This window comes from Lepeophtheirus salmonis, chromosome 5, assembly GCF_016086655.4.
Source record: "Lepeophtheirus salmonis chromosome 5, UVic_Lsal_1.4, whole genome shotgun sequence".
Taxonomy (NCBI): domain Eukaryota; kingdom Metazoa; phylum Arthropoda; class Copepoda; order Siphonostomatoida; family Caligidae; genus Lepeophtheirus; species Lepeophtheirus salmonis.
The window spans coordinates 66267520-66339608 of NC_052135.2; the positions used below are offsets into that span (position 1 = coordinate 66267520).

The 72089-nt window shown below is 30.4% G+C and overlaps 3 protein-coding genes across 3 annotated transcripts; 2 read left to right on the forward strand and 1 right to left on the reverse strand.

Annotated features, from left to right (window-relative positions):
* The first annotated feature begins 31651 nt into the window (after positions 1–31651).
* Positions 31652–32863, forward strand: LOC121117870 (uncharacterized). Its single transcript, XM_040712389.2, has 3 exons — positions 31652–31795; positions 31875–32100; positions 32614–32863. Exons 1-3 carry the CDS (start codon positions 31723–31725, stop codon positions 32696–32698), a joined length of 384 nt encoding a protein of 127 aa, XP_040568323.1. The 5' UTR covers positions 31652–31722; the 3' UTR covers positions 32699–32863.
* Positions 32864–34050: 1187 nt separating this feature from the next.
* On the reverse strand, positions 34051–35453 carry Adk2 (Adenosine kinase 2). The gene has a single exon (XM_040712388.2). The coding sequence runs from the start codon at positions 35182–35184 to the stop codon at positions 34165–34167; it is 1020 nt and encodes a 339-aa protein (XP_040568322.1). The 5' UTR covers positions 35185–35453; the 3' UTR covers positions 34051–34164.
* A 3166-nt stretch (positions 35454–38619) lies between these two features.
* Positions 38620–48544, forward strand: APC4 (anaphase-promoting complex subunit 4). The gene is made up of 4 exons (XM_040712471.2): positions 38620–39377; positions 40628–41103; positions 41222–42462; positions 48277–48544. The coding sequence occupies exons 1-4, from the start codon at positions 38992–38994 to the stop codon at positions 48469–48471; spliced, it is 2298 nt and encodes a 765-aa protein (XP_040568405.1). The 5' UTR covers positions 38620–38991; the 3' UTR covers positions 48472–48544.
* The last annotated feature ends 23545 nt before the right edge of the window (positions 48545–72089 follow it).

The following is a 72089-nucleotide window of genomic DNA, read 5'->3' on the forward strand; positions in this document are numbered from 1 at the left end:
ACAAAGAAATAACAGCAGACCTTAAATAAAACTACTTACTGATATGTTCTGATTACTATGTACTTATTGCCGAATGAAAGTTTTTATTTTTGTATATTAAAATTGATTTTCTAAGAGAAGATAATATCCGTGGTCATAGTTATACCCTGATGTACGAATTGAATTTGTTCCTTGAACGAGCTCCTCGGCCAAAAAAGACTCATAAGTCAAAGCAATGAAACTTTTCTCGCGTCCCGTTGCCAACTCTCCAACAGTTCGTATTTCAATAAAATCAACGTTCGTTAATGTAAATTTTCGCACTAAATTCACCTCGTATTTCAAAAATTTCATATGTTGGGCCACTTGTATTTCAACGTATTAAGAAATAGTGTACATTTATCAGTATTATTTAGACTTGAAACCGTTCACACTTTTTCTGTTCACCCAATCAGAATCCCATTTGTTCATTGATAATTTTTGAGCTGTAAAAATCATTCTTGCAAATTTTTGCAAGTAATTATATAGTCAATAGTTAAATTAAAATATAAAACCATGTGATAAATTGATTCAACAATAAACTTAAATCCCTTACTTTTTGACATGTTTTTGACAAAAACTATGATTAAAAAATCTTGTTAAGGTCAATTTAAATATTCGAAATTAAATTTAAGAATTAAAGAAAAGGAACCACGCTAAAACTGGCAATTATATATCCTTCTCAGGGTACATTAATTTAAACGAGATTAATTTGTGGAGTCATTTTAGCGAGGAGGGTTAATATCAAATTGAGTTTTAGCTCTAATTTTGGCCCCTCACTTTTTTGCAATTTATATAGTAATCACATTATTTCTGGAAATACCTAATAGTAACAAGTAAATTTTATTTTGATACAGACATAGGATCCAAAACATTCAATTTCAATTTCTTGAAGAATGCCACGAGCCATCATTAGTATTATAAAATAGTGTATCTTTTTTAACACAAATATTTTAGTCTTGATTTCAACTATAACTCACACAATTAATATATATAAATTGCAACAGAATTCGATTTACGAGTTTTGGGCTTTTCAACAAATTCTCTGACATACCTGTAAAAGTCACTGCTCTTCCCAAACTCACTCAAAGATTCCATCGATAAACGGCAGATGTCTTTGGATTAGAAGATTTTGACTTGATCGACAAATTGATCATATCTAACCAAAATAAGATCAGAAATGTATTAAATGATTCCTTTGAGAAAGCTATTGCAACATGATTAAAGACGCTTTGATATGTTTTTATATTGATATCCTACAAAGAAGAAACTATCATGAAATGACACCTCTTGTTTGAGACAGTCCTTCTCCTGGACATTGAAAATAAACTGGAAAGAATAAATCATTCTGAATCATATTCGGAGCTTTATGTATTTTTAGGAAATTGTAAATATTGAGCGATTTAATTCTAATAATAAACACGGTTTCTTTTAAAGTATAAGTAAAGGCTAAATGTGTCCAAATCTTTGTACTATACTTTGAAAGGGGGTTCTAACAGCTGATTATATACAACAATGCATACAGTACACCTTCAATCATAATTAATCTGGATGCGATCTGAAAATTATGTAATTGCTATACAAAGCAATTAACTCAATAATATCCAAAATATACATACAAAAATAGTAAAAATAATCGTTATGGTATTTCCATTGAAGATTATTGAATATTAAATAATTTTTCTACGAAATTTATATTGAATTTATTCTCTTAATACATAAATGGTTTTCCTTATGATTGATTGTCCAACTATGTGTACATCTGATATTGACACTCCACGTAACAGTTATTTATATTACATCCGCGACTAACAATAAATTTAGGGCAAAGCTCTAAGTAGATTCGATTTGGGGGTCAGTAGAGAGTTTCTGATAGTTTCAGTATTCAAAGTTGTTTGTTGGGCTCCCATTTTTTTTTTTTTTTTTTCAAATGAAAATCAGGATTATATTCCTCTGTATCACTCTTAAGGAAAGTAATTTGAATGAAACTTTTGATATTGAGCATCATAATTATAAATTTGAAAACATCTCAATCCCTCTACATAGAAATAGATAATTTTGTTTAAAAGTAAGTCATTTTCTAATACTTAAAAAAAAACCTTTGAAGACTTAAAGCATTAATACTAAACTTTTTCATGGGCACACAATAGAAAATAACATTAACAGATAAACCCAAAGGATGAGACACCCTAGTACGCATACTAAGATGAAAATTTAGATATAGTAGACATTTTTTTCTTAATTTTGACCTTTAATATGACCTTAAAACAATATGTAGTCATTTAAAATGTTATTTTATGTATAAAGTATTATATAGGATCACATCTTATTCTTATTAATTCGAAAATACTTTAAAAAAACAGGATGTGAGGGGTAGAGAGGTCATTTTTGGAGTAGGGGGCGCCCATATATATATTTTTTCCACCAAAACACTGTTGGTGTAAGATAAATTTGCTCTTTTTAACCCACATTTTATCTTGCTAGACTTCTAACTAAAGAACTGAACTGAAGTGTGACTCTCATTAATTCAAATTTCTTTCTCTTGTATTTTTTTTATTTTTATTAATGTATTATTATAATTATTATTTTTTTAATTAAGGAAGTTTATGGAAGACCCAGATAATGAAGATGGATCCCTAATGAGATTTTAATAACTCCTCTTCTGAATAAATAAATATTTATTTACTGCAAAATTGTCATAAGTAGAAGTCGTAGGTATATCCGGCAAAAAATAAGTACTTAATTATGGATTAACTAGAATGTGAGTACTTCTTTGAAGGCATGTATGACGACTATGGTTCTAACTATGAGTGTACAATGTAGTGGAAATGAGAAAAAACCATTTGGTTATTATAACCAACAACAGAATGTAATTTTAGTTTTCTAATCATTTTAAAATGAAGAAAAAACCAGGTAATGTATTTTTTTTATTTATAATACTTATAAAGAACAAAGAAATAGAAATAAAAGTTTCTCCCTCTATTTATTTTCTATTAATAAAGCTTGTATTGTTATTATTTTTTATTATTCTTATTTTAAGTTTTGTCCCAATTACAGTGCGTATTCGTTTTGTATGGTTCTTAATACATAAATATATAATAATAAAAATAATATAGACTCTCTCCGGAAGCAGTGGGTTCTTTATTATCAAGTGTCAACGTCTTTCTTTTCTTCTCCAAACCCCCAGATGGTTTTGTAAGATATCAATTCATTATAAATATATATTCCTATTTAGGTACATATCAGATTTTTTTGGGGGTTGGAAAGATACCCCAGCATACTTAGAGATGTGAAAATTGTTCAAATTTCAAAGTAGTTGCTACTGTTTGCATTAATTATGCCTCTCCATTTTGACCATTCAAACGATATTGGGATCAAAGTGCTCAATCTATGAGCAAATATATTTTCTCTCAAAATTACCAACAACAGTAGGTCTTCAAATCGCTCAGACAACTTTTAAAGCGATTATAACTACTTTATTCTTTCAGTTAAGGTCAAATCCAGATGGAGGAGACTGCTATTTGCGTATGAAAAGTTGTCTATATCCGGAGTTTTCTTATATTCAAAGTATGTATTTTATAAAAAAATGTATACTTTTGTAAATAAGTAATTTTAAAACTCCCCGTTTCGAGGGAACCAGTGTTTGATTATATCCTTTTTTAAATTTACAGATCTTTGAAGATTTATAGCATATCTTTGAGCGAAAGTTTTTTTTTTAGAGGGACACTCAAGGGATTGAAAATTAATGTAAAATGAATTAAAAAATAAATATACAGAATAAAAATTTTGGGGCCATCTTACGATTTGTACTGACAACAAGGAAAGCTCAACAATGGAGTTCTTCCTATGAAGTTGAAACCAAAAAAGGAAATAAAAAGTTGAATTTATGGAGATTGTTTACTTTGTATTTCTACTATACGAAGTATTTTATATATTAAAAATTGGTATCTGAAAGAATGGTTACTATAAGCATATTTTAATTTTTAAGTACATATACGAGTATGTAAAGATTATTTAGTGAATATTTTTTATTAAAATATCTACTGTAAACTATTTAGGTAATTCCAGGGGTGCCAAGTACCAGATGTGGCCCCAAGTTTTAAATGTATGGGAAAGTCAAAATATTCTTAATCAGCCATGATGTTGGGAGTAATTAAACCTGATGGAAAAGCCATTTCTCCAGTCTGGCTAAATGGTAAAATGTATATAATCCTAAACAAAAGTATTTCAGCCCTTACTGTTTTTCCTGTTCTCAACAGCTCCTATGGTGTTGTGAATTGGGTATGGACTCAATATGTGTCTCCATGACACGCATCAAAGGTCACTCAATCCAGTTTAAAAAGAAAATTTGAGTTATGGAGAATTTTGGTGAAAGGAAATTTGTTCTCTGCCACCGCTGAATCCCCTTGACTACTATGTTTAGAGCGTTATTCAGAAAAAATACCTGTTCTACCCACCGCCAAAATTCCATCATCATGAAGACCTCTGTGGAGGAGCACTGAGTCAAAATGTCAAGTTCGATATTAGAGTTAGTGCACCAAAGGCTTAAGAAAAGGATTAATATTTGTTTTGATACAGAGGGATAATTTTTGAAAAATAAATTCTAAAATGCCCTTCTATTATTCGTAGATAACAGACACCTAAGAAAGTTGCCCCTACTATCAAGCACATGTAAACCATGGAATCCCTTCAACAAAAAGAAGGTAGAACCAAACACTCTATCCCTAATTCTAAGGCTTGCCTCAACTTAAATTAACATAAGTTGATATGTAAATCATCCTATTAAAAGAAACGTTACGTAAAATTAGTCTTTAAAAGTTATAAACATATTTTTTAATATAATAAAAGTGTCGGAGGGATATTGAAAAATAGTTTATATTTAATTTATGGTCGTGAGGGTTTTGAATATTTTCACATTAATATAGGTACATAATTCCATTTAAAAATTTAATATAGGTTTGGTTCTTGACAAGGAGACTATGACTATTAAGAGTAGAGACAAAACAACTTCTTCAAAAATTGGTCTGGAATTGACTAATTCCTTGACCAACTAAATGTTGGTCTTTTTGGTTTTTAACGTATATACTAAGGACGTAAGAGGGATTTGTATTTGTGGGAGAGACGGGCTAGCTCAGTTTCTTTTGTTGAAGGCAATTTTCTGTGAGTGGTGAGTCATTAAATTCATTTTATAATATATATTGAAAGGGGAGGGGCTAAAAACCCTTAGCCTTCTCCTATGCATATGTATAAATAGTAGTTTTGTTCTCAAGAACACATTATACGAGACCGAGACAAGACCAAGACTTCAAGGAGGCGAGATCAAGATAAAAATATAAACTTTTTGTATAGTTCCTTTAACCATAGTTTTGACAACGAAACCAGGACTTTCAAGGGTCGATAACAAGACAATAAGAATTTGAAACCAAAGCAAGGCCAACCCATTACAAATTGTTCTTGAAACTAGTACCATTCTCAAGAACTAAATCGCTTATGTTTTGTATCGTTCCTTATTTAGGATGGAGGACTGCAGTCTAGTCTGGTCTAGGTAATAATTTCATAGTAAGAAAAAAAACTGGCTAACTGTTACCAATTGATTTTTAGTTTTTTTCTGTTTCTTTTATAATGAGGAAAGGTTGTGAGATACAAAAAAGACTCGACGTGAGTTATTAAACAAAATGGGAATTTTTTTTTAAATCACATTTTATGACTGTCATAATCATTGTTATTAGTTTTGTTTTGTATACCATCCAGAATGATGCCGTCATTTAAAAACGCAACCTCTCCCCCTTAAAATATGTATTAGAATATCTGTTGATAATAACATAAAATAATGACCTCATTTGCAAATAATGTGTAATAATAATAACAGCTCAAGTAATTTTCTAAAGGTCATGAAAACGAAACCATTTATTATGAGGTAAAGACGAAAATGTAGGTACATAAAATTGATGTATGATTTCTCAAGAAAGGTCAATAAAGTCATCCCTTCTCCTTCTACGAAATGAATCTTCATTCTTTTCATGTGAGTAACTTTTTTTTTCTTCTCCTGACCATTATCATTATTTATTTTTCTTTCTTAGTAAGTGTGATCTCCCATAAACCTTTTAAAATTTATAATTTATCCCTTTTACACTCTAGATACTTTTACCTAATTTTAATATCTCTAAGGAAAAAAAAATATATAAACACAGTTCTTTGTCAAATTAGAGGAAAACATGTAACATTTTCATGAATTTTATTTTAAACTCATCCAACCTATACACACTTAACAAACCGAAAAAATAGACATTAACACTCACAATGATATCCTCCACTGAAAACAACACGTTAATAACCAAAAGTAAAAAAAAAGTATTGATACTGCAATTCCAAGTTAAGAGTATTTTTATGGAGTCCAGTTCAATTCTTTGGAAATATAAGGGTACTATATATCCATTGAATGACTTAAGAGTCCAAGTCACGTCGCGAGTCTTTAATTTTTGATTGTGTGATCAAATAGAGTTTCAAGTCTTCAAAATATAGATAGAAGTCTAAGCCAAGTTGCAAGTCTCGAGCTCAGGTATCTACATCTGTCAATAACTAACAGATGTTGGTTTCACTCCACAATGCTGTCGGGACAGATTTAGAGGAAAGGGGCATTGGAGAAAATTGTGAATGTCTCTTTGAAAAAAAGATCCTCAAAATATTATGTTTTCTAAAACAAGATCATTTGAAAATAAAATCTATATACGTACCCAATTGAACCCGCTCCGTTAAACGCATACCTGAATGATATTCATAATTCATCAACATCTTATAAGTATTTTTGGTCATCCTTCAATTTGATTTCTGCTCCAACTCTTCTTGAGTATTCTAAACGTGTATTCAAATTTGAATTCTGATCTGTTGAATTCTATACAAAATTCGGGATTCAATATTATCTTGGATAGGTTGGATTTGATTTCTTGGATCAAATATAACCTCAACCTAGAACTTGATATTAAAATGTAATCTACATTGGATCTCTCACTCCTTCCCCAAAATAGAGGGGTGTGGGAAAGAGAGGCCCATATTCATTAGGTAGTAGGCCAATTCATCCCATTCATTACTGTTGTACTATTCTTCAGTTACATAAACCAGGTAATTATTCCCAGCCTAACATGAACTAATTCAAGTGTAGTAGTATAATGTCCATAATGCTAATAATAAGAAGTAAGAAGGTAGAAAATTGAGTTCTGACAAAAAGTACTAAGATAATTTTTATACGTACCGCCTTGATAATTATTGATTGGCAGAATGTAAAGAAAAATAACAGTTTTAAGATTATAAATTGCAAAACGGTTAGTGCTATAGTTCTTTTTTCTTTATTCTTTAATAGATACCGGCTGTCAGAAAGTCTTGGAACATAGTTAACATTGAGCAATTAATTACACCTACCCGCTTTAAATGGAATTCTAGAGATTTTTTTAAATATTGAAACTAGTTTATTACTCATTAAAGAACATTATTTATGAATTTGAAAACCTTCAGCCTTATTGACACGCTCCACACGACCCTGGAACGCATTGCAGACGCTGAAAACGTAGTGGTTCGACATTGATTGCCACTCTTTCTCAACCAATTGCTTTAGGGACTCAATATTGCTGTGACGTTGTATATAGGCCCGTTTTTCAATTTGCCACCAGATGCTGTAATAAAAGAGATTCAGGTCGGGGCTCTGCGGTAGCCAGAATTCCTTCGGTGAGAACTTCAGAAATTGGGCACAATCCATGCACGATTTATGTCGTATGTACAGGAGTCCGTTCTGTTGAAAGAAGCAATAATCGGCTTTCTTTGATTGCTTTGTGACCTTGAAAATCTAGGGAAGCACATTTGTTTGCAAAAGCATCAAGTAATCCTTGATAGTCAATCTGTGTCCTACGGGGAACCAAATTGCCTTCATTTTGTGACATTCAGATGCAATGATGATGCCGAGCATCAACACTGAGGCCCGATGTTTTGATGGAGACACTTCACGAAGGTTGAGGTTGACTTCTCCAAAACATACGACATAATTAAAAGCATTAGGACTTCATTCAATTATATTTTTTGAATAAAGCTTCAAATTATTATCGGGAATACAGTTTTTATTATGCTGTTAAAATTCGAATTTTCTTAAGACTTGGATCCCAAAATCACAAAGGCCGAATGACAAAATTCTGGAAGCCTTGTCATAAATCTATACTTTTTCTTCTTCATGATTGACAAAAAAGTAATTAAAATTAAGATTTATATATAATAAAACTGAATGTTATTTAATGTTAAAAAATTAAATTAAATTATTACATTTATGTGACTTTGTTCGATACATAATATTTCATTTAAAACATGTAAGAATTATTCATAAGAAAAGTAAGTAATATTCAAATTTTAGGTACGATAAGTCTTAGTATGAATACATTTTTATAAATAAAAATACCTATAATATACGCATTATATTTTATACGAATGGAATTATTTTCTTTTTTTTTACCTTACATTAAGGAAGACTACAATCAAAAAAGTTAACGTATTTTTTTATTGTGCACAATTTTTATATAATTTGTAATCAAATTGTCATATCAATGATCCATATGGTCAACTCTTCCCATCCCTTTATTGAGAGCAATGCCATTTTAGGACACAAATCCTCCAGGACTGGATTATTTTCATCAAATTTGAACATCTGGTAACCTTGATAAGGACTGAGTAAGATAATAAATTAATATTGTAACCATTCTTCGCTATACAACATTGGTTGGGAAGTTATGATTATGGTTATGATAAATAGTCTTTGTTGGACTAAGACTAGAGTTTAGGATCGACTTTGAAGTAATTTCTGCCAATGTGTTTTTACTGTATACAGAGTAAGGCTTGTGTATACTTCTGTTCCAACCCTCTGAGGGCTGCTCTTAACTATTCTAATAAAACGTTATAACAACTGAGCTGCTCTTCTCCAAAACAGTCTTTAAATTGTCAGGGTTACCATGTTTATTTTCGGTTTCTTTTCTTTAGCTTAACGGTGGATAGCGTTTTGAACATTTAGACAAATAACTCTTTCTTCATTTTTCTGTCCTTCATTTCCTTCCACCTCTCGATGGGAGAGTGAATGTTCTTTCCCATTACTACCCAGACGTAAATTTTATCGTTTATTGTATTCTTAAATCCACTATTTTCTCTTTTTAAATGGTTCCAAAATAACGAAGCGGTCACTTTTTCAGTTTCTTTTACCTAACAGCTTAATACAGATTTGATTATATTAATTATTTACTAACGGGACTCCATTATTTCCCAAAATTCTGCTCTACGACAATTTTCCGGTCAAATGAAAAACCCTACCCTATATATTGTGCCTTTTTTCTCAAATTTTGAGAGTGTAATAAATCATGATTACATACTTATTACTTAAATATAAAAATAATATTCAAACAAATGTCAATATTAATGTCTTCTTTATATATATTTATGGCTAATTCCTTAAATTATGGTCCCCCCCCCCTTTTTTCATTGCTTACATTACTGATTAGTAAACAAAATAAAAGCATAATATAATAATATCTTTGTGATTTTGTAAATATTTACCCAAGAACATCATATATACTAGTGTTTATAATTTCCCGGGAAATTGTTGTCGAGCCATATACCGGGAATTTTAATCAATACTGTAAAATTTTAGTATTTCTTTTGATAAAGGATGCGACAATATAACTTCCTTTTTCTAAAAGACAATAGAACAAGTTTCATAAGTCAACAAAGGTTTTTTGTTTTTTGTTTTGTAATGATAGTATACATTTTAAGTTTTAAAGTAATCATATCCCTATACATAAATCCCTCATTGTTCATACACTGATTAAACCGAACTTTTTTATTTAAATACCCGGTGATATTTTTAATTTTTTAATTTTCTTTAAATTACTTTTCATATAAAGATTTCAAAGGGAAAGTTATTTCGTATAAACTGATACAAAATTTAATTAACAACATATGTGATCATTGTGGATAATTAGTTGATTAGGTTATAATTGATTGGCGATCCCGCAAAAGTCTTAAAAAAAGTTGAGTTTTCCTAAATAAACCCTGTTCTAATTACTTGATTTTTTTAAACTCTACATGTTTAAAAAATAGCAGGACATCAGATTTGAGGGGCTTAATTTTACTTCTCTAGCGCCATTATCCGTTCAGTTATTTTTTTTTTTTCAAGAGTTTTACAAATTTCAAATTATGAAAAAAATTGAAAAAAGCGTTTTTTGAATATTAAAAATGAAAGCAATTAACTGATTTCCATAAATCCGCACCATTACAAAATTAAGAGCTACATTGTTATTAGTTCTGTTATTATAAAATATTATGTCAAACCATTTTTGGGCAATATTTATTTTTGACAACAAACGCACGTTCTACAATCTATGTTGCTACATCTGAATTTTAATAAAAAAATTACATTTTAAAATAGTCTTCCTAATATATAATCTCATTTTATCATTTTCACTTACAGTACGCGGGTATTTGTTTTTTAGAGCCCACGGGTCCACCTTTTTAAAATTACATAATCTGATCCAACCCACAACAAAAAAAATAGTAAAAAAAATAGCAAAAGTCTACTTGTTTGTCACTAAAACATGTCTATTTTTTTTTTTCTAAGTTTAATTTAATGAAATAAATATAATTAAATTAAGCTTATATTATGAAATAATTAAATGCAGGATTTCTTATAGATGTAAAACCCCGGGAAAACAGGATTCCGAAACAAAAAACCCTAGTATGTATATGTATATTTAATTTTCCTTCTCTCTTCGTAAGAGTTTTTGAATAATTTGTTCATTTGTGATTTTAATTATTTCTTTATTTGAAACGAAGAAGATAGTCTTGCGATTAATTGTGGCTCATTTGTAGTGCTCATAATAAAATAGGTGGATATAAATTTTTATAATTAACAGACAGATACAAATCACAGAACATAGACTATAAATTTCAAATGAAAATACATTAAAGCATTGAATATATTACCTTGGTTCATTTTATAGTAGGTAAGATATACCTATGAGGATGCTGTAATTATAATTAATCCATACCTTTAATATTAAGATAAGAAATCAACTTTTATTTAGGTAGTACATAAAATGTAGTAGAGCTGTACACGAGTATGAGTCCGAGTCCTCATGCTCCAATTCCAACTAAATTTCGAGTGTCGACTGGAGTACTTCATCCGTGAATAGATCAAATTAACTGAGTGAGGACACAAAACTTGCAGTACCCTGTTTTAATTACGAAAAACGTGATTTTTATGGAATCAAGAAAAGACAAATTTAAACCAATTTTTTATATTTTTAAATACTATATTTACCTCTTTTTTAATTTAATATGTTCACACGACTCGCCGCCGAACAAATGGTAGCTCTTGACAATTAAGGCCTTGTGCACAGCGTACCAGATCATGGCAGCTCGGAGTGAATCCAAATTTGGATGAGAGGTGCGGTAGACATTTTTCTCAAAGAAACCCCAATTTACAAAGTACAAGAGGTTGAGATCAGGCATATAGACAGGCCAGAAGTCAGCCATATTGTTGCTGCAGAATGTTTGGTTTGGTTGAAAACTAGATATAGCAGCTTAGTGTGGTCACATGCTTCAAACAGATGGTCGTTAAACCAGGTTTGACATTCATATTTGACACATTTAATTGTTTATTTTGATTTAAACCAGGGGGACTACGGGGGATATATGGATGCTACACCTACCTCACATCCCCAGGGCTACGGTGGGTATAGGTCCTTCCCCCTTGACTAAAATCTTTTTGTCAAATTTGTCGAAAAGACAACTTTTTTTTCAGAATTTGAAATAAACAATGTTAATTGTTGTCAACTTGTATTTTCTATTAAAAAGGTCATTCAACAAAAAACATTCTGTCAATGTCGACAAAGTTTTGTCAGAAAGACCGACACATTCCCCCCTTTCAAAGAAAAATCATAGTTATGGTCTTGATTACAACTAGGAACAGGAATCCGGGACGTTTATTTGAAAAGGGGGGTTCCGTTCTAGATACTTTAAGTAAAAAATAGTAAGTAGAATCTTTTTTTTTTCCATTTGATCCTTAAAAGTAGTCGATATGTACGATTTATAAGTTAAATTGTGTTAAATTTAAGTTGGAAGTCTGTTAAATTGAATTTAGATAGATAGTTTGTTCAAATTTGCATTGCTGCGACTATATATAAATACACCTACTATCAGGGTATTTTACTATTTCCAACACTAATCACTCCCTTCAATTAATAATCTGTGCAGTGCATTAGGAAAACCAAACACTGCCTTCTGCATGAATTCTCAATTTTATTTCCTTCGTTTTTATCATTATGCCTAAGAGTACACGGGTTGTTTTTTAAAGCCCACGGGTCCCTGCTTTAGGAAGTTATATTTTTCGAAACATTTTGTTGTTTAGTTGGACATCATTCACTAACAATCTATGTACTGCATCATTTCCAAATCGTTAAAACTTTAAACCAAGTGATTCTTCATTTAATATTTGTTTCCACCGTTTAGTTTCAGGAATTATATAATTGAATGAAGCTTATATTACGAAATAGATAAAAGTGTAATTTCCAAAAATGTCTAAAATCCCAAGAACTTCCTAGAAAACGGGATAACGAGAGATAAACCCTTATGTGTATAAATATATTCCAAAGTAATAGTTTTTGAATTTTTATGGCTTTACCTGAAACTGACAACGCTTGGATTTTAAAAATACAGAAAATATCAAAAAAAATTGGCCTTTTTCTGAAGAATCTGAACCTAACAAAAAAAACTAACGTCATATTTGGAATCAGTTTCTTAATTTTTTTAAATTCAGACTTTTTGGATCTCATGACGAATTTGCTTTTGAATAGTAGTACTATCAATGGTATTCCACACCATTCATATGAACTAAATTTTGAAAATCTTGAAAAAAAAATTATTTTAGTATATTGAATTGTGCCTATTGATTAAGTTACAAGTCAGAACGAGGAAAATCAGTATCACTGAAATTACATAAAGTATACCTAATTAGATAAACAGATAATTTTTACAATTTTTTGTCTAAATGACAGTTATTCCAAGACAAATTTGAACCCAATTGACTCCAATATCCAAGGAAAGGTACTTAAAATTCTATGGGGGACAGAGACCTGACTCGGATTTTTCTAGGCGGGTTGACTAATTTGAGATGAATTGTTTCTTTATTTATTCTTGACATTTTTAGTGACCTTCACTTTTTTATACAAGCCCAAAATTTGACTGTCATATTAAAAAGACATTGAACATTGTACATTGAAGTCAGTTAAGAGATACTAAAAAACGATAACCAAATTTCATATATTGAAACAGTTCTAAGTTCGCAAACCATGTTTGACTGTAGTAACAATTATGTTATATTTATATTTCTCAATAGTCACAGATCTAGAAATCCTACAAAAAAAAAATTGATTATTTAGCACAAGACTGTGGTCACAATTTGACAGTTTTAGTCTAATACTATTCAATTTATGTTTAAATTTATATTTCAGTTGGGAACAAGTATTATTTTGGGGGAGAAGTTACGGCGTTTTAGGTCTCCCGTAGCTATGGCAATGACTGCAAATTTGAGTGTATATGGTTGGGAGTCCACATGGTTAAAAATTCGATTCAAATTCTAGCCCATATAAAATGAATGAAGTTCTTCACCTCTGTTATTTAGGGAGAATGAATTGATAAATAATTAGGCACTTAGAGGGGGGGGTGCAAACCAGGGTTTTTTATCGTTGCATTTATTCATTCTACCGTTTTGCTTTCAATGGGTCATTTCCGTTAGATTAATTATGGAAATTCTATTGACAATAACCTTATGTTTATCTTTGTTTGAATAGCAATTATTTGTCATGCCTCGAAGTGAAAACGGAAAATTAATCATTTGTATATTACGTTCAATCACCTTCCTAGGGCAAGTAAAATGGTTAAGTGGAAATGAATTAATTAGTCTTTATACGCGTTCTCCACAAACTGTTTTCCAAATAGGAAATTAAAAACAAAGCAAAACATATTGGTATTTTATTTGATGTCCATGATATTTACCTAGGATTGACAGATCCATATAATCAATCACAAACCAAAAATATAGTTGAATCAACATAAATTTATCTAAAAAATTATTTATTCATCTTCACCAATGAATATAAGTACACAAAATTGTGACAAGAGATTCTAACTAAACTATTAGAATAGTCAAAAATTACATCATTTATATCGATCATCTAAAAAATATTCAACTATTGCACTATCTTTATCGCAAGTACTCCAAATTCTTCATTCAACCCTCCGTTAGTGAACTGAGATATTATGCACTTCGAGATTAATGTTCTTTTGTAACATGACATGTAATTCTTTATTGATCTTGCTAATGACTTTTTTAGGATTTATTCGTATATTTAGCAATTTTTTAATGGAGGTTTAGTTAATTTAATTAATGTTTCTTTTCTTCTTTAATGTACAAGCTATTATTATAAATAATACACACAACCTCATCAAAACTAATGGGTACTCATTTGATTCACAAAATTCGGATACACTAATGAATATTTCATAATTTTCTTTCAAAAATAAAAATTTAATGTTTTTAATATAAGAACAACAAATAATATCTTGTTCAAACCTCAAACTTATGCTGTTAAGATTATTTTAAGGTAAGGATTTTTTTTCTTCTCTATTTTATGTTCATAGAAGTATTTTTAGTATTTCAATTGATATTTACAAGTGCAATATGGATTGAAAAGTTAGAAACAGGATTCAAAAATGACGTAAATATGATAAACCTTCAACTATTTATCATATATTTAAATACACTTGGTTTTTGGGGTTTATTTTTTACCCAGTTCACTTACCCCTTCTAAAAAGAATGTTCAGGAACCGATGGAAAATTGCAGCATGTATACAAAATAGTATATAAAATGAAATTTAATAATAGAAGTAAAAATAATTAAGAACTGTTGCTCAAGAGCAATAATTTATGAATTCATAATCTCGTCATTGCTTTGAGCTATTTGCGATAACAACAGACTAATAAACTTTGCTCAATTCATTTAAATTCGTAAATATTTTTAGTATTTAATTGAAAAGTGATTCTTAAAAGGTATATGTATGGAGGAGTGCTACTCCTGACTAAAATGTTGTTGTCAAATTTGTCGAAAAAACAATGCTTTTTGTTTTATTGTCAAAAAAATAAAAGCATGTTGTCAAAAAAAAAAAATTGGTCAGAATTTTCCATTTACGATATTAATTATTATCAACTTTTGTTAAATTTGTCTTTTCTAAAAAAAATAGGCTGGTGAAAAAAACATCTTAGTAACGTCCCTGATTCTTAAAGAAAGTTAATCCCATAGTATAATTCCTAGTATTATGTACACATGATGGTCCTCGTGCCAAAGACACACATATTTTCAACCTTTTGTTCATGTTGAGGCACATACATATCTTAGAGTATGTTTGATTCTTAACGAATGATGCGTACAGTGATAAATTGCTACATTTATCATTATCAAATACCCTACACTTGATTAGATTTTTATCCCCTTATCAAGAATAAAAACATTTACATCTATTCATAGACATTCTTTAAATCCATTTTTTTTTATAAATTAGCTTCAATCATATCTCAATGGAACTTCTTAGTTTACAGGTAAAAAAAACCTTTTGAAATTAATGGGTAACAAATAACTGTGATAATTAAGTAATTAATTTATACATAAACCATTTTCCATCCCTTGTTCTTAATTGGAGGTGATATTCTTGGTAAGCATTTAATCTTTCACCTTACATTAATGTATTTTTTGCAATACACACTCTATAGGAGATCAAAGGTTTGCAGGAATCTCATTTATTCCTTTGTGTGTAACTTGATAGGAAATAAATTCACTTTTAATCTACATCAGATTGATAAGAGCTCATATATATCTTTTCTGCTCTTTTAACGACATGAAAAAATAAGCATCTAATAATTTTTATGGCAAATTATAATATTTGGTGCATTTTTCTCACCTCGTAAAGACACAAGTCCATATTTTTAATCCAAACATATGCATCGAAACAGAGGGGATTCAGGGATCATTAGACACTCCCTTCTTTTTTGGGGTACAAATAGTTAAAAGTTGCGTGACTTGCGTTCCTAAAAAAAATCTTGTGTACCCATGTCAACTATTTATTTTCTACTACTTATGCTCATTATTAGTCTTCTGAACGCTGATTGGTTGAGCTTGTATCCATTGTTGTTAGGCTAGGAAAGTTCCTTCTATTAAATGAAGTGTAATCTCTTATTGGGGAGGAATAGACAAACAACCAATTGATTTTGTGCCTTCCCAAACATTCTTTTGAAGGAAAGGTTGAGAGATATATCTGATATAACAATATAAAGCCCATGGAATGTAATAATTTGTATAAACAAATGCATGTGATGTCAAAACATACATAAATGAATCATTGAATTATTTCAAAATTAAGTATTTTGAAAACTTTTAGAAAAAATTAGATCAATAAAAAGGTCGAAAAGGATTTTTAACAAATATATCTTACTGAAAAAAAAAAAAAACAGGGAAAATAACATTCATAGAACATTTTTTATTGCATAATAATGTTAGTCCTATTTTTAATATACTGAAAAATATTTATAATATACTATTCAATCTTACTTATCAAAGTTTTCCTGCTTTTTCCTCAAAAAAGAAAAGATAAAGAGACGATAAATCAGTTAGTATCAGTTAGGCAATTCTTCCCAAAAGTGGAATTATTCTTCATAAATTTGTTAGATCATTATTACTGTTCAGAGCTGAACATAAGCTAATTCAAATTTAACAAAAAAACGTTCGAATTACTGATAAAGAACATCGACGGCTGACAAAAATACTTTAGAGTTGTTGATGTATATGGGAATATCATTGTGCTAAGTATGTACAGGGTGCACAAGATATCTATGCCACCACTTATGTGCGGTCTTTTGGGAAAACGAAGGTATTCAAATAGCTGATTTTTTTAATTAGATAGATTGTTCAAATCTGCACCAGTCGAAAAAAAGTGTAATCAAGTGACGAATTTGTTCTCCCAAATATTTTAACAGGTAGGGAGCCCTCCTTGGAATCTGCGCCGGAGGCGACAATATAACAATTGCACGAACTCTGGGCCTCAGTGAGACGTTTGTTCGCAAAGTTAGAAGAAAAGAAAATGTCTCTAAAGGACTCAACTCCCTGCCACACCTAAAAAAAAGTATCAAATGGCTCCTAGACAATTTTGACGACTTCATTTACACGGATTTTTGGCCTCCAAACTCACCGAATATGAATCTAATGTTGTTGTTGTTGTTTTTTGTGCGGGGTACGATTGAACAACAAACCAGTCCAATCCCCTGTAACACCAAAGACCAACTAATCAGTCGGATCAAGAAAAAATTCTAGGATTTGCCAAGGTACCAAGTAGCGAAGGGCTGCTCGCGCTTTTGGCCTCGTATAGAGATTGTAATTTAGACAGCAGGTGATTTTATTGAATAAAATAAATCAAAATTTATCAAGCTTTCAGAATCTGTATTAATTTTTTTAATTTGATAACTGTTTGGAGAGAAAATTGCGTTTGAAAAAATCCTTTGTGCAGCACAGATAGTTTGTGCACCCTGTATGTACTAACATTTTTCTCCCTGAATTACTCGGATTTCTACCGTAAATACCCCGGAAATCCTTCATTTAATAATATCATAATAACTCTTCATTAAATTATTATGATAATATAGAATACGGAGTTTAATCTTAAGCTGCAGGTTAAGTTCTTTATTTCACAATTATACAACTTCTAGCTCAATCAAAAATTAGCCCTTTCTTTATACACTATTTAAGTTTTTAATTTAGGGTCTGATCGGGTTACGGAGCTAAAACAAAAGTGGGACTCTCCATTTCTACAAAAGAACAACCCAAGCAATATTTCTTAATTAAGTATAAATGAAGATTTATTATTTACTAACAAAATTTCATAATATAAAAAAATGTTTCCCGGGACGTTGCTCAACGACAATTTCCCGGGAAATGAGAAATCATAGTCTGTATATGTTTGTCAACAAAGATATCTTAAAGTACAAATTCATTGTGATATTGTGATTTTATATTGTTTCAATTTAAGCTCTTTCTATGTCATTATCAACGTTTCTTTTGTTCAAGATAATGATTCTAATTGTCAAGAACATTTGGAGTATGGGTGTTTAAGTCTCTAACTAACATTTACAGATAACTGTTTTTGTTTTTTTTTTTTTTGTCTTTTTTGTTTGGTTGGTTGTAAGTAAGTACTTCATATGTGGGTATAAGTAAACCTACAAATAGACATACTTTCCCAATCAACTCCATGGATTTTTTTCGATATTTCATTTAATCAAGCTATGAGGCTCAAGTTATACATAAATTAGGAAATAGATTTGAGGGAAAACTAAAGGATTATAGACAAATGAGTACTATACATTGGCATTTATGAAAATCTAAGGTGTTTCTATCAGCGGACTATTGGCCGGAAACATTTGGTCGAATGAAAATTTGCCGAACGTACTTTTCGCCAAAGGACCATTCGGGAAATTTGGTAGAAAAGTTCTATTTCATTTATTAATTTATACAATTGTTTATTTTAATTCAATTTAAAATAATGGTCTTATTAATTGAAGGTATTGTTCATATACAATATAGGTAATTAAATTAATATTAAATTCCAGAATATTTTTATTAAATTATAATTCATTTAAATACCTTTTTCAGTTTTTAATTCCATCAATTAATTAATTGAATTAATATATATGCATACTTTATGACAGAAGAAACAAATCGCAAAAAAAATTATTCGACTCTTCATGTATCATCTAATTTGGTTAATTACGTTAAGTATTGTTTGGGCCAACTCGGTGTGAAGGTCACTGTTCCTGCCTGATATAATTTTTTTTCGTCAATCCATGAGTATTTTCCAATATGAATCATTCACCATGTCGAATGACAATTAATTGATAACAGAAAAGTGATTATCACTTCTTCCTTTCGATTTGATGTCGTGTTTGATAATCATTTAATTTATTTAAAGTACTACATCGATAAAGATTCGAACCACATACTTTTTGTAGTATTTATACAATGATTATTAATTAATATAATTACTAATATAGCAACAAAAATATAAATAAATAACAATACCTATTTATCATATTAATTAAATTTAAATATACCATATACATGATTGTATTAAATATCATTTTTCGGCCAAATGTTGCAAATAGTCTTTCGATAAATTGTCCTTCGTGAAAACGTAGATTTGGCAAATTTTCCTTCCACAAATGTACGTGCGGCAAATTGTCCTTCAGCAAAATGTTATTCGAAAAATTGTTCTACGTCCAAAAATTTTTAGGCCGATTGCCCTAGAACCGAAAAATTAACCAGGGCTGTGTTGGAAAGAAATCTTTATACTACAAGTACAAGTCGAGTCTCAAGTCTCTGCTCATAAGTCTAAGTACCTGTATATTTTCATCGAATTCAGTCAGGCTCATTAGACTTCTTTTGAGCTCATTTCAAGGCTATAATTATAATATAGGGAATTAAGTATAAAATAGCTATCGAGTTCTAGTCAAGTCATGGATCTTAGTTATTGAGTCTCACAGCTAAGTTTGTAGTCTTTCAGTGAGAGACAAAGTCAAGTCGCAAGTCTTCAAAATATGGACTCAAATCGAATCCCAAATCTTGAGTCCAATGCCCATCTCAAACTAATTTTTAAAAACAAGGCTCGCCAATTCCATTCTTTATAGGAATTAGTTCAGAAACTGAAAATGGAAGAAGAAGCAATCAATCCGAGAATAATACACTCAACCCCCTTTACAACATGGTCACAGAAGTAGTTTCGCAGAATGCTGACGACATCTACGATATACAGCAGCAAGTCAAATAAAACAGAATGTGTATGTTTTTTCTTTAAAGAAGCGTTAGAATCTTCGTTCCACCTATTCTATTTCTGTGATCGAGTGAGACATCCATTGGGTCTAGCATAACTCTAAAGGCGTCAGGCTGGCTCATTGCTCTTAAATTGAGAGGAGATAATAATTTTAAAGTCGAAGCAATAGTTGCAAAGACACTCACGATTATTTACACTTGTAGAAAAAAAAGGACTCCTCTTCCTGCAGATTTAAACAAAGCAATCGCAAGACATATTGAATCAATTGACTTTTAAACCAGACAAATTATATATTTTAGTTTATAAGGAGATTGTTACCCCCATCCTTTTAATAACGTTGGAATCTTTAATGCTTCTTTAAATAACTTGAGGAAAAAAAGGAGTGGTTAGGAGCCTCCAATACTTTGAGAGCCCATAGTTTTGGACCCCTTGCTGATGTTCCCTTATAGCATTGATACTATATATTATCATTGAACGCAAAATAAATTATTTAGAATCAATTAACACTTCGTTACTGTCCAGTCCTCATCTTAAAAATAATTAATGCAACATGTTATAGTTTGTTTCCTATGCTACATACTTTTTTGGTCTTGTGAATTTAATTCAAATGCAGTATCAATTTGTTTTCAATTTCATCTAGAGAAAAATCAATAAATGTTGATATAATTTTATATATTGTTTCACTATTTATAATTAAAATTACTTAATTTTTGCTTGGCCATGGAGGGAGAGGGACATGAAATTGACAATAGTCAAAATAATTGAAAAATTATTCAGAAAATAATTATTTCTACAGACTTATTCTATTATACTAATAATTATAATATGAATGTTTCGTTGTTATTGAGAAAGATCCTGATAATTCTAATTCTCTCGCTATGATAATATCGATATTGACTTTGTTTAATATGTATGGCGAAAAGATAAAAACAAGCTGGGATTTTGTTGATGAAACAGAGAAAAACGTATTATAAGTTTTTTATTTCAATGAAAAACGGAAGAGGATCTTTTAATTATTCAAATACAATATTAAACCACTGAAAAGCTGCCAGAAAGTCATTAATGTTATAGATATTTGTTTCAATTTTTACATGAACATATTATATACCAGTTCAGTCAATTTGATCGTACAGTATTTATACTTTAAATAAAATTTCGTTATCATCAATATAATCAATTTCAGTTGGTGAGGCTAGTTTTTAACCAGATAATCCCTTTCTTCTTTTCGTTATTATTGCTATGTAAATACTGATCAAGGTACTGAATTATCCACTACCTTGATACTAATACACTCTTACTTAAAAATAATTTTTACGTCATGACGTCACAGTATCATTTATGATCAGTGTTACCAAATAATCGATTTTTATCAAGTTCAGTTAACCTTAAAAAGCGTAGCTACTAAGTACTTTTTTGAATTAGTATAAATTATAGTACTCATATCAACAGATACGTTTATCATATTGTCGCAATATTGAGAAAAAGTATTTCAGCTTGTTTTATGTTATTCTAAACTTCAAAAAACATATCAATTTATATGCATCCAGAAAGATTCCAGATGAGAAGCACATTTTTTATTTTTGTCAAAAAATTGCCAAATTGAAATTCGCGAAGAAAATCAGAAAAAACTTTTTGGCAATAATTTAGCAAAAAAAATAAGTCATAGCATTAATTAGTGTTGTAAAGAGAAACACAAACCTATCAATATTCTTTCAATATATGCAAAAAACAAAAAAGTTATGGAGAATAATGTTCTCGAAAAAATAACCCGAAATGACTGGTTTATTTTTGCAAATATTGGACAAGTTATTTAATAAAATGTTCCGGAAATTATAAATAGTCTATTTTGTTTTGTAAGAGTCTGAAATTGTATGTACAAAATGCATTTTTTTTGTGGCATTTCTTCTTAAAAAATGAAAATTGATGTTCGATGAAAAAAAAAAAGACAAGATATGATAAAAAATTTTAAAAATGATAAAAAAAATTCAGAAAATGACGTATATTTTAGTTAAAAATTAATTTTATGTTTCAAATTTATATGCCAACGAATTTCCAAGCAAATTTCTACAAATTTTATTTTCATTACGAATCCAATATTTCATTGGATGTTCATTTTTTGCACATGAAAAAAGTATTTTAACAAATTTCATTTTTTGCCCGTACCTTTTTTGATTTTGAATAAATTTAGACAACGCAGTTATTCGTATAGTTGTTTTTTGAGACGCCAATTACTTTTTGATAAATATTTCAAACCCTTATCTAGTCTCTTTGAGCTGCAAAAAACGGATTTGGTCTTTCGGGTAAAGAAAAAAACCCTTAAACCCCCAAAAAAAAAAAAAAAATCGGCACCCCGTTTTACCCTGACCAGGCTCGAAAAAGGAGCCCATGCAAAATTTCAGCCTCCTAGGTTAAACGGTGTAATAGAATAAACATACCTGATTCTAAGCTGAATATACATAACAAATCTAGACAAAATCAACTAAAATTGATTGGGAATAATCTTGTTTATATTTTTATTATGTAAATGAATGGGGGGAGGGGGGTATTGAAAATTTGATAGTGTTTTTTTTTTGTTTTTTTTTTCAATTATTTTATATAATTAAATTGTATTCAGATATGCCTAGTTTCAACCTGGTCACACTTACAATTTGAGGAATGTTTGGGAGGAGACCAGCTTGGCTGTCATGCCGTTTCATAAGATTTGCACCGATCAGCTATGATATAAAGGAAATATCCATAAATCCGACTCCGTATCTTGCAAAGAAATGAGTCGAAAATACTTTGATGTCGACCCACAATTATACTCCGAGTCGAACAAGGACTTACTCTTATAACTCTACTACAAATCTTCAGCCTTACTCTTCGTCTTACACGTGCTAGTGATAACTTTCTACCAGATATTCTGTTTTTAAAATAAAAGAATAATTATTACAGCTTTGGAAAATAAAAATAAAACACTGCTCCGTTTACAAAAATAAAAAGTCTCGCACTTGTCGAATGCAATATTTTTTACAAGTTTTATGAACACAGCCTTTTGTTACTCCATATTTGAGTCCTTCCATGACTGAACATCTTAATTGAATTATATAAATATTTAACTGGTAATGATACATAATATTTGAGCTCTTACGACAAGTCTAAATGAAAAAAGAGTAGTTCAGTGATGATGGACCTATGTGTACAGTGTACACATTTATTATGTTTTGTGCAATTTTATGGCAATTTGTATTCCAGGCAAATAAATGCATTTGCTAGGGTTGACTACGAATAAGGAAATGATTAATACGCTTGTAATCAAATAACACAGAGCCTTTGTGATTTTTATTTTGATGTCTATGATTATTAAGTAGGAGTAATCATGGGGATTGCATAGAACGGTATTTATGGCATTGGAGAAAAACAGAGAGTCGATACATAATTAAATACATATTATGAAAAAAAAAAATTGCTTTGAATACCATGTCGTGAGTTAAATCCATTACATTGAAAGCTTTTTTTTTTCATCAGTTGTTATCTATTAGGGTTGGATTCGAGTAATACTCGAACTCAAAGGTTTCTAATTTCTTATTCCGTCATTTCCATCATATAGAACGAAATAAGTAGTGATGACAAAGGGATTTCGATTTGCAGTTCGGCATAGTAAGGCTGTAGTTGATTAAAATCTTCAACAAATCTGTAACAATAAACATCAGCTATGGACAAGGGTAGAAATAAAGATACTGTAAAATATATTGAGATACGAACTTGTCGAGAGTTGGCAACAGAACGTGAGACCCACTTAATGCTTAATATTTTTAGTCATTTATTTTAAGATAAATTGCTTGGACTTACAATCTCCGGTCCAGGGAAAAATTAAACTCGTATGTCAAGGTATTTCTGTTTAACATTTTATCCCTGTTGTATTATAATTTCAAGGCCAACTTTAAGAAAGAATTTGATTGGTTAACTTTTTATTACACCATCATAGTCAATCAGAGTTTGAAAAAAAATGTGACATCATATTAAACTCCTTTTGGTAGGTGATATCTTTCCTCAATTATTTGGTCATCTTGTCTCCTCTGTGTATTCCATCATTTATGGTAGTGCCTAATCAATTTTGTGTTCCTATTTTGTGTGGCAGATTTTGTCTTTAGTCTAATTGACACCTAGTTTTTCTGATTTGTTAATTTTACAAAAAAAAAAAAAAATATGATCACCCGTATTTTTAGCTTTCATAATATGCTGTTGTAGAATATGGGTCGCCAAATTATTATCCTTGGACCAAATATGACTCCCACGAGTTCAATTGGGCCACCACGACTAAATAATTATAAAATGAACCTAACGAAGGAAAGCTTAATAGCAGGAAAAATAAAATAGTTTTCGCCGAAACTTACTGGATTAATCATTATTGGCCCAAGGGCTTGAAAGTATTTTTTTTTTGTCTAATGCCTTTACTCGAACTCGATTTGACATAATCCTCAAAAACACCAACTAGACTCGATTCAACATTCTATTATTTATGTTCCACTACACTCAATAGTTGAAGCATTTCTGACACTCCCAAAAATCCTGAGCGAGCTCCCGCTCACTAACCTATTTTGTGAATGCGCCCTTGCTTGTTTTTACAATTAATGAACGCTTTTCCTCTCTTCCTCGATCGGGAGCTCATTAAAGAGCAACTTTTGTTCGCTCACCTAAAATTCCTCTCGTTCTTTTTTTAAATCAGTGAGGGTAAAACCTTGAGTGCTGCACACCATTATATTGTCGATAGTAATAACTAAGGACGAATTAGTGTCACCTGAACCATAGGTACCATTCACTCCCTAACAAAAATACTTGTCACGGATCCCCCTTCCCACAAAAAAAAATCTTCCAGACTCCCTTCATGACGTCACCACTACATAATTCCCTCCACTTGCAAATACATTCCGGCACAGATGATGTGAATATTCGTGAAATTAGGTTAAGGGTTAATTCTTTTAAAAAACGAAACAAATTATAAATGGTCTTATTAATTATTTCTCTATATTTTGAAAATTCTAACGTATCAGCAGATATGTCGTCTCTTAATTAAAGTTGTCATATTTTTATTAAATTCTCTCAGGAGGGGTTTTATGCTCACCTCAATTTAACCAATGTTCACATCATTAGTTATACTTTTAACTCGAATCTAACACTATTATATATATATACTTTCTTTCTGCCTTTTCATTGTCCAATGATTATAATAATAACCACCTCATAAAACACTTGGGCTCCTCTGTAATTAAGGCCTGAACAAAAGAAGAAGAAGAGTTATTGTCGTACAAAGCATTATGTATTCTATTTACTCTACTCTATGTAAGGTCGAACATTATGTTTGTTTTTATTAAATTTATGACAGGAAGTTAATGAGCTCCTATAAATATATGTATGTAATAATAATTACCCCTAAATAAATGAAATACCTTATATATTTTTAATTGTTATTGGTGTATGAGAAACCTCGATTAGAGAATTAATTATTCCATCTATGACATCCACTGTATATGCAACTTAACAACATAATATGTTAATATGCAAGTTTGGCTGGCTTTTCGATCCCAACAATTAAACTATAGGATGACTTATGCCTTATATTTGACCATATTGATTTGATTTTATTGTCTCCAATAGTATGGTACAGTATTCTATTGAACATATCAAAAATTAACCAAAGTTAAAGAGATGGTTCTTGAACAAAAATGGGAAGAGTATCATCAAATGATATGTTTGATATATTACAATTTATTTCCCGAAATTAATTCAGCAATTCACAAATCTTTTGCTCTTGCATGCAAAGGACCATAGTGAAGTCCATCACTCAAACCAACCACCTCCAGCTTCAATCACAGCTTCCAACCTGGCACTGAACCTGATACAAGTCTTGATGATGTTCGAAACTGCCTCGAGAATGGGAGCCCGCAAGGAGTCAACAGTATTACGTGCAAATATATTGGACTCTCTCTCTAAGACGTCACACACATAGTAGTCAAGTGGGGTTCAGATCCAGAGAGCTAGGAAAACACATATCCATTCATTTTAATTGTGTAATGGATTAATGTATTATCCCTTATTAGTCCAAAAAGAGCATAACTCTTCCTTACAGGTATTTGCAACCCATCAGAATCCATAAAAGCATTGACAGCATCATGAACAGTTGATTTTGGCCGCTTTATAGACTCAATAATATCATTGGGCATGCACCCAGAACGGAGGCATACAAAAATGGCCACCCGGCGTTCGTATTCGGAGGAAATCAAAAGGTTTTTATATTTTTTTCTTTTACAGTTTTGTCAGCTGAATCTGACGAGAACACATTCATAGTACATAGTACTATTTCAATAAAAATTAATGAAATATAAGTATTTTGTGGCAAGGGATAAAGTTCAAAAACCCGAAGTTATATTACTCGTAAATACATAATAACCATATAATTTTAATAGATCAAAATCAAATGAAAGTATCAATTAATAGTTGGTCATTCGAATGACCAATGTTGTACTTAAATAATGGACTTTAAGACAAAGATATTGCAATTTGTACACAACATATGTAAAATATAAATAGCAGTCAAATTTTTCACAGTAACGTAAATTTATAACACTATCTTTGAGCTGTTTTGCTATTTACAAAAAATTGCCTAAACTAATTAAAATATAAATGACATCATTAATTTTTTATATAATTTAGTAAAAATAACTTAAGATAAGATATACTTAAGTATATTTTATGGGTTTTATTATCTTAATAAAAGTATTTAATTATTTTAAATTATCCCAAAATATTTTTTCTATAAATTCGTCAAGGATTGGAAATACCATCACTGTATTATCTACTTAACCCTATTTTAATGAAATTTTTATTACTAAATAATAAAAAACATCCTGCTGATTATTGAATTCTGGTGTCTTTTTTTCCAACTTTAATCGAGCTTCTTTCAATGAAAAAAATTAAATGTTACGCTCAGAGTCATAAATGTCAAATGAGCACGGATTTTGCGATTAAAATCCATCTGGTAGATATTAGTGTTGGATTCGAGTGTTCCTTGAACTCGAAAAAACACTACTACTTTGCTAATGTCGACCATTTTCTGAAAATTACTCGAATTTGTCAAAATATTACTTGAAAAAATCGAAATATTCAAGCATAGATTACTTACATGTTTCTACAACTACTACAGAGCCGTAATCACCAGGGGGGCCGATATTTTTCCATTACCAGTCCTTATTGGTTTATTAATAGGGATTTACCCAGTCACCCAAAAACGGGCCCACTTGAATATAGTTCATGTGTACTCATAAAAGAAGGAGATTAACCTTGAGGATCTTTTGCAGAGTTATAATTCTAAGTTCTTATTGGGCTCCGAGTATAACTGAAGATCGGTGTCGGAGTAAGTATTGCTAATGTCCTTGTTTATCCCTTCTACCCCTCCTCCCTTGTGACAGCTGATTGCAACTGATTTACTGAAACGTCATGACAGATAACCTGCTCTACTTCAAAACATTCTTCAAATTGTCAATTTTACCATGTTGATTTTTTTTAACATGCCCAAAATACAAACGATTTCCATTATAATTCAAAGCGTTACAAGGTGAATACGTACAAAGCGGACACGTACAAGGCAATAATGTTAGAAACTGTTTTAAATTTATAAAATTTAAGATTAAATATCGATTTTTTGAATGAAAAAAAAATTTTTTTTTGCTCTCTCTTTCTTTAAAAATTAACTTTAATTACATATTTTTTTAATTATTAAGGAAAGCACATATTGAATATTATATTAGGATGGTCCTTTCTCCTCTTTTACTCAACCATGTCCTCTTTTTAGATCCTAAAAATTGACTTAACCCATTAAAACCGGACATTTCATGAATCAATATAGATGTTTCTATGATGTGAAAAGAGGGGATATCAGGGCCTTTTAATCACCCTATATAAAAAATCAAGCATAAAAATAATTTTTTTTTCTATTACAGTTATTGGCCCTCCACTTTATTAAAACGGTACAAGGAGTCTTAATGGAGGTCACGTCGTTACCTACATTGTATTATGCAATCTTTCCCCAAAAAGAAACAGAAAGAAGAAATCATCTGGTAGTTAGCCAAATAAGTCAACTGATTTTTATCTCTGAAGTACTCCCAGATTAAATTAAATTGAATTAAAATCCTATATTGTATTCCATTCGATACTGTATTAAAATATTACTAAGTAATATTTTATTAAAAGGGTAGCTATACATTTGTAATTATATATGACTTCCAAAATTTATTCATAGAAATAAAAAGATGGTCAATTTCTATAAATACATACATATACGATGAGGGATCATCAAGAAATTGTGGTCCTGTTCTTTTGGAGCATAATTATATTATAAATTATTATAACATTTTACTTATCACTTCTAGAGTTGAGAAGTTTGTAATGAAAAAACTACCTTTAATAATTGAAAAAGAAAAAACGATTGTTGCGGTTGTTCTTTCTTATTTTTTGTTCATTGCATAATAATTAATAGATCGTCGTTATCCCCCGACCTATATAATAACTGGATACTCAATTGGCAAAGAAAAGGAGATTCAACCGTCAGCTGATATTTTATGTTATATCTATGTACTTAAAAAAACACAAGTAGTAGTAGTTATGTTGTAATCAATAGCTGAAAGACAAGTAACTTCTCCCTCCGCTGTAAACATTCTCGCATATATTTGGTGTCAATTGTTTTAAAAATGCATAATCAGGGGCATCCAGGGGCTGGAGAGGCTGTATCCCCCTTCTCGCCCTAAAATTGTTAAATTTAAAAAAAATAGACCCCAAAAAAAATAAGGAAGGGAAAAAGAAATTTAGGATTTATTTTCTAAAATAAAGTTCATTCGTTTGTGGGGAAAAAACCAAGCCCTCCTCCCCCCACCCCCGAAAAAAAAATCCTGCGGACGCCCCTGATAATAAATATATATGAATTTAAATACAATTATAATATTTTCCTGCACTAATGCTAATTTATTATAAGTAGAAAATTCTCCTTTTTATAGTTCATTTTCTCATCCCAAAATCATATAACAGGGATCTGATATTCAGGGTTCTAATTCAGGTGTACCATATGTCTCACTCTCCCCTACTTCTCGCGCTCTTTTTTTATCTATTTATTTATTTTTTTGATTACAAATGACTCAATTGGGAAGGGATAAATTGTTACTTTGTTTAATTATCAAAAAGAATAAATTATGAAATAGCCATGACGTATCAAGTGAGACGAGAGAATTGACAGCTAACACAAAAATGCTTAGGGTATTTTTCTATTAGGGAAGTAAACACCTACTTTTAATAAATGGAAGTTGAAATGCATGCCTTGAAAAAAGACAAAGAATTAAAAGTTTCGTGAATTTGTATCCCCAATAAATTAATAGGTATGTAGGTATAATTTATAAATGAATTGAGTACAAAATATTCATCGGATAACAAATACATAATTTATTATGTGATCTTTATCTTAATTATATGAAAAATTTGGTATTCTATTGTTATAATATGCACTTTGGATCATTATTTTTCGTATTTAAATAAATGAATAAAAAAACCTCAATGGTTTTAATATAGGTGGATACACAGTGTACTTGCTTGTATTTAGGAATAAATTAAAGCAATAAAACATTATTTATTTGCTGTTAAAAATTTAGCATGAGCCATTAATTTAAAGCAGTAAGTAGATTCGACAACAACAAGAAAAATAAAATAATCAAACGCCTACTCTGATAGCCACTAGAATATGCTTAAAATATATTTATTTTAGTAAAAAAAGATTAAAGAGGCTCTAAGACAAAAGGAATTATCATTTAACTATATATTGTTTTTTATAATTTCTTACAATACAAAAATTTAATAACGCAAAGTATTCATAGAATAATGGCATTTAAAGTTTGGCAAAAATTCTTAACAAAAGGTTGCGCGATGTCCAGTCAATACCTTTGTTCCGTTATGTTTTATAAAAATTTCTATTTCTATCTATGACATAATTTGTATTAAATTATTGCTACCAAACAATACTTTTTTGACTATTAATTGAATTAAAAATTAAAAATATCCTCTTCAAGATATAGTGTTTCAGTTTTGAAGAACATTGGGTACCTACTTGGGTTTCTCATTTCCTGTGAAATTGTCTTAAATGCAGAAACTAAATTTAAAAATTACGGGATTCGGGAAATATATCAGGCTCTCATTAGTAAATAATTAATCAAACATATCAAATTTATTTTTATATTTTAAGAAGAAGTAATACATTTTAAGCAAGTCCAACCCATATTTTCTCAATTCTCATGTTTTTCATTTTTATAATTATGACTAACAGTAGGCGGCTGTTTTTAAATTATGTAGCCCGATCCAACTTGCAACAAAAAATAATTAAATAGTAAGTGATCAACAAGCTAATTTTAGGTGGATAATATGTATATAAATACGGGATTTTCCGAGGGAAAAAATATTTCCCGTAAGTAATTTAAATCCTTGATAAATGCCAAGAGAACAGGACCCTGAGAGATAAAAACCTTAGTAGGTACTTTGAATATTTCTAATCTGCATTCGATTATATTTAGATTTTGGCAATTTAATATGAGATACATCTGAACATATGTTATCGAACGCAAGTATCTATAATTTTATTAAATACTTCTAAAAAGTAATTGAATATAGCATCATGACTGACGTCATAAATTGAATCACAATTAAAGGAGACGTCATGTTGAGGCTCAAAGTTGATAAACAAATTTCTAATAAAAATGTATAGTGACGCTTTTAATAAAGTATGACATTATTACTGTAGAATTAGTTCAGGTCTCCTATTAAACTCCATCAAATGGCTTTAAAAATAAATAAAAAAAGACATACCACCTGCATTAAGTACTAATGGATGGCAATAATCAAGACTGATATTTGAATTATATCAAAGTATTGACTACTAAAAATCACTCAAAATGGCTAAATTTGTACAATTATTTTTTTGATCAATTATGGATGAAAAAAAGTAAAGTAATCAGAGACAAATATTTGATTCTTTCCATTATAATAGTTAATTTTTATCCACAGCAAAGGAAATCTCACTTTATAACATATTCTTAATACATTTTAGGGTCAGATATATAATAAGAATAGGGAATAGAGGGATACAATTTTGATAGATAGTAAGGTTTAAGTCAATTTATTTTTTGGTCCCTTTATGACATGCAAACATTCACTATTTTCCTTAATATCAATGAAAAAAGGGCTCTCATTGTCATAAAACTTGGTTATTTATATTTCTTTTCCTTTGGTTTAGATCCCCAAAATGGCCAACATAAACCATGCCGACGTCACGTGAAAACGCTCCGGAACTCTGAGATTTCCTGAGAATTTTACGTAAGTGTATAACACTAAAAATCCCATAAAATATCGGGACTGAAACTCTTACATACAAAATAAAATTCATCCGTTTTTCATAATATAAGAAAATACTATGAGCTGTACAAACTCTTTCATTGAAAAGCAATTGGTCAAATTAAATTTAAAAGTATGATAACATGTTAACTATTTAGATAAATGAACATAATAAATTCCATTATTATGAGTATTTTTTGACAGAATATATATGTGATTAATCTTAAATCAATTGCAAGTAAATCTATTTTGAAATAGCATGTAGGTACTTATATTTTGATTTCAGATTTGTGTGTAATGAAAACGCAAGAAAATATTCAGTAGATACAAAACATTGTTCTAAAGTAATTCGTCATCATGAGAGCGATCCCCTCTTTAGGAAAAAAGAATCATAAATCCTCAACCGATAATACTCGATCTGTTAGAAGATGTAAGTTTGAAGATTCTTTTGAAATATTTATTTACCAGATTATGAACTTTTAAATTTATTTTAATTTGTCCCTCATTAGCCGCTCAATTTTCTCGTAAAAAAACAACAACAAGTTCCATTAAAAATGTATGCAAATTCATAGCATTAAAAGGAATTGAAATGCTTGTAAAAAACACGAATCTCGTAGTGGCTCCATTATTTAATTTAAATACGAAGAAACCAAATATTCAGAGCTCCATACTTGAAAAATCGTTCAGAGACGAAGACGAAAGCAACTTTATTTTTTTAGATTTTAATCCTCTCAAGTAAGTTTGTTTTCAATGTAGTCCCTCAAAACAAAAGCAAGCTATCATTATTTTTCTCAAAATTGAATGCATACTACATTTTTATTATTAGAAGAATTATTATCTATCTCTCTATTAAGAAATTATTCTTATGAATACCTTGGAGGTTCCACAAATTGCACTTAAAGTAGCCAAAGGTTAAAATTGGTAGATTTATTTTGAAGTCCATATATGAGTCTCTTAAATTAAATAAAGCTTCTACACTATAGCCAAAACTCAAGGGTATCTTAACTCATCCTACATATTTGAATACAATGCCTATAATTGACTCAAATATGTTTATGAAGTATTGGTCTATATGTTTATATGAAGTAAAAAAATAAATTATAATTTTTATCCTTTTTTTTCTGTTCAAAATTTTTGTATGTTGACGAACAACAAATACAGGTTTATCTATTTTACTGATGGAATTGGTTTCTAGAATTTCATGATTAAACTGTATGCTAATTCAATATTATTTAACTATCATTATAGGAAATCATATCGACGCTCTATGGAGGGTAAAAAAGAGGAAAAACGACATAGGAAGAGTTTCATCAAGAGCATACATTCTTTTTAATTTTTGTTAAATAGTTTTAATTTATTTATTATGAGACAATAGTTAATATTATATAATATGTAACTAAATTAAGTTGTTATAATACGTACAGATATAAGACAAATTATGTGATTAAGCCAATGTTCTTTCATTTATGGAAATATATTACTGGCTTATGTGATAAAATATAGTTGTTTACTCTTCATACCTATTATATTATGTTATGATCCACTCAGTCATACCTGTTTATCTATAAAAAACTAATAATTAAGCAATTTATACAACTCAGTCATATGCCTTAATCACACATTATTACTTATTACCAAAAACAGGCAGCTATGAAAAGAGTAAATGAAACAGGGATGGCTTAGTAGTTATTGAAAACTCCTTGATCTGTTTTAGCTGTATTGATAGAAGTGGATAAAAGTTCGTATACTTCAAGTCCTAGAGTTTCAGATCTTTGCTCATCAGTTCAAGTCTTTGCATATTTTTGTTGGGTCCTTGAATATTTTTATTGTGTCCTCAAATTTCTTTCTAGCTTATTTCAAGTGCATAGGTCAAGTTTCGGAGACTTTGATTGTGAGATCAAATAGTCACAAGTCTTCAAAATATGGACACAAGTCCAAATTGAGCTGCAAATTGGTAAAAGATTACATCTATCATTGCCATACTTAACTAATCGCAAAACTTTCTTTAAGTATTATTGAATTTTACATTAATTTATTACAGCAATACCTTAAATTTTTGATTAAATTCAAGCTACATAAGTCCACTTTCGATTTGGATAATGCATAACATGTTAGCAAATTTATATGCCATTGCATAGTATTGTAATTTTAGAGTTCCATGGCTTAGTTACTCCAAAATGACATAACTCCCGAACATAAAAAGTAAATCTGCTTTTTGTCTTTTGATATGTCCAGATGTGAAAATGCGCGCAATTAGCTAGTACAAGTTTTTATATCCCTGATATAACTTAATTGTATCATCGTAGGTTTCAAAATGTGAGTGTTTTTATATCTCTAGTCATAAATTTATTTGTAAGGAGCAAGAGCGCAGCTAATTCAGGTTTAAGAATACTACGCATAGATGGATTATAATATTTGTATTCATGTTTTTTGCATTCAGATGTAGTGAAACAAAAAAATCTAAATGCATTAATCAAGAAATGACAATTGGCTCACGTAATCCTACGGAATATCGAATGAATTAATAAAACTAGTCATTTTCAATATCTGATATACATATTGAAATTAATAGCGTTGATCAGTTAACCTACTGGTGTTTTCCTATATAAATTTACTTTTAGGATAATAAAAAAAGGTGATCAAAATGTGTCATTTTTAACAACGGAATATTAATAGTAATAAAAGTATAATTAAAAACATATTTTATTTGACATAATTAATTATCAAAGGTGACAATAAATACAAATAGGGCAAGAATTAAGGCGAGAAGAGAAATATGATATTGCAATAATATGAAAATCAGCACGTGAAGTCCATCTTTTCGGGGAAGGTACAACCTGATCTTTGAATAATGACAGAAGCTGCCCACATTCCACACTTGACACAAATATCTAAAGACTTTCCTAGCGCATATTGGGCCAAAAATCCACCAGCAAATGCATCACCGGCACCATTAGTATCAACGATTTGATCAAGTTTAAGAAGTTCAACATCGTATGAGGAGACTTCTTCTGAAGTTTTGGCAACAACAACTGGAAGTTTCCCTTGAGTTATGATTGCAATGCGACCTGGTTTGCCATTCTTAGGAAGAGCACTAATTTTCTTTGCGATTTCTGTAACGTCTTTAGTATCCCATTTGCTAGCTTCTGCATATGCTTCAGCCTCAGACTCATTGCAAAACACGATATCAGAATAAGCCAAAACTTTATCGAGAGGCTCCTTAAAGAATGAGCAAATGAATGGGGCGGATAAATTGATGGCATAGGTTTTTGAAGGGTCTTTCCCGACGAATTCAGCTACTTTGAGCATTGATTCTGGTGAAACAGTGATAAAAAATCCAGCAGAGTAGCAGATTTTAGAATTCTGTACTACTTCCCAATTCTTAGGCTCCTCTAAATGAGATACAGAAAAATGATTTGCAGCATCCAATTTGGTCACAAGTGAGCGATTAACTCCCGTAATAAGAACAGCACATTTTCCAGTAGGTAATGTTTCGTGGATTTGATACATTCCCTCTACTCCATCCTCTGCAACTTTCTTCTGAAGAATATCTCCACTCTCATCCTTTCCAATACAACCCATATAGCATGTATTTCCTTGAGGTTTCATAATCCACTGAGATACACGGATTGTGTTCTGTGTAGAGCCTCCCGCAATATGCTCAATAGGAAGGTTCTTCATTTCATCGAAAATAGCCTCATCCTCCGTTAATATGGCATCGTTGTCCTTCAGATTATACTTTTTAATCATGGATGGATCAACTTTTGAGGAGATATCCAAAAGTGGATTTCCCATTCCGAGGATATGTATAGGAGGCATCTTCTTAGTCTAAATTCACAATCGAAAGAGAATGCCAAGTGGAGCACGAAGCTATTTATACTTAAAAAAAGCCGGGAGTATATGGCGTGTATGTACGAGTATATGATGCACTGTAGAGAAACAAAACACACGTTGGTGTTCTATAGACTATGCTGCATAGTAAATCGCCATCAATTTCAAGCGCTCTTGCGCACACTCACAGAGAAGTTAATTTATAGACAGACTCGTTATATATAGAAGAACCTGCTTCTTAGTTATAGTCAGGAAGGAGTAGAACTCATTTTTAGTACACAGCTCATTTTGTTCTCAGAGCTTGATGATGACGTTTTACTGAAGTTACATAAGCATCTTTCTCGCCGGAGATATTATTAATTCCCATTGGGAAAAATAAAACGAATGTGCTTCATTATTTATTTCTCTAGCGTAAAAAAATGAATTTACTCTAACATTTGTGGAACAAATGTTAACGCATAGATTACTGAACATGTCGAATACTCCATTGTTTAAGTTATATGTGAATAAAATTAAATACTAATATATAATCTACGAATATTATGTGCATTTTTTTATCAAAGTATCCTGAATAACTCATTGATCCTGTATTACACATGGAATCACTTTTTGTCAAGGTGCAAATATTTTGCTAATTTATATATTATAATGGAGTATATTATATTAGAAAACTGAGAAACTTTGAAAGGCTAAGAATTAATTGAATGTCCCAAGTATTCAGTTCCTCTTCTTAATGAAATTGAAAAAATATATCAACTAATTACATGATATCAAATATTTATGTAGACACTTAAAGAATAAACTTATTTTGAAAATCTACTATTCTAATCATATTCATAAATAATTATTATATATTATGAGATATTGATTCAAAAAGAAGGAATTAATCAATTATAATTTATTCTTCAGCATTACTCTGTTTATTCTAATTTCAATCGGCCGGGAGCTTGAAACGCGTACTCAAGTACCACTATTAAGTCTCATTAAACTGAAACTTCAAATTCGACTGAGAGCGGAATTGAAATGACCCATGACTCGACTCGAATTCAAAGCTTCAATCTTGTAAACCTCCTTCATTTCAAATTATTATCAATATTATTTAAGCGTCATTTATCTATTTATATATTGTATAATTGACTTGGCATATTCATGATGATAACTTAATCAGATCTAGGGATTCATTTTCGAGTTGCAGTTAAGTACGTATCTTCGAACAAATTGACTCGACTGCAAATTTAGCTGAAAAACTCGAAACTTGATACAGACCTAAATAAAAGTCGTTAGTACTCTAAATCAATCGAAATTAACATTTTCAGACCCTTTTAGCAATCTTTTAAATACTTATCTCAAAAAAATTATGTATTGGTATATCTACGAAACAACTTACTTAAATTGTTTGAAGTTGAACTCTGAACATGGTGTTTGAGTAAAATTATAATTGTGAGTTTGTATATAATCTGGAAAAAGATTTATTTTAAAGTTAAATACTTTTGGATTGATTTCATTCAATAAATAAAGTATAACAAACAGGTTATTACTAAATATACTAACAAAATTACTTGAACTAATTCAAATTTTGTTATAAGTTGAATGAATTAGACTTTGAAACCAGTTAAGAAAACATAAAAAGCCCCAAATAAAATATTGACTGAAACAAAAATTGCTTGAAATCCTCACATCTGTATTTTTCATGTACAAAAATTATCAACTCTTTCAGTAAAATATATTTTGGTCTAATACGACCTCCCTGGAATTTTTCGGATCTACTATCGATTCACAATGGGATCTATGTAGGGGAAGTGGGGTTTTAAAGGGTTATTTTAAGGATTTATTGGAATTTTTTTTTTTGACAGGTTACAAATGTTGCAGCATTGGATTTAAGATATTTTTAATTCTTAAGAGACAGCGAGAACGCACCCATTGTTTTGTATAACGAGCGAGAGCACCCTCAATTTTTTTGAAGAGTGATAAAATCGCTCGAATTTTCGCACATTTATATAAATTTATATTACTTTTTCCGTTTCTGCATCTTACGTGTATGAGATAACATCTAAAAGTTTGACAGTTAAAGAATAATTCTAAAGATTGCAAGAAAAGACTGTTGAAGTTATGCCTCAAGATAAGCTAGAATCTTAATCCTATGCTGTATGCTCTCTACTGTCTTCGTTTGACGAATTTGCCTCTAATGTTCATGTAGCTGGCCACTCTAAGAAGACTCAGACGCCCGTTCCCTCAGAGACACCGCCAGCTTTTCGTGTGTGGAGATTACATAGGAAAAGAACCCTTTCTTTTTTGTAAACGCATTTTACCCAATGAAATACGATTTTCTTAAATTGACATAAGATCTCAAAATCTCACGCAAGCATAAATTCAAAAACTTGTGAATCCTGTGTTCAACCTCAAACTAATCATCAGACTCAACTGGATGATAGTGCACAAAACCTCATAATAACATTTCCCTTAAGACAGTGGTTCCCAAACTTTTTGTGCCCCAGGCACACCAAAATAAATATTTTTTTTTACATACTTAAACCAATTATTTGGATTATTATAAGCTATTGCAAATTATGTATAGTTCTCACAAATCGTACGGCACACTTGAACTTGCGTCAAGACGCAATCTGGGAACCACTTCCCATTAGCACATAATATTATCTTATTTGCATGAGGTAATGTGAACCCTATCAATTTAATAATTGTTATTCAAATATATTTGAATATTTGGCGGAATTACCGTTAGATCTAATCAAGCACAAATGTTACTTTCTAATTAATACATTTTTGTCCTCAACTACCGTTGAAAGAGATTTAAGGTGGTCTACTATTTAAGGATCGATGTTAAGAGTTTGACAGATGAAAACTCTGAATAAAAATAACTTTTGTGAATGAATCAAATATTTAACAGTGACATTGGATGAATCATTTTATAGATTTTTATAATTTTAAATATAATTCTAGATCTTTAAATTTTATTTATTATTGTACCTCATTTCTATTCCTCTTTTGGAATAAATAATATATATAAATTTCAGGAAATTATTTGCCATCATAATGAGTTGTCATACTCAAATACTACTATTAGAGCAAAAAAAAAGGGCGTCGCTCATTTTAAATTGAGCGAGCGCATAATAAAAGAATAATTAATTTGATAATTTTTGAAATTTAACGTTAGAAAATCCTTTAAAATAAATTTACTTTGATTTTGAGTTGTATACCTTAAGTCAATCCATAATTTTTTTAGGATTTCAAATATTACCCCAAAATAGAAGAGTTGCTTAATATATTACATGATGTTAATATAAAGTTACAACTTTATAATTGTACAAAGTTCATATGAATTTACCAAGTCAAATTTGTGAGAAAAAAATAATGATGTTTTTCACCACAACAGGTTGCGTGATTGGAGTTAGTGCTCCTCCAAATAGTATTAGAACTCATTGGCATTGCAGACCAAAATAATGAGAAGCACATTATCTTTGCGAGCCTCAAATAATCTTCCGTCTTGTTTTTCAATGACAATAGTGGCTCAGTATTAATAAAGAAATCAGGCGTGAATTTGAAGTGTCCAGGTTATATAATTATCCTTATAAACCGTAAATCACGAAGTCCAACTAATAAATGGAATTGATATTATGTGATTGAGATGGGTTGAGTGACGGATGTAAAAAATTAAGAGAGAATGACGTCAATCAAAATAAACAATACAGCTCAATGACGTATTATATCGGCAACAACAACATAACAAACATACTAAATCTCTACGAATAAAGGCGGAAAACCGAAAAAACTCCAAACATGTCAAACGCTGTGGCTATGCGCCAATTAGAGGAGCGGAAAGTGGACTCTGAGGTGTTGTTAGCGGTATGGAGCCCAAAGATTGACATCCTTGCCCTCTATTTCTCCTCTGGAGAAGTAACCCTTTATCGCATCGTTTGGCAAAAAATTTGGAGTTTGCAAACGCAAGATCCTGTTATGGATATTGTATGGAGATCTGACTCTAAGGTTTTAGCGCTTGGATACTCTACGAAAGGAAAAATTTCTATTTTTGATATGGAAAGTAATGTGCCGATACACGAGTTGGACTTATGCTCATCTGATACCGGCTCTGAACTCTCATTTCTTAAGTGGATTACTCTCAAGGAATATCATCATCCTTCAGATTCCATTCCATCTCAAAAAAAGTATACGCTCTCAGAGTTTTACTGTATTCGAAATTCATATTTGGGTGTTTTCATTTAACGTTAGCATTGTTGATGCCAGCAATTTTGGGGGTCTAAAAAACCAAGTTTTATTACAATAAATCCCATTTTCCATTAATATAAGGAACCCATTAGATATAAAAATGGGACCAACAAATTAAAAGACTAAAAATTATCGATTTAATGGTTAGTTTTATTATATATCAGAACCTAATTGTATTAGAATATATTATTACATCGTCATACAATCTTATTTCTATATTGTAAATGAAAAATAACGATTATAATAGAAACAATAAGATATTTTTTTATAATTATTATATTTTTACCGTCCCTAATGCATTAAAAAAAATGACCAAATTTTGCCATTATAAGAGATTTTCAGAATTAATTTTGATTTAATTCAAATATCAGTGGTATCAAGTAGCATTAAATGCAGATATTAAGTTTTATTTTGTTTTAAAAACGATTTGATGGAGTTTATTCAAAATTTACTGAAATTTTGTCTATCTTATGTTGTAAAAATATCAACTTTTAGCCCCAAAGATGGCGTCTCCTTCAATTATAATATAACTTGTGAATTCAGTGAAAACTCTCTCTTGGAGAACTCAACAAATCAGACTCAATAATTAATAAATCTTTAATTTATACTTATTTAATCGTGAAATTTGGTTGACTAAAATATGTAACATATTTTTGTTCCAAGAAATTAAATAAGTAAATGCAAAAAATCAATCATGTACAAAAATCAAGAAAATAAGAAATCTACAATTTGATTTTTTTAGTTCATAAATATAAACGGCCCAATAATATTTTATTGACATATTTGATAATAGCTAGGATGACTTGAGATATCTTGGAATGTTAGCTATGGTCGTGTTATAGTGTCTTTGTTTGATTACTAAGATTTTATTCTGATATTATGGCATATTAAACAGAATCTATATTCTTTTTTAAATTCTGACCGGTGAATTTTTCTCACAATTTGCAGCTCTTCTAAAGGATTAATCAGAATAATGTATTACTAGAAGTAGAAGGTAATTAATAAAACAATATGAATGCAATCCAGACTCACTTCTCATAAAAAAATATTCTTGCTTGTTTTTGTGTTGATAGGCCAGATATTTGTTTAGTGGCTCCCACTAAAGCGTTCAAATTTTGACTGCATAATTTATAAATGATAAAATTATTTTCATGTCCATTTTTATATAATTTTATTTTTTCCCTTATAGGCATGACAATCGCACAGACTCTCCTTGGACCTTTTTAAATAAATTCCCTGATCTAACCAAGGCATATAGTTATAATCCTTCAATTCAAGAGGAAACAGAAAACTGTAAAAAGTTGGATTCGGGAGGAATTGAGACCCTTCTCATATCAGGAACCAAGGATGGTGTGGTTAATTTATATTTCAATGGATTTCTCTATTTTTCTAGGATGGACGTAAGAGAGATTCTTGGAGGAGGACATGTAGTTAGCATCAGAGATGCTGCCATTTCACATGACTTGAATTTTTTTAGTATCATTGTTTCGAAAACAGAAGAAGAAAATGAGATGGATTTAGTTATTTATTCAATGCCACTGATCTCGATGTGTTTTAAGGAACTTGTTATTTTGTCAGAAAAATATTGCATTCTTTCAGGAACTACGAAATACATGTCAGATACGATTAAACATATAAAAGAAGCATGGGAGGAAATACTAATAGGTAATAAATATATGCAGAACTAATATATTAATCATTGTCTTTGATTTCTTAACAAGCATTTAAGTAGTTTGATTAATAATACAGTATTTGATTAAATGTAATCTTACATTTATTGCAGAAATGGACACAAAGCTTGCTTCATATGCGAAACAACTTCCTGAAGGAGGTATGACGGCTGACTTCTTAGAACTCTTGATGTTTGGAACTCCATCTGCAGAATTAGAACACTTTTTACTTCAGGAACTTACAGAAAAGGGTCTTAAAAAGCTAGGCCATTCCATAGAAGTATCTTACTCAAATGTACAAAGACTTGTTTTAAAATATCTCCATACAGTCTCTCAGTCCTTGAATTTTCATTTAGCTGAAATCGTTGGTATTGTAAAAGCTAGCGAGAAATTCAAAATCCTCGGTATTAAAGAATATCAAATTGATGAAACCCTCAAGGCTGCATTTGGCTTTTGGAATAAAGGGATTGAGCTTCAACAGGTTCTAGATGAATCCATGAAAAATTTTAAAGCTTTTTTCCGTTGGATCTATGTAGAAATACTAAAATTATCCGAGGAAACTGTATCAGAGGAACTCTGTAAGGTGTCCCAGCAAGATATTCAGTTTATTGCTGAGTTTTTAAAAACGTTTGCTGTTGTTTCTCGTCCTAATGAAGACAGCAGTTATGGATTAGAAGATTCCTGGTACTCGGCTCTTCTCAAATATAAACACAAATATCTTGAGAAGGTCGGTCAATATATAAAGTCAAGTAAACTTTATCAGCCTGTAGATCGAAGTAAAAATCCTTGGTACAACTTCTTGAAAGAATCTGGGCTAACTGATTTCCCCTTAATTACTCAAGTGAATGAAGATTCGTCTCTCATTGATGAACATATAAACTTGAACCTTACTTTGAATAAAATCTTCACTAAAATGAAGCACAATATGACAGACAAGTGTCAATTAATAGCTCAAATCCCTATTTCTCGCAAAAACTATGGAATCAAATTGGTGGATTCAGTTCCTGTTCGCTGTAGTCAGTTCAATGTTTGGGATAAGGGATTAATTCATGGGGTTGTATACTCCTCCAATGAATTGCTTCTATATAGACTTGTATCCAATCAAAAAGGGATCAATGAATTGAAGGCACTTAAAATCCACGCGGGAAATAATACCATCACGTCTTGTCATTTCTACACCGGTGACATCCTTTCACTTCTCGTTTCTGAGTCTCAAGAAAAACAAAAAATAGTACAACTTCCTCTCGGAACAGTGTGTGGATTTTTCAAAAACATTTGGTTAGACGGTGAAACTAACTCAGAACTTAGTCTAGAGTCAATATCAAGTGTTAATATTTTCGATTTATTTGGACAGGTATTCTATACTTATATTTATTTACTATATGAAATATTTTACAACAAATCGTCCAACGGTTTTCACCCAGCTATCTCAGAAATAGTTACAATTTGATATGGAAATATTTTTTCGTCGAAAAAACTCCCAATGATCAACTCTCAAATTATACATAAATTTCTCTTCTTTTTTTTGCAAAGTTTGTAAAACATGAAGTGCACACTAAAAATTCTTCTCCTTGTATCTCTTGAACCAAGTGTTCAAATTAAAACAAAAAAACATCAAATTTCAAGCTATGTCCTTAGAATAAATGAATAGATAAAATAATTGAATATTTTTTAAAGATAGTACAAAAATAAAATAAAAAATATTGACCCTTTTGTTTCCAAATACACATTTGTTCAAATTGAAGCAATGAATAGTCATGTATTAATGTTTGAAATGACTATTTCCCAATGCAGTCACTATGTAATTTTAAATGAAGGACTTTAAATTTAAGAACGAGTAAATTGAAGGTATTGTATAGCATTTCTGAGTTGTTGATTTTGACAGACGCATTGGGTTTAAAGATTTGAGCATTCTGAGACATGAAAACGATTTATGAGTGTTTTGAATAATTCATATTTCTTTTTTTTAATTTATTATTTTTAATAAAACTAAATAGTGAAATACTTCTATAGCTAAAATGCCCATAAAGTACAGTTGTCACTAAATCCCCTACGTTATTCCAAGGGATGTTAAGAGGAAAATGCTAATGTATTCATATTTTCTTTACTTGTCGATTGTCATCCGATTACTGAAATTCAAAATTTAATTAATGTGTCTCCATTTAAAATTATAATTTAAAAAAAATATCAAAAAATGTTTTAATTTGTCGTTTGTAGTTCAAAATTTACATGTATTTAATTTCATTCAATTCTGAAAGAGTGAGGTGTTAAATTGTTGGATATGTGAAAAGGGCTGAAATACGGATGAGTGTAAATTTCTATAAGCAAATATATTTTTTGATAAACTGTGATATTTGTATTAATGATTTCTCCATATCTTAAATTTCAAACGTATTTGGATGCAAGTATGACTATATATATCTAAGTAGATATTTCGTTTCTCGGAGTAACCATATTTTATAATTTTACGCTCACCGTATTTTCGACCTTTTTCATATCTATAAGAATTGTCATTTTTGTGGTCCAATTAGACGCAGAATATCCCATATACAGATAGACACAGTTGTGTTCGTTCTATATATTTTTTCTTCAGAAAATAGCGGCGCAAGCCTAAACAAGAATAATAATATCGAAAAATGATATTAATATATTAAGTTCATTTTTTCATTATCCATAAATGAATTAAAAAAATAGTTAACATACTGGCTGGTTTAGGTTTATTTATTCAAATTCCAATGCTTATGTTTTTAGGAGGGCCGCCGGAACCAATTCAAAAATAGGGGAGGCTGTTTAAAAAAATGACGTCCTATATTAATCACAACATAATCACCCAAATTTTCATTGTTATTGTCTTTCAAAAAATGGAGGTGTTGCCAATGACCATCCCATTGCAATTTCCCTGTTCAAACGTCTATTATGATCCATAAATCAATAGGTATCCGAAATTATTGATGCCCATTTTGAGTATTTTGCAGTCGCGAGTCCTTTTTTAAATGTCAATTATCAATTTATTTTAATCTTCTGTCTGGAAGAGGGAAAGTAAGTGTATTAAAAATCTTGCAAGGATTTGATATACGACCCACCCGTTCCCATCGTTAGGAAAGCTTTTTTTATGATTATTGTTTTTAATCTTTTTTGAGTATCATTTATACATAATCTCTTCATTCAAAAGTGTGAATTAATTAATTACCAAAGAATGAATTATACAAATTAAAGAAAAATAAGATAAAAATAGCTTTCTAATTGAATAATTAATTAAAAAGAGAGAGAAAAGTTTATAAATAATATTTGGATCTGAACTTTCAAATTCAAGCTAGAGCTGAAATTTTATGTACTTAGATCATATTAGTTTGGTGTATACTTTCGAACATGTATGGGTAGAGTTCTGTCCGATGGTAAAATATATTTTCCATTGAAGTAATTATATCTTCTATCCATACAAAAAATATTCAAAATCTACTCGGCCGAAAGACTTTACAAAGTGACATTGGATTGATGTTACATTTTTGAATTTCACTGGTTTATGAAAAATATAAATTGACTAATTACCTACAAAATAATCAACATAAGAACGATTTATTTTAAGGAAGGATCTTAGCTGAATAAACAGTCTTTCCACTATTGCAATAGAGTTGCCCCCTAAAAGGATTACTTAAATATAAAAACCCATATAAATAATTGATATACCGCGTATAGCGCGCACTGTCTTTACCCTTTATTTATAACTAGTAGTAGTATCCGGCATAGACCGGAGTTATTAGGCTTCGAAGAGCATACAAATTTTACTTTAATAATATAGAAGATAATTCCCACATACACACGTAGCTACTTACTCAATACTTAGACGTTCTCTCACCAAGAATAAGAACATTCAGAAAAATAAATAAATAAGAACTAGATAAATATTGAATGATATTTATATATAAACGAAATCCGCATATATAATAGTTTTATTTATCTCTTTCAACATGTCACCATTGTATATTCATGCAAATAAATTAGTTTGTTACTATGGAATAGTTATTATTTTGATTCATAAAAGATAATTTGTATTTCTATAAATGACATAAAGAACAAATGCTACAGATGTAAATGCACGTTGTTGTTTTTTTGCAAATTGTATAAATCAAATTTTTTGCATCATATTGCGATAATTGATTGTAAATAGCAGATTCATTTCTCCTCTAAAAAGAAAAGAATATGAACCAAGACAACATAATTTTGTCCCATTGGTGTAGGATTGGTCTAGGATAGGATGGTGTCCAATAGGACAATTGGAAACTAAAAATATATTATTCGCAAGGTGGTGTGACAGTTTGTAGATTGAGGACGTAACATAAATTTTTCACATTGCCCTCAATGTGAGTAATATATCTATATTTTATAGCAAATACTTAGACTTAGGATTCAGGAGGGATTTTTTGGTGAAAATGAGCAAAAAAAGAGCACTTAATTTTTTAAAAGAACACTTAAATATCAAATTGAGCAATTTGTATTTAAATAAAAATACAGTTTTATAAGGATAATTTAAAATAATAAGTGTTGATTTATATTTTTATTATAATGTATTCATAAATTTTGCCATATTACATGGACAAATCAAGATTTTAAAAGGATACCGTTTTCCCTTCGAACTGAATAGATAGTTTTAAACATACTAAAAGACTGTTCCACGCCCACATTAGAAGTTGGAGCAAATATGAAGTTTGTATGATCTTCAAGAGTCTTATTAGATGGAGGCATTTCATCATCACCACACCTGATTACAACTTTTTGCATAAATAGAAGGATTTCGTAATTTGGCGCAAAATTATTTATCATTTGTGGCAAGATTCAAGGGAAATGATTGAACTGTCAATTTTGCACCAAGATTTATCTTTCCTCTAATTGGCTATTACCGGAATCTTGCTGTCTCTCATATCCAATCATGTAATCATAACGCTGATTGCGTCATATATATAATTTTACCTCCAAAATGATAGTTTAATGATGGAGGGTTTTTGCAAGTGGATTTTCCCTCAAAAATATCATCAAAAGCTGTTGTGTAATCTAACTAGACCCAAATTTTCTCTATTTATTTCATACCAGTTTAGAAAAATGAGCAATTTTCATACAAAAAGGTCAAAATGAGTAGTTTTTTGAGCGATTGAGCGGTCGCTCACAAATCCAAAGTCTATAAATAATATTATCACTCGGGGAGTTGTACTTATTTTGCTGCAAGACCGCACCACTGCCACTTTGCTTTCAAACTAATATAAGTACACAACGCTTATACGCCATTTGTTTTTATTATTTTCAATTAATAAATTTTCAACATTTTCAGAAATGATAAAATATTCACTTAAGTATTATTTAAATGTAGCCCATACTATAGGTTATCAAAATGTCTATACTTTGCATAAAACAAAAGTTTTATAGATTTATTTAAGTGATTGTATGTTTCTGAGTAATATATTAGGGGAAAAAATCTTAATCAAAAAAATCATCCAAATTAACCCAGTAAGGCTGGTATATACATATATATATAAAGATTTGTGAATAAATCTTTTTAATTTAGGATGTAAATAATAGAGAAAAATATTTCCCCCGAAAATGGCGTTCCTTTGGGCGAGAAAAAGGGTTTGTCCATATGATCACATTAAGCAGATATGAGTACATATTAAAACTGTTTATTTAATTTCTGCATTTTTAATCTTAAACCATAACGTAGTACAAAATATAATTATTTAAGTTCTGCGATAGAAGAGTATTCCAAATCTATTTCAGTTAATTTGGTCAATATTTGTGAATAGTAGGCTTGTCACGATAGCACATATTTCTGTGTGATGAATTGCCCCATAAATTATTGTGATAAGCGATAATATTGCCGTTTTCACACCATTTTCAACTTATATAATGATAATGACATAATAATTCAAGTACACCCTTTTGAAGATCAATAAACTTTTATTTTTAAAGAACACTGGAACTGCATATCCTGAATACATTTAAAATATCCAGAATTAATTAACAAAACATCCAAAAACAATAAATAAAATTAGTTTAACCAAAAATTTCCTTGAATTAAAATCAAAAACAATAAATACAATTTAAACACTAAATAAAAAAGATGTGAACCAAATAGCACTTCAACAAAATAATAATCATTATGCTGAGACATACAGACAAAACTGCCTATGTGGACCTTTGTGCAAAAAAGTGCAAACTAACAACAAAAAAACATGACTAAAAATGGATGCCTCAACAAGTCATATGCAAATCTGTAGCTTCTTTCGTCTTGCAGATTCCGAGCAAGAAATACCAACACCGGATTAAAAACTTTTGATATCCAGCGTTCGGATGGAATTTATTGCAGCCGGCAAAAAATAATTGCTCATTTTAATTTATCGCGCAAATAATCGATTTATTAAAAATTATATTAGCTACGGTAGATATTATTATGAACTGTTGAAATTTTTCAATGATACTTTTTGTAGAAATATAAAGTATGAGGGTTTTACTTCTATGTTCAAATTAAAAACATTAATTTAATCCGACATTCATTTAAGATTATAGATAACGGACGTGTTCATATGATCACGATAAGCGTTAATGGATTTAAGTTCCTGTAAAAACCAAAAAACAAAACAAAAAAACAAAAACCTTTTTATATTAGTTCATTCAATACCGAACATAATATAACTTCCGGAATTTTTCTTATATTAATTAGGTTACCCAACAAATCAATTTTCTAACGTGGGGTAAAACGGAACTATTATAAATAAAATGAAATTAATTTATTCATATTAAAAAATTGACAGTAGCTCTATTTTTAAAATTGATTTCTACACAAAATTATAAGCTTAAGCATAATCAACTTTTGTCTCAAAATATAGTTATCAAACGAAAAAGTTTGACGACGGGAGTTTTATCATTGGGATGGGGTCAAATGGGTACACCGCAATTTTTTGGTTGTGTTGAAACATTTGAGATGTTATTTATTTTCAAATGAATACTGCCTAGGTGAAATTGATAACTAAGACCTGCAATGCTAACATGAAACATTTGAAAAATGTATTTTGTTGAGACAACCATCCAAATACAAAAATATACCCTGTTTGACCACCACAGCCCACTATAGTTTATGTATCCTAAATTCTAATAATGGATTATGTTACTTTTTATTTAGGGCTGTTATAAAGAATTGGAAAATATTTGTGAGTTCTCTGTTTCTGGTCCAAGGAAAGTGGCTGTGTTTATCTTTAACCACAGAAAGCGATTACGGATTTATGAGATGGAAGTCGAGGACGATGACGATGATGACGAAAACGATACTACTCTTGGAAACTCAAACATTTCTTCTGACTTGAATACAAGTTATTAATGTTTTCTATAAATGATTATTGAATCTGTGGTTTGATGACTATATGTATTATAATTATAATATGAAAATTTCAGTTTCTTGGAGTTCATTTTATTTATTTTTTTGATTAATTATAGTATTAACCAGGCTTGAATCAGTTCACACTTTTTCTGTTCATCTGTTCATTTCTGAAAAACTCGTGTTCATTTGTTCATTTTTTTAAACGAAACGACGATCATGTGATCATTATTTACTCAAATTTAGTTGCCTACAAAAAAATTAATCCTTTGCAAAATGCTTATTTTGAGATACAGCAGATAACTATATAAAAATGGAGACGTATGTAATTTTTGATTCTATTTGCAGAGTTCACATTGTTTAATTAATAGAAGTTGCGCAGATAGTGGATATTGTAATCCATGGCGCCATTAGTTGACAAAAGCACTTATTATTTAGCCAACTAAATTTAGAAAAAAAATGTATCATGTGGTGATTGTTTCCTCTCATAGTTTAGTTTTAGTTTTGGTCCTTGGATAATGGATGTATTTGGAGGAAAATATAAAACGATTAAATAACTGAACATAGCTCAACGATATTTCCGTTAATCTTTCTATTTTTCCTTTAGACGTGAACAGAAAGCATGGGGGACTACTTTCTGCTCATTATCCAAGCCTGGTATTAACGAGATGTTATTTGTGTTGTAATCGTAGGAAAAATTCCCTGGGGAACATTTCCCCTTCAAGAAAACTGCCCCCCAGGAATAACTTGAAACACAATTAATAAAAGACTGACTGTACTTTTTCCTCCGATGCCTCCCCCTGGAATAATTTTCTGAAATGAAATATACGTTCTTGTTTGTAACATTTATCCTATAATATGATGTCTATACTCTTAATGTACCAGTGGTTTCCAACGGAGGCTACTATGAGCCCTGTGCTCTGCGGTACATCGCCAAGGGCTCCGTGAGAGATTTCATAAATAATGTCCGATTTTGAAGGTTTTAGTTATTTATTTTTACTCTCAATATGGGATGGTATTTTCCAGACTCGATGTTAGAGGGAGCATTGAGCTACAGTAAACGTACTAACATATTTGTGATTGCAAGATCATTACAAGTTCGAGACGGAAAGTTCACTATGCTTTTTTCACCGGCAGAAAGTTTCACTTCACTGTCGTATAAACGAATTTTTTGGAATGTTTTTTTTTTAAATTAAATAATGAGTGATTCTGTACCTATTTTAAAATTTTGTTTTCATATAAAGAATAAATTTTTCAATATACCGATTAATAGTAAGAGTAACGAGGTAAATTACTTGTTAGAAGACATCAATTCTTTCAAATACATCATTACAACACTTAATATACCAGAGGTGGAGTTTAAAACTGGGGTAATAATTAGCTATTTAGATCTTATAAATGTAGTTTTTCTATATTTTAAGATACTTTTGGACCTCAAACTCTTACTTCCAAACTATTCCATCATAGAAAGAATTTAAAATTTATATGGAGGGACCAAAAGTTTGAAGTTGGTTTTAGAAGCAAAGTTAATTTATTTACATATTAAATATATAAAATTTACAGTTCATATGTACGGAGTGGTCCGTTAAAATATGAACACTTTGAATTTTAAACTTCAACAAGATATAATTTATTAATTAACATAGAATTTAAAAAAAAAATAGATGCGTGTCTGAGCTCTCTTAATAATTTATGTCGCCGTCCTCAGCGGCAATGATGGCTTCCAGGAGGATGCGGAAGGCCTTGCATCCGCTCCTGATGCGGTCTTCTGCCATGACGTCTCAGTGAAGGCTAACAGTGGCTATGACGGCCTTGGTGTTTGGAGGACGGATATCGTGGGCCTTCCCCATGACATGTACCCAAAAGGTGTAATCGAAAGGTTGGCATCAGGGCTGTAGGGGGCAAAAAGTGTGTCTTTCACTGCTGGGTGTCAAAAGTAGCCTCTCCACCCTCACAAGGCTGTTTCAAACCACTTTTTTATATCTAGACAGTCCCCCGAGATCTCTTGCATGGGCCCTATGGACTTGATGGAATCGGCCTGCACTATTTCTTAAATCTTCTAGAAAATAATACAATGAAGAAAGGTAGGATCTTAAAATACTTAAGCAATGACAATGCCCAGCCCTTTGTTCTTAGATATTTAAAAAATGGAAAGTAATTTTAATAAATTGTCCTGGGTTTCATAGTCTAACGTCAACAAGAAGGTTGTGAAATTCATCATGAAAACTGGACATGCTTTTCGAATTGTAGAAACATCTGGCATTTATTGAGCTTTTGAATATCATGAACCCTACTAAGTAAGTCATGATTAGGAAGGTACTCATAGCAAAATTAGATAGGCAATTTCAAAAAATGACCACCACAATTAAGGAAGACACAATTAAGTGGAACACAAAACTACCTTCCATATCTGGAGCAGTGGACACAAAAGCTATTTAGGCATTGAATAGAAAAAGTTATAGTTTGGCCTGCCGAAGAATCCGAGGATCCCACACCTTTCACATTGTTATCCTTAAAATCCTTAAAGAATGGGGAATTTAATGGAAGACGATTGCTATGGTGACTGATTACGCCTCGAACTTTAAATAAGCATTCCGTCTTTATGGAAAACAATCTTTGGGCTAATAGTCTCCAAACTTTCCAGCTGAAGAATATGGAAAAGTGGAAGATGAAGACGAGGATGGATGTAGACCTTGACGACCATATTATCCTGAATGACACCACAGAACTAGCTTCGGGACTTCCAATGCATTTTAGGTATGTAATTCCTAATACATGTTTAACATATCTTAAATCCTTTTTTTTTTAAATACCAAAATCTATGTCTAAATAATCTGACAAAACAAATTTTAATTAATATATAAGCAGTTTTTCATATTATAAGATAAAATTTAGACAATCAATTTATTTCCAGATGTGCCGCAAATAGCCTCAATTTTGTAACAACAAATGACTACAAGAAGGCTCTGAAGCCAAGAAATGGAGAATATGCGATATTATACTATCCTACCTCCGCTAAGCTGACAAAGACATGGAATTACTACAACCAATCCACCAAATTATCCGACACCGTCAGCAAAAACTTCTATAATCCCTGCAGTAACAAGGTGGAACAGTGTGCATGATTCTCTCCAACGTATTAGGAAAATTAAAGAGAAGGATCCCTCTTTCCAATCCGTCCTAGCTGCTGCCAGTGTCGGACCTTTCACGCCCCAGTAGTACAACTTCCTGTATGAATGTGTAATTGTAATGAAGCCTATGGAAGATACCTTAGATCACCTGCAAGGGGATAAACCTATGTTTTTGGGACACCTCCTTCCGACAATTCAGTGTCTTAAAAGTTACATTGTAGAGACCAGGGAGAAAGTTAACAAATCCAAAATGTTGGTTGATGCTGCGATGGAGGGACTAAAGAAGCGATTTGATCCCTATTTTGAATCCAGGGAGATACTTCTTGCCTCAGTCTATCTTCCTGAATTCAAAGTAGAGTTCTTGGATGAACATGAGCACAGAGTCCGGCCTCAAAGATATCTAATTGAAAATCTCAGAGCAATGGATAATTCAGAATCTGTGTCCAACCACACAGTGCAGACAGAATCAGCTTCCTGTAGCTTTTATATCAAAAAGACGAAGGAAACTGACATTTTTGAGCAAGAAGTCAACTGATGAATCAAGTTACATTTATTCTATACTGTAGTACAGGAGAATTAAGAAAGTGTTCCTTAAGATGAATGCCATCCTCCCGACAAGTGCCTCAAGTGAGAGGCTCTTTTCCAAAGCTAATTTAGTGCTTCGGTCTAACAGACGGAAAATGTCTGATAAATACTTCAAGATTCAGCTACTTTTAAATGTCAATGACTGTTTATAAGTATAGACGTTTATTATATAAACTAATTCTAACCGTGCTAATTTAGATATACAAATGAAATATACCCAAATTAAAAAATATGATTGAAATAAAATAAAAAGATTTAAATTCATATAAAAGACTTAACTAAATACTTTAAAAGAACATAACTCATACATGTATAAGCCGTTAGATAAGAAAATTTGAAAAATACCAGCCATTTAGTGGAGGTAAAACAGATTTTCTATTTTATTCTAATTATTAAAAAAAAAACTGGATATGGTAAGTTTTTGCAGTGACATGCCTTAAACAGTTGGCTGATGGACATGTCGGACTGAAATAATTATAACAATGGTTTGATTAAGGAAAAATTTAATACAATGAATTTATAAAAGCTCCGAATTTACTGGATTTGTTGCAATATAGTCGTGAGAACATTCAACTTTATCTTCCCCACACAACTTTCTCCTTCCATGTTTTTTTTTTTTTTTTTTTCGATGTTAAAAATGAAGGAATGAACGGAAAAAAAGTGAACGAATGAGGGAATGAACGGAAAAAGGGTGAATGGCTGCAATCCTGCCATCTACTAATAATTCTCTAATATAAAATGTTAAAGGTAACAAAAATTTTTACTTGAGTGCTTGGCTTAGTTGAGCAGACAAATAATAAGAAACGTTCCTAGGACTGAATTTTTCTATCAAGAGCGGACGGATAGGACTGCAGTCTTTTTAGTTTTAGACCGATCCAACACTACTTTCACCCTTATGATCTTTCCCTGTCTATGAAATCCATCTCTTCTAAAAACTTCTATTCAATACAAGTCTAATGGATTTTATAAAAACTAAAAATGAAGATATAAATAATTTCTTGAATTAATTATTGAGAGTCCCATAAAGAGAGCTCAAATGAGATTATTTGTATTAGCTCAACAGCCCCAGCAAGTTCATATTTCTGTGCCTACAAAATGAATCCAACACCATCTGGGCTAAGGGATTCATTGTTAATCAAACTGACGAAAACACTTTATTTTATTTTATGATAATATTACAAGTAATTGTATGTTTGGAGAAGAAACCCTACATTCATAAACTTATTAGAATTATTCTTGATTATGATACTATCTGAGATGCAACTTGTTTATAACTTAATAAACATAAATTTTGCTCTCCGTGTCTTATTGCCATTTTAAATACACATATACATTTGACATGAATCCCTATATAAATTGTGAAAGCTTTACTTTAATTATTTAAGGGCTTAATTAAAAACAGCATGGAACATAGTTTTTTAGATCCCAAAAATATTTTTTCATTATCTTGTCTTTTATGTTGAAATAATGAGTACATAGTTGTAATGGAATACATAAAAGCATATGAAGTATCTCATATTGTTACGTTTAAAGGTATCTAGCAAATTTTTAGCCGAAAAGAAACAAGAAAAGGCCAAAAATCAGTTGGTAGTTAGCCAATGGTTTCAAAGAAATGCAATGAGGCAAAAGATGGGCGAATGATTTAGCAATATATATTATAATTTAACCTTGAATTGCTGGAAGATTGCATGGTCTGACTGGAGCTGCTCGAGTTCAAGTCTGTAGTGCTTGGCGACACGCGAATGACAGGTCTGACTTCACTGTCATTGACGATTGCAATGGATCTTGCATTGCAACAATCATCGAAATGTGTTTGCAATTGACATCATATATATTTGTTTTTCTTTTCTTACATTCATAAGAGACAAATCCAATTAGCAAATATAACTCATTAAAAAAAGTATTCAATTAACTTTTTTTCTTTAGCTGATATGGAAATTTGGGTATACCTTTATAACCAGAGTTCAAAATATATACAGTAATATCTAAAAATAAGAGTAATAAATGCTCCTAGTATGTCAAAGTAATTTATTTCGAAAACAGTAGAGCTTAAAGTGGCTCTCGCTTTTCATTCCAACTCTCCACCAGCTCGTACCTGAATAAAAATTCGTATTTTGGGGGAGTCATATCTCAAGTTATTACTGTATCTTTGTTTTTACCGTTTAGCATAGCTAATGTTCATTGCTGCAGACAGAATATTTTAATATACTTTAAATTTTGAGAGATCCAGGTCACAAAAAACGTTAAAAACAAATAATTGACCATAACTTTGGAACAAATTGAGATAAATAACTCAAATTACATTATAGGTGGAGGTTTGCGCTCGACCGAGTTTCAATTCTTGTGATGAGTTGTGATGGATTTGAAAATCCGCTAGGAATTGGGCCACAAAACTCAAAACAATTGACAAAAATCAAACCACCGAATCAATAAAATGTGATATGGACTCATTTTTTTTAAAATTTTGAAAATCGACTCTCCCTTGGGTTCAAGTTAAAAAATCATCGACTTGAATCGAGTCAAAAATGACAAGGGAATTCTATCTTAATGAAACTTTTCAGGATAGATATTTGTCTGAGGGAATATAAATAACAATTGAAATATGTAAAATGTATCCAAAAAATTTACCATTGTAACATACGACCCACCGTTTATTTGATTAGTGATCTAGAACACTGCTCATGAATTATTGTTAATTAATGGCAGTCGTAAGAAATCATAGTTACTTTAATCATTATAAAAAATTTGTTGGCCACTTACTCGGAATCATCTAGATAATACGCCATAAGGCTTTTATGGGAGAGTACCCTTAGTGTAAGCTCATCTAGATAATACGCCATAAGGCTTTTATGGGAGAGTACCTTTAGTGTAAGCTACTATCCTGACAAGTTTAATAAATATAAGTATTTTGAAAGTAGTAGTGCCCCATTGTGAGTCGATTATTCTACGAGTCGACACAAAACTAACTAATAAAAAAAATAATCAAATATTATTTATTCCATGAACATAGCCCAATGTCTCAGCTTTCTTGGACGTCGATAAATTACCCCCAGCTTATCTAACATAAACCACTTGGACTTTTACCTCTAGGGAGATTAAGAAGGCAAGACATGCGCCAAGTCCCATCGATCCATGATTCCTTTGAAGGCTATCATCATGAGTGAGGCCAAGTAGCTGGAGTCTACACCAGCTTCAGTTACAGAGAAAGCTACCTACGGTGGTCAAATCGAATAAAATGTTATTTCTACGGCCATATTGTTGAACAAAGGCCGTAGACCTATATTACGCTACTCTCGTTATTGATATTAATGAAATCTAACTTTGTCAGGATTTATCTGTTACACTCAGTGTTGGGCAAGTTACTTCCAAAATGTAATATATGTATTTCCTACTACTAGTTAATTGCATTTGAAAGTAATACACAATATTACCTTCTGTGTAGCGTAATAAGTGACTTATTACCAGGCTTCCCACTAGAACATAAAGTGCACCTTACTGCGAGGTTCTTGTCTATTTCTATGATAAATTGAAAATAGTGTTAGTATAACCACTTAGAAAATGTTGAATTATCCTTCGTTGTTGCCATCTTGAATTATCCAAACCAAATCGTCTTCTTGTGTTGATTTAAACCCGTCTTCTTCTCCTCTTTATTTACAGCTGTTGCGCCTATGTTGTTTTTGCCAAAACACCTCGCATGTGAGGCAGCTCGGATTGTAACGCGCATTACCAAACTCAGTAACTGTACTAATATTACCGTAATATATTTAATAGCACGTTATATTTATCCATTACTGCCTAATGTAATATATTATAGTAACGCGTTACGCCCAACACTGGTTAGACTCTAATATTACTTTTATTGATTGGCATTAATTTTAGTTGTATTTTACTGATTTCTTAACAAGGGCTTACATAGTTAGTGCTAAAGGACTCCAGGCAAAGAGTGGACACTCAAGGCAATGAAGGATAGTTTAGTAGCTCTCAATTCTGATTTGCTTAAAATTAGAAGCTGCTACATGTTCCTCCAGGTGAAAAGAGAAGAATAAGGGCGACTACGTTAGGAACATATTCTTCCCTGTGTTTTAGATTGGATTGTTTAGTTTTCCCTTGACCGCTCTTTCCCTAGAGTCATTTAGGTAGTGGATCTCATCGCCCCTCCCCCCAAACAATTATAAGAAAGCATTCGTTAATTTGAGTTCATCGTACAAATTTATTATAATTTCTCATTTAATTTAATAGTATCATAATCGTTAATGTTCAACAGCTTTGATAGATAAAGACAATGCTTAGGATTAGCTTAAATGCAAAGAGAGAAAAATAAAAGAAAACGTTTATTATAATTTATAACTAACCCAATTATTTTCATTTTTCATTACCTTTTTTATGTATGTCCTATATTGTACATTACACAGAACGTGATTCTACTCATCTCCTTAGTAAGGATGGAACCCTATAGATTTTTATATTGTAGATCTTTTCAAATACAATCATATCCCAGCTTTGGGCCTTTCACTTTATAGGTCTATGATAATTATACGTATACCATTATATTATAATCTAATCCCTCTCTCAAATAGTTGATGTCTGTCAACACACACAAATGGATATATATATTTTTACATTGTTCAGCTCTTCTCCTCCCAAATACATCTTTGGTCACCTAGGAGCGTGTGGGAGGGTGATAAATTACATCACACGAGGTGTTGAATTTCCTGTGTAGGGAAGGACGGTTTTTGGATAAGCAGAAGAATATTTTCAAGATGGGACAGGGTTTAATACCTGTGTGTGTAGCGGGGGCAGGAAAAAATAAATGTTCACAAAAATAAACAAAGCACTTTTACTTATATATTATGTACAGATGATAGATTTATTTCAATCGTTTCATTTGTTCAATGGAAAATTATTTAATTGGATAAAATATATATGTACGGATATTTGTATTAAAAAACATCTAAGAACAAAGATTTAAAAAGCTTTCATGACAAATACAATTTTATAATTTGTATATTAGGGTGTCACAAGACATATAACATAAAAAAAATACCAAAAATTTGAAATGTATACCCCCATTTTTTTTTCTATTTGATCTCAGCTACTCAATTATGAGAAAAAAAATCTCTAAGACAACTACTACAGGTGCTGACGTGAGCTTCATGTCAATTCGATAACTTGATCGTAGGGTGAACTAAGAATTTTAAATTCAAATGAAGATTACACCAAAAGTACTTCTCATAAATGAATTTTAACTAATTTAACTATCAGTATATAGAAGTATGTCTGTTATGTAAAACTTTGGTCTGTCTAATTTGAAGATTTTTTGGAAAAATATAGATTCCTTCAAAAAATACTCTTTAAAATCATTAGTACAATGTAACTAATCATTTTCAGAAATTGAATGTTAAAAAAATAGACCTCCTAGTGCCATGTACCAAGCTTCTTGGATGGCCAAAGCAACTATACTCTCTGAAAATATCTTTATTAAGTTACCAGCTTTAAAATAAATGAAGACGATCAAATAGTTTTATTATATATATATGCTTATTGATTGTAACAATATACGTTAAGCCTTACCTTCAATGTATTTTAGTAGTCAAAGCACCATTTAATAACCATTGAAAGCTTACGAAAAAATGTACAAAACAATATCAAAAGCTGCCCTTTCATTTTTCCATTATGATGTCAATCAAGAAGCTAAAGAAAAAATTGTCGTAAATTTGAATAATGAAAATATCTCGGGACATGGCAAAAGATATGTTGCATTGAATGGAGCATTTAATGGTTCTTGGTTTGGTGCGTCAATGTTTTTAAATCTAGTGATAAGTGTATTTATTGTTTCATTAACAACTCGTCTATCATTATTTGAAATTTGATTTCAGGTAAAAAAAAATATGTTACTTCATATCGTTGGAAAGCATACCACTGTTTTACGGTTTCAAAATTGAAAATTATTTTCTTCATGAAGCTCTATCTTTACGGGATAGTAATTCTGCTTGGATTGAAGACCGAAACAAATTGTCAATGCTTAGAGCAGTTAATGTTACGGCTGAGATATACTTCAAAAGCTGACGAAAGACTTCCATGGTTTAATTTCAACGGATGAGGAACAAAAGCAATTTTTACTACGTTGCGTTCAGGAACACAAAATAAAACACTTAAAGGAAAATATATCCAAAAACGTTTCTTGATTGGGTTATCAAGTAAAAATGATCCTAATATATGAAATAGAATCCTATCATTGATCAATTCTGAAAGATAAACTCAACATTATCACTTTATGTAGAGTAAGGTGGACTGGAGAACGTTGAAACACGTTTTACTGCATTACTTAGAGATACTTCAAATTAGACAAAACAAAGTTTTACATTACAGACATATATCTATTTACTAATAGTAAAGGAAGTTAAAATACAATTATGATACGTACTTTTTGTATAATCTTTATTTGAATTTAAATTTACCGGTCCACCCTACAATCAAGTAATCGAATTGACTTTAAGCTTTTTTTCATAATTGAGTAGCTAAGATCCAATAGAAAAAAATAGAGGGCATACATTTAAAAAAAAAATAGTTTTATGGGACACCTTATTGTATATAGTACCTTATTTTTTCCATCGATCTCCTTGTCTGATAATCAATAATTATATTAAATAATATTATTTAAATAACAATATTGTGATTGAATAATCAAATTTAAGAATGATAAATACGTTTTTCAAATAAAAACAAGATCACTTGTAAAAAAATATAAGAAATGTGTTTCTCACAAAATGTCATTAAAATATGATATTTCCTACAAAAAGCTCATTAAAAAAATAAAAAACCCAACTTGTATTCGAAATTACTTGATTATTGCCTTGATAAAACTTGAAAGTTTATCATATTTTATAAAGTACATACAAAAATGTATCCATGTGGAAATTTAAATAAAAAACTTCAAACTATTTTTGTTGAATTTGAATTTATGGAATCTCAAGTGTATGTATATCAATGTTATTCAGCATAATTTGTAAATTTTTATATTTAAGTAGAAAATACTTTACAGAATAAATAGTATTTAATTTTTTTTAGGAATTTGTAGAGTCTAAAATGTTCTTCAGCATTACAACAAATACATAGTTAAGCGAATAAGGAATTTTTGGCTAAACGTGATCTTTGTATTTATATTTTTTGTGTTTCATAAATTTATTTTCTTTCGAAATATCTTCATAAAAATTGTCAGTTCTACGTTTTGCGCTTTGTTTTATTTTACGACGTTTTGTCTTTGCTCCCTTCTGTAGTATCTACATTATTATTGGTGTCTAGAAAGCTCACCTTTGGAAAATGCATACATCCTTCATTTCCTCGTGCTCTCCTACTATCCGACCTTTGAGTGCCTCCCCAAATCCTTTCAGTGATTTACCTCACCATATCCAACTGCCTCTTTTCTGATAAACCCTGGTTACTACTCATACCTAATCTAATGTTATGCTTGTTTGTCCATTCATGAGCCTTTTCCAATTTGAATAATTCATCATGTCTAGAGTCTATTAATAACGGATAATTAATTGATTAGCAACTTCTTCCATTCGAATTGCTGTCGTGTTTTTTTATTTTTGTATAATCTTATATTGTTTATAAATTAATATTACCTATTTTGTCTCTGTTTCGAACTCATTAGTCATTAAATAAGTGAGACTATTACGTTACATAAAATAAAGGAAGACGATTTTTACGCCTCATGAGCTTTACGAATTTTCCCGGGGAGTAATCTCACAGCAAAGTTTCCCAGTGTGCGTTTTCCTAGATCCATTGTTATTATCAAATATGCTCTCCAAATGGGATTGTTGCTTTGCAACTGATCCTTCTTCCTACTTTGGTCAATTTTCTTTAATTTGAGCTCTGATTTATTTTCCCTATACTTTTTATTAATAAGCCGGGAGATTATATTTCCCAAGTTTAATTCCTGTGTGGCAGGTAAACTCTTAATTGCATTTTTCTGTTGGGAGGTTTTGGTGCATTTCAGAGATTTTTCAATTTTTTCTAACTCCTTATGAAATTTCCACTCCTACCATATTCGAATTTGGGTTTTTACATCTTGCAGTTTTTCCTGAGGTACACTGTCCTTCATAATGATGCGGTTTCGCATACATCTTTTGTTGTGTCTCCTTTCAATTGTGTCTACAAATTCTTTAAGAATAGGTTTATAATGTTTGGTAATACATTTATCTATTTTCGATGGTTTGCATCCCCCATTACTCCCAATGAAGGATGATCATTCTTACTAAGACAATCTCCACAGTCGAGAATCTTCTTTTCAACATAATAGCTCTGAGTGCAGCAAGTGTTATATAGTTACCTTTCCTCTCGGCTGTTGAGTCTATGTTCTTGATATGTACGTTGAAATCCCACGCAAAGATCAATTCCCAATTCTTCACAGGCGGAAAAGGCACTCTAGAGTAAAACCCAGGACTTTCCTTATTAGGGCCAAATATTCTAAAAAAAAGTCAAATGAACGAAAATTATATTTTATTTGGAATACCCATAAATTTCCACGTATGTTGTAAAAGACGTTACATACTTCAAAAATATTCATATTTATATCATTTTTTATAACCCCAACAACAATTTTATACAACAAAATAGTCAAAAAACTGAATTCAAAATTGGTTTATTACAAGAATTTCTCCTAACACAAGAAAGAAAGAAAATAAAGTCACTGAATTATTTTAAAGAAGAAAAGAACCTATTTTTACATAGGTATTACTCCTAATACTTTTCTCCTAACTTAATCTGTTAGAACACAAGTAAATACATAGAAAGAAACGTGTTAAAATTGAATGAGGTCACACGATACAGCCTCTAAGCTTTCAGGTTTAAGTATACTATATTTAATTATGATTGTAATGTAGAAATATCATTGGAACAAATCAACGTATTATTCTCCAATTAAATATATACATAAATAGATCGAGTTGTAAATCTTAAGCATTTTTAGCGTGCCATTTTTTGTTGTTGTTGTCAACCTGAAAAGCAAAGTGCTGCTAAAAATTCTTTTGCAAGAGTAGGAGCCTGCTCATTCTTTTGAATAAGGAGTAAGGTCACGCTCACCATTTAAGAAGAGCCATAAAATACCTCGAATTTTTGCTCATGTATATAAATTTGTATAACTTTTTCGGTTTCCACCTCTTATGAGATAATATCAAAAAAATTGAGAGTTAAAGAATAATTTAAAAGATTGCAATAAAGGTCTACTGAAGTTACGTCTCCAGATAAGCAAACTCAAATACAAATAATGGATATTGGGATTGATATATTTGTTTTTCGATTTGATCTATTATATCAGCCCACATTTAGTTTTAGCCAGTGGGCGTTCCATGAACTGAAATTTTTGCACAGTATTATTCTTTGATTCTTGAGGAGAGAACATCGAAGTATAAAGTGATACCACTAGTGTGTCTATGGTCATGGATGACGGAGAGTAACAATGAATATTTGTTAGGGAGTTATGATTGAAGGTTCTTGTTACACTCAAAGTAGAATAGAAAATCGATTTCGGAGTTATTCCTGGTATGTCCGTGTTCGATACGGAGTATCGAATTTCAAGTATTCCTTCTACTTCTAGGTGCTTGAAGCTTGTCTAATGTAACGACATAACAGCTAAGATGCTCAAAGATATTCAAATTGTCATGGTGACCATGTTATTTTTTGATTTCTTTTTTATACAAAACAACAAATACTAAAAATATTGAGTGTGATAACACTGGGTGTAGAATTAGTAGAAGAAGAAGCTAGATACTAAAGTTTTTTCTCGGAAATAGAGTGGGTTGCTTTCATTCGTTAGAGCAGTGATGAATGTGGGTTTATCTTCTAAAATAAATATACCCAAAAAATGGTTTGACATGATATTTTAAAAATTAAACTGATTTCGATTTCTTTACTAAGTTTTTATATGTAGGAATTATTTCTTTAATTTCGAATAATAATAAAAAAAAACCACAATATTTTAATTCATTTTGATAATTTGAAATCTGCAAATGCTTTGAGTGTAAATCGTTACGCATATGACAATCTGTCCAAATTGGGTAATCGGAACCAGAATTATTACGGGAAAACCAACATTTTTTAGACATTTGCAGAATCACCAATAGTCAATAGTCCCCATTTATAAAATAAGAAAGGTTGATTATATAATTTTGAGTCTTATTCTTTTTTAAATTATACCCGTAAAACCTTTTGATGAAATTAAATTTAAAGAGAAAATAAAAATAAAGGTCTCCGGGTATTGAAATACTTAAGTTTGGTTTGTTCAACAATGGAGGAACTCACCCATCTGATAGGATTTTCAAAACTGTGTAAAACATAGTTTTAATGTGTACTATCATTATGGATAAAAAATAAAACTTTTTTAATCTATAAAACTTGTTTTATTGTCTATTGGAAAAAAGGAAGTTAAGTTCCCGCACCCTGTATAAAATACAATATCCACATATGAAAAAACTCATATAAATGGTTAGTTAAATGTATATACTCATAAATTTTTAATATACCTACTCGTAGAGAACCATGATTATTAGTAATCCTCAAATGTTTAATATAATATTATATATATAATATGTGTACTTATAACATAACGTATTAGTTATTTAGGCTCATATATGAATGTATGTAAATATCTTTAAATTTACAACTTTCCTCTATTTTTTATGATATAAGAGTATTAAATTTTATGACTTGTACATGCATAGAAACGGGATGTGCATCGACTCGTGCCTTACTTTCTGCATATTATCTATAAATATTCTACATATCTGTCAAGTCATTTTATTTAATAAATGAACAATAGTCGTTCTACAAATTTTATAGGTCATATCGTTAAAAATAGCCTGTTTTATAGTTAACTTGAATTTGGAGAATGGACAATTTTTGGATTGATAAAGCCTGTCACTTTTTATAAGCATGTACTACTGATGTAAAAGTTGTTTCATCTAAACGTTCGCAAGCTGAAAAATAAAAAGAAGATGCTCCATTGACTTTATTTGTTAACTAATATTTTAAAATTTTTACAAAAATCAACATTATAACATAAATTCAATCAATAAAATTGCCGTTAGCTCGAACCAAACGTTCACAATGTTCCCGGAAACGTCCCACTGATTGTTCTATTCGGGCGAGTTATGAGGCCAAGAACTAGGTTGGACGTATATCAGATTCTCAGAATCAAGAAAATGCTTTTTCTGGCATGACGGGCTACCCTGCCCAAGGTTGGCCTTTCGTGATGCTGCGGATTGAGGTGAAGACTTTGGTTCGCAGAATACTGATGTCGACTTTTTTCTCCCTTTTGATGGGGTTAGAAGCTGTCCCTTGTGTGGTCCATAGCTGTTGTACTTATTTATTGCACATTGGAAATTAAAACGGACACTTCGTCGATATTGTCAGCGATTGCATTGATCGATTGGCTAGGATTCTTCTATTTTTTTAAATGTAAATATTCATAAACAAAGAAGGACTTAGGATGATTTTGACAACTTCCGGGAAATCATCGTCAGTGTGTCCTCATCATCCTACTCGTAACGTTTCCCGAATTATTCTGAATAATCGAGTAGTGCACCCGTCCACTTTACCCAAAATTGCTATGTCTATTTTACCATTTAAATTACAAAAATATAGAAAAGTGCACAACGTTTTTGTTCCTGATTAAAAGAAGACGGGTCGTAACGAACCATAATGAGTAACTGACGTTGTAGAGTAACATTTGCAACGTACTTACTCTCTATTGGTACGTGGACAAAACGTCGAATGGACAAAATGTCGAATATACTATACGTCGAATAGACCAAAAGTCGACCAGACAAAACGTCGACAGACAGAAGGTCGACCGTAGAATATAAAATTAAGGGTTACTCCAAATGGTGTTGCCATATATCCCATTCAGACATTTCCTACCTGAAACATAACCCAGAAGCACCATTTCTATATAAACTACCAGTAAGGGGCCCTCCCAATCCCCCTTATACATGTTGGAGCTGTTTTTAGTCACTGCTGTGCCCAAAATGGGATGAACCCACTGCCACTATTTAAGCAACCACTAAGAGCCCCTCACAGCCCATATGTACTCTCCAAATGTTTGAGCTATTTTCGGGTACGGTCTGGACCCAAATGGGATGAAACCAACCACCACTATTTAAATATAACCCACCTCCATGACATAGGACCACATCTGCAACGGGTGCCAAGCCTTCCACTTGGAAGCCAACATTGCCGCTAAGGGCAGTTACATTAATGATTAAGAGAGCTCAGGCACACATCTATTCATAGTATTAATTTTGTTGAAATCCTTTGGTTATTTAATAAATTATATCATGTTGAAGTTTAAAATTCAAATTGTTAAGATTTTAATGGACCACCCGGTATGTGTACTACACAGGCTTGAAAAAAGGATTATTTTTTTGTACAAATCCTTAACAAAACTTTTGGAAGCTGCTTAATATCCTTTAAAATCTATATTTATCGATTTTGAAAGCTTAAAAAAATTTATTAGGCTAATTATGAGAAATCCTTATTTAATGTAAAATTGCCAATTTTTTTAATTGGCTCAAAAAAAAAAAAAAAAAAATCAAGTGCAACAAATCAACACAACTTAAAATTTGAAGAATATTAAACAGCTTTCAGAGTTTTGGGAACGATTTTGACAAAAAAATCATGTTTTTAAAGTTGTTTTGTGCATTAATATTAATAAATTTTAACCTTTTGAAACTCAAAAAATATCAAGTCCATGATCATAATACTAAGGATTTAGTAATGGCATGATTAACTAATGACGTAGTTATTATCTAATCTCTACGTAAATTATATTGCAAACTTTCTACATTTGTTTTATAATAAATACATTGATATGAAAGGATATATGTTTGACATGTAATGGAAATTAATTCCGTATATTGTAGATTAGTGGTTTCACATTGAATGTAAAAAAAAACATTCATAGCTTCATCTATTTTATCCAAATAGTTATATACACAAATACAGCCTAATGAGAGCCTGGTTGAGAATTGTTCCATCCATGGACAAAGTAAAAAAATTCTCTGTACATCTACTATATTTTTTGATAATATATAAGGTGCAGAAAAAAATATCAATTATTTTACCAATAGATGGCTTTCAAAATTGATGCAATCTATTTACACTAGATAGCGTTAGAAAGAACAGATATTTTTTAGACAGTTTTGTGATTGTTTGATTCAGTTTTGTTTTAACAGTTTTGTTTTCGTTGATTCCGTTTTGATATTTTTGATGTGATAGACGTGCCGTGCTACTATGGAAGGCCAACTGTCCAAAATGTATAATAATGTAAATCGTCGAGTCCCACCGTCATGTATGCATTGTTTTAATTGCCCAAGAGCTAAACATTTTGGAAATAAATCTAAAATAATGAATCTCTTGTTGCTACACCTTGGACAATCTTAGAAAAATCTAGCCAATATGTTATTTTCAAAAAAAGGTGGTTATTAAAATGTGTGTCATTTAACATATTTTCGAAAACAAAGTATTTCAGTTCGGGATATATTAATTTATTTTTGTAACATTCTTTACTATGAGTTCCTTTTGAATAGTTTTCAATAGAATATACGTGGAAAAGAAATGATAAATTTATCCATTTTCCTTAAAATAACTAAGAATTTTTTTGAAATATCATACATATTTCTTTAAAGAATACCTTTTCTAAAGCCTACTTTTTTTATTCTATTAATTATAACTCCGAATCCCCTCATTTAGAATTTTAATTCTATTTTAATAATATTAGTAAATTAAATAATTTTTCAAATACAAAATCGTGTTATTTACTAAAAATATACTTCTTACAAGGGTGTTCCGAAACAGGGTTGATGCTAACATTTTTCTTTGGGACATAATATTTTTTACCTTTAAAAAATACAAATAATCATTTTTTGCAAAAAGAATTATATATAAAAATTTTGAAACAAAAAATGCCATCTTTTTAAAAAGTTTGAAAACAAAGATTTAAATCCAGGCGTGTAACATACTTCCATACTCCTCCCTCCGTAGTCACGGGTCTGTCTAAATATTTTTTGTTTGGGGCGGGGGATTTGGAAATTGCTGCCGTTTTCTTATATTTAAGACAATTTTTATTATAGATTCTACAAAATATAAAGATGCCTATAGGCTATAAACGGGTACCTAAATTTATCAAGAAATTATTTATTAAATAAATGGTAATCTCGTCTTTTACTCCCGTTCTACAAAATGGCTATCCATCCATGACTAGCAATGACTATATAAATGATTTCGGATTTTGAAAGTGGTATTTTTTTTTGTATTAGTTAGTTTTTAGTCTTTTTTATTAGAGTACAATTGAGAAAATTTTATCTTTTTCTGACGATTATTTTAACCAATGTTTTTATTTGACTCATTGACTGTACCTTTATTTATTTGTATTTCAGTCATTTATAAATCCTCATATCTAAAAAATCATTTTTAAAATAGTTTCTTTGAACAATAATGCATTTTAAATTTTATCCGTAGACAACAACGCTCATTTTAAACTATTGAATAAAAACTTTTTGATTTAATCGGTTATATTCACACTCACATTACCATTCAGTTAAAGCCAATTTGTTAGAACACAGTTAAAACTGTTTATAACCCAAATTCCTGTACAAGAGGAATAACTCTGTAGTTGGAAGGAATTGGCTAACTATTACCAATAGATTCTGGGCCTTTTTTTTTTTTTTTTTTTTTAAGAAGAAATATTAAGAGATACAATAAAGATCCTATTTCGATATAGTAGAGTAGATACACTTATTTCCAATTGAAATGTCTAAACTATTTATGGTTCAATTTAGAAACACCATTTTAAGAATTGAATTATTTTCATTTTATGTTAAAAAATAGCTATTTGCATGTCTTACCTTACTTACTCGCTGCTTGAATAAAGTATCTTTTTATCAATAAACCAATAAAGAGTTACTAAAAACTATGTACATTGATGATAAACAATATCACGAATAAAAATGTCTTATATCTTTCTAGTAGGTACATAAAAAAAATGTTCATATTTTTGAAATATGTAAAGGCAATAAAAGTGATTTAAACAAAATTTGTGAGTAGTTTATATAATGTTTATCTACTAGCAAAAAAAAAATCGATAATGTCAAATGGAAAATAAATTGTTTTCAAGTGTTGTTTTGGGATTTTTGTTCTTGATTTTTTGATGATGTAATTATTGCTAAAAGTATACTTATGTGTTCATAGTATACTAGCAGGAGTGCATAAGGCAAGATCATTTTCCAACAAATATACAAAAGTACCCTCCTGTTTAGATCAACACAATCCGGACATGCCACCAAGTAATTATCACCTGTTCCTCTCTATAGCGAACGATTTTGTCGGTGAAAAATTTCATACTGCCTCTTTCATAGAAACCCTCGTCTCTATTAGCTCGGTTGAATGCTTCTTATATGTCCACCTTATAGTTTAGACCTGTTCCCCTCTATGGCGAACGATTTTGTCGGTGAAAAATTTGTGTCCCAAGGAGCTTTTGAAAATCAACTTTGAGGCAAATTTTTCACCAACAAAATCATTTGCCATAGAGAGGAAGAGGTGGTAATCACTTGGTGTCAGGTCCGGATTATAAGGTAGATGTATAACAACCTTTCAACCAGAGCAAATAGAGACGAGGGTTTCTATGAAAGAATGAGTTCAATGACCATCCACGACTAAGAACATCTGTAGGATTTAGCTCTCTAAGAACATATTTTGAGCAAATTCTTCCACTCAATTTTGAATCTCTTGTATTCTGTTCCCCCAAAAAAAAATCCAAGTTGTGTTAGGCTTACAAATCTACCAGAATCAGAGTGCGAATTACACGAACCAAAATGTAAGTTTAGATCAATAAAAGCATCCAAGATTGAACAAACCATTGGAGTACACACCAATCCAACCAAAACCTTGGAAATAACTAAAGTTTTTCGAGTCTTGTGTATTACTCGAGAATCACTAATGATACATTTGGTTTCAGCTTTTTTCTCACAAACGAAACAAATATTAACATTATTATGTAAGCTCGCTTGTATCCCAAAAGACATACAATTCAACTTTTTGATAAATAAATTTAGGTAAAAGGCATCTACCAAATTTTTAAAGATATCGCAGCTCCTTTTCCCAAATTTTAAAACAATAGACTGAATATTTTCTTTATCCCTTTCTACAAGTAGACTTTTATACACCCCTGCTTAAATGTATTCCTCCTCTACAGTTGTATTTGAATTTAGGAGCTATTGATAACTTTTTGATTAGTTAATCCTTGAATGGGGACACACTGATGTTTATAAATGGGGTAATAATTGCCATATAATTAGTGTTGGCTATTGAGGGGAAAATATGTAAAGAAACCAATTCAAAAAAATGTTGAATACATTGGGCAAACTGAAAAAAAAAAATAACCTGTCAATTTGGACACTTTTTCTAAGGGTCTTTACCCCTTTTATCAGATCTAAAAAGATTGCATTATCAAAGATTTATTCCCTAGTTTGAGAGTCTGCTATTGTTGAATTTTAAGACACATTTTTGAAATTGGGAATAAAAGTTAAATCTAAATTGCACTGTATTTTTACATTTTACAATCTTTTACAAGGAGTAAGGTTGTGGACTTAGTCTAAAAATAGAATAAGCAAGTGAGATTTTGTATGTCGACTGAGAGCGTTGCTTGCGTAATTTCTAGGTAGAAGGTATTAGTGCATTTGTAATCCAAATTAGAGAATACAATCTGCGTGGAATAAATACATAATAATATATGCTTCTAAGTAGATTAATAATTGACTTATGAAACAAAAAGTGTGGTTAAGTTATAAAATCGCCTCTGATTTTGTGGAATATTGGGGTAAACTGAGATTTAATAAGTACAACTATATACTACGTCATTTTTCCCTAATCTAACATTTCTGCTTAAAAAGTAGTTTGTTTTTTGTATTTTTACCATATTGAAAAAAAAAAAAAAAAAAAAAAAAAATGGTCCGATCATTGATGTCAATTTTTGGGGGTTTTGTTTGGTTTGTGAAAATATTTTTAAATAAATATATAATTTGCGAATAACTAAAATATTTATACATAGAGATTCTTAGTAAAAAATTTATTAATATTTCAGTATTTCAAGTTTTATTAAAAGTCGAATGAAATTCCACTTAGTCCACAAAAAATTAAACATATCATGAATTTATAAAAAAGTCTTCAAACATTTCAAACAGGATGTAAATGGCAAAGGTATCCTTTAGTGACGTCATTATCAATATATCTCACGTATCTTGAGTCCAATGCTTATAAGAATAATACATACTTCAATTGATAATAAATTATGAATAGTGATAAACTATTCTATGATATGAAATTTTTTAAAAGAATTCAATTGAAATACCAAAGTTCTTTATTATAATATTAATAGTAGTAATGCTTAATAGAGGGCGCTATTAAATTTAGAAAGCTTTTCAATGGTCGATAACAGTGAATGAAGTACTTGCTTTTTGGGATAGAAAAATAAAATTTGATTTCTTTCCGGGTGGTTTTATCTGTAAACTCTGTCTGATTTATAACGATTTAAAAACTTGTCTCAAGGACTGGCAGTCCTAAGGACCCATCTAAAGTTAAGATAGGATCGGTCTTAAGACTGGACTAGACCGAATAAATAAGGACAGACACAACACTACTCACAGTGAATATAATATAACATCACGGCTAAGCTCCGCCTATCCGAACATTTTTCAAATTGTCATGGTTATCATTTCATTTTTTGGTTTCTTTTATTTTTACAAAATGCCAGGTCATATTTTATACAACTCTACATAAAATCAGACATATTTACATGTCAGTAGATACTTTAGCATGGAATAACTTCATATAGCTCTTATAGTTTGACTATTTTTTTTTCTTTTAAAAAAAACTTGTCGTGACAGAACGGAATCAATTTACAATCTCATATTAAGAATACATACAACCCAAAATATGTCCTTTCAAAATCATATTACTCCCTTTGTTTTTGCTCAGTTAATTAACAAATTTTAAATATATATTAATGTTAATTCATCTATGAAAAAACTAGTGAACATTTGTGAGTAAGTTTGCTCTTATCAATATAGAAAATATGTTTGTTCAATTAGTATATACAAATATGTAAATAAATAGTTCGTTGTTTAACAAAATATTTACATATATATGTAATGAATTAATTAGATCTCCCTCATACAAACTATATATTTAATGCCTCATATAGAATTTCCTTATTTTAAAAGTACTGTGTTTAATTATACTCCTGCCTAGAATGGAGGAGTATATTTTTGAGGTATATTACACCAGTAAACAACATTTCAACTTTTTTTTGCCCTTTGATTGATATGCTGTGTTCCTTACCTATTTACAATTATATATGAAAATGATCTTTACAGTCTAAAGTCTATGTTTTTGTGGCCCACAGAGTGTGTTTAAAAAAAATCACGGGATTTACGTGAATTATTGTTCTTTTTAGAGTTGAAAAATACAAAAAAAAACATAGAATTTTGTTTGTTGGTACATGGTTTCATATTGAAAAAATATTTTTATTGTTGCTGTATACACTATTGAATCTGAAAAAATGCTTTGTAAGAACAAAAAAGTAACAAAAATTGACCCATTCTCCGGAAGTATAATTAAAAACTCAACGAAAAACGATATAGGGAAGTGTCTATGGGGAAATAATATTTTTTAAAACATATATTAATTATATGACTGGATTAATTTATCAGTAAATTGATTAAATTCTACGATTTTAGGGACTTTTAGAATAATTAGTAACATGAACGGTATATTAGTTTTTTGAAAGACAATATCCAATTATTTACAATAGCAAAAGAAAACACCAATCAGATTAAAAGCATTTAATTAATTAATCATTGTATTCCCAAATGTAGAACTTTTAAAAGTGAGTTCACCCTTAATTAATCTTTTTGACTTTGATAATGTAATTTATGGTATATCTCATCACTTTTAACTGTGATACCTATCATTAAATTAAAAAAATTATATAAGATTTATTATCAAAAAACTACAAACTCACATAAAATTTCATCCATGGCCTATCAATCAGCAATTAAATAGTACTTAATTGCAATTTAAAAAACATAAACATTGATGAAAAATTCAATATCTCAAAATATTGATACATTAAGCAATATTGACCTAATTTGCTACAGTGATTAGAAGAAATATACAGTTGACGAAATTTCCTTGATTAATACTTTGTCTCATTAATAACTATTTGAATAGTTAATTTTAAAAGGAACTAGCGGATTAATCAGTAGTCAATTTTGATTCATTTACAGGGTGTTCAGATCGAAGTTTCGTCTTTGCAATAACGACATTACTCCCAAGTAAGTAAAATTGTGTGCACAAAATTAAGGTAGCGTAACAACAACACATATAGTTATACTCATTCCATTTTTTTCATCCATGATCACATTAATAATGAAAGTTTAAATTCAATGAGAATGATTGCCAGTAATACTTCTTTATCAATACTAATTTTAATATTGATAACTCCACGATCGCTGAGTTCACTGGAATGCTCATGAGGACCATACAAAACATCAAGAATGGCTCCCTTTGTCACGAAGGGTTCTCAAGTGGTCACGAGAAGGGAAAAAGAACCAAGAGGACGTTAGAAATGTTATTTCTAAGAATTAATGACGAATATAACTCCTACGAATATAACATAATCGACTATTAGCAATTTTCTATGGTAGTTTTGTAGAATTTAACCCAAAGAATTTGTAAATATGTCGTTAAAATTGACGCTTTCACCCAAGGAACCTGGTTGTAAAAACCTGCGAAAGTTTCAGAGGCTGTATAGTCGATATTTTAAATATCCTTCAAATATATGTTATA

Bases quoted from the DNA above. Each gene is read 5' to 3' on its own strand.
- APC4 (XM_040712471.2), top strand. From the start codon at position 38,992: ATGTCAAACGCTGTGGCTATGCGCCAATTAGAGGAGCGGAAAGTGGAC. The intron at 41,104-41,221 runs GTAATAAATATA...CATTTATTGCAG, and splicing joins ATGGGAGGAAATACTAATAG to AAATGGACACAAAGCTTGCT. The intron at 42,463-48,276 runs GTATTCTATACT...CTTTTTATTTAG, and splicing joins TTTTCGATTTATTTGGACAG to GGCTGTTATAAAGAATTGGA.
- Adk2 (XM_040712388.2), bottom strand. From the start codon at position 35,184: ATGCCTCCTATACATATCCTCGGAATGGGAAATCCACTTTTGGATATC.
- LOC121117870 (XM_040712389.2), top strand. From the start codon at position 31,723: ATGAGAGCGATCCCCTCTTTAGGAAAAAAGAATCATAAATCCTCAACC. The intron at 31,796-31,874 runs GTAAGTTTGAAG...GTCCCTCATTAG, and splicing joins TACTCGATCTGTTAGAAGAT to CCGCTCAATTTTCTCGTAAA. The intron at 32,101-32,613 runs GTAAGTTTGTTT...CTATCATTATAG, and splicing joins TTAGATTTTAATCCTCTCAA to GAAATCATATCGACGCTCTA.